A 57,013-nucleotide genomic window follows, 5' to 3' on the forward strand; every position below is an offset into this window, starting at 1 on the left:
GCAAGAATTTTCAAGGGAGGATATTTTATTCCAAACTTTATTACTGCGGCTATACTCTTCTTCAACTCAGAGAAGCTTTCAAAAGTTACCATGATTGGGAAATGTAAGGGGATGGGCCAAGGACAGATAAATATCCTGTTGTGCTCTGTAATCCGAGTTTAGACGAGTCTGTTTATCTTGGGCACATTCAGTGCTTTACTGTAAGGTTGATCTGTGTGCAGCAGAAGTGAGAGAGGGACCAATGAGCTGAAAGAGGACTCAATCAATCTGCTTCCTCTGTTTCTGGTTCGGTGCTTCATACAGGAAATCTATTGCTGTGTCAAGTTCCAAAGAAGAGTGTCTTCTGTTCCAACTTACTAATCAGCCTAACACACAGAGTGGAGGGAAGAGGCTGGAAGGAGAAGTGTCCCTGCTGCTGATGGGCTAAGAGGATCCGGCACAGAGCCGCTGACCAGAGGAGAGCCCCACCATGTCCACAGCTTCTTTCATACCTGTGTGGAGGCAGAGTACTCAGTAGAGGGCACAATACGAGAGATCAGAAATGCCCTGTGCAGGGAGGACTTTTGAGCTATGGCTTCTACTGGGTTTGACCATCTTCTGTGTGTTTGGTAAGTCTGAAATCTTTGTGGGAGAGTGACAGGAGAATGACCGGTGACAAACATGGCTTAGCTTCTGCTGAGCTTTCTTTGCCTTTCTTGGGGAGGGAGGCCAGCTAATGCTATCACAGAGATGGGGGAGGGGGCTCCTCTCAGGTTATGTCACTCTATTCTCCTCACTTGGCTCTTTGTCTTACTTATTTTACTTTTTATCCTACGGTACTATAGGCATCTCTATAGTTTGTTTCACTGCCCACTTCCTTATTTCTCCCGCTCTCCCCCCACCCCCCACTTTTCTGAGCCAAGCAGAATATATCAAATATTTTCTAGTGGTAATCCAAGCCATCTGGGTTCTCTCTACCCTCTTCTCTCTTTAAAAATAAAAAATAAAAAAAAATAAATAATAATTCCACCCCACTTAAGTCTATATTGTTAACCATATAAATTAGGAAAGTTTATTCCTTTTAATCACATTGTATGACCAGGTGCTTTTTAAAATAGGATGCACTCGAAGTTGAGTGGTGTATCTGTGAGGTATGTCTGTATTTATCTTTAAGATGTGTAGGCTGTAAAAGACACTTTCTGGATGAGAGGACACTGCAACATCTAGGTTCTTGTAGGAGTTGTAGGGCACTGGGGGCTATGGTGGGGGTGTCCTGGTTTCACTACAGAGGGCTGGTAGGAGTTGATGTGGGAGGGAGTTTTCAAGTTTCGCTTTTAGTAAATGGGAGCAACTGCAAGGGAACAGCGTAGTTGGCATTACATTTTATAATTTGATCATTGAAAAAAGAAAAAACTTTTAAAGTATTGCCTACTTTCCAGCAAAAAAGTCTTACTGGTAAGCACAAATAACACAACCATACTGTATTACCTTTCCATGCAGAATTTTCACATGCTTTATATCCTTTGATATGCTAAGCAAATCAGTGAAGTAGGCATGGAAGACAATTTTTCATTTTTAAAAAGTAGAAACTGAGGCCTAGAGAGGTGAATTGATTTGTTCAACACCACACATCTATGGCAGAGCCACACCCAGTTAGTTCTGTGACCATCACTGGACATTTGAATAGGGCTATGCTTTTCACTAAAAAGCACCACTATTTATAACACCACTGAAAAAAAAATTATGCTGCCTATGCTTGGCTGTAAGCGTAACGGATTACTTACTCACTTGAAAAAAAAAATCAAGTGATCTAAATCTTTCTGTAGTTGAGACCTAATTGTGGAAAGCAAGGACCCAACTTGGCAGGGAAGCCAGCTAGGCAAAGAGCTATTGATTCATGTCAAGTTGCACTATGACTTTTGGGTAAAGGAAAAAAAAAATAAAGATAAAAAAGTACTTGATAATTTTAAATTGTAATGGTCTAAAGGTTTGAATTTTAAAACTATACAGATAGAATATACTACCTAAATCAAATCTCTGAAAGCCGTGCTTGTATAATTATAAAGTTTTCGAAATGCTTAGCATCAAGATACAAAAAAGCAAATTATATTACATGCAGAGATTTGCATGATAAATTTATCGTGAAATAATTCAGAATAATGAGAAGCAAACTACTTGGGGCATGAATTTATGTGTTTATTACTAATACTGCTTTGTTTTTAATACTGCCAAACAGAAATAACACATTTTATTGTACAAGATGAATTCACAAAGGTGCGTAAAACACTAATGACTTTAATGAAAAGCACAGCATTTAAAAAATATATTTACTTTTCTGTTGACTTATTTGCCTATAAATTCAAGCAAAGTAGTAGTTGGTAGACAAGGTTTGTTAAGAAAATACCTGAGGGGAAAAATTAAAACAACCTAAGCGGTCCACTGTCCAGCAAGTTTCTCCACCTCTGTGTCTGGTCCTCTTTCCTCACACTCTCCTTACTTTAGCTTATTTTATTCTAGATCTTTTTCTTGTATTAATGGATAGCAAAATTACTATCTTAATCAATTTGGTTCTACCTTTTATAAAAGTCACTGACTAAGATTATCAGGATTAAAATTCTGATTTAAATTATCAGAAAATCAGATATTAATTAAAAGGGTTCCTCCACTTTTCTTTGGGCTGATTTTGATCATTTGTTGTTATTTTCCACTAGGGGGCAGGCAGTAACAAGAAGAGGAGATAAAAAAAAAAAATCAAAACTGTGGGTAGCTGAAAAGGATGGAGGAAAGAAAATTAAAAACAAATGCCAAAAGAAAGAAGTCTGTCTTAATTTCAGATTATATAACACTGGATTATTTATGGAGGGTGTGAGGGTGTGTGTGTGAAGAGTGCCTAAAATTATTAGCAATTAAAATAGGGAGATCAAGCTAAGATGAAGTAATTGAATTGGCCAGTCTTGAAATTACTTATGAATCTAGTAAAATCCAAAGACGAGATTGTTTATTATTACAGTAGATTCTTTTCTTTTTTGGAAGCAAGAATTCATAATAGAAATGTTAAGACTTTTTGAAGTCTTAATGGAGAAAATGGATCTTGGATGATAAATTTGGATAGATGGGGAAAGATAGATACACAAGTTGAAATTGGATGTATTATATTATTAATGCCCTTTTGCTTCCAGATTTCATCCATGCATTGAATATTTTGATGCTTTTAATTTTCTCAATAAAATCTCAGTCTCCTTTCCCTGAATTTCTAGATCCTTATATATCTCTGTGTTAGGTTTAAAGGTCTGTCATGAGATGAAAATTTAACCACTAGCTGTGTCATCTTTAAGAAATTGCTTACCCTCTTTAGACGATAATTTTCTTATTTGTGAAATGAAGGAAATGTATGAGACTTTCAAGAAATATAGAGTTTTCAGATAGGAGAGACTTTAGAAACCTTCAAATTAAATCCTTTCATTTTATACATGGGCAAATAAAGCCCAGCATTGTTCAAGGAATTACTAAGGCTATCACTCAACTTTTTAGTAAATGAACTGATCTCGAAACTCATCCATAATATCCAAAATATAGTGTAAAAAAGATGTGCCAAATTATGTCTGGGAAAATCTGTCAGTTAATAAGTTAGGGCATACCTGTCATGTGTTAGAGATTGTGCTTCATGCTGGGGATACTTGGACAAGACAGACATAAATCACACTCTCATGAAGCTTAGAATCTCAGAGGAGAAGCCAGCATTAAATAAATCATTGCACATAATTAAATAATGTGAAAGAAGAAATAGAGAGTGACAGAGAAATGTGTAATTGCTAAATCTAGTGTGTTCTGTGAGGGTCAGGGAAGAATTCTTTTGGAAGTGATGTTTGAGATGAAGAGCAGAAAAGAGCGAGGCCAGGGAGAGGTGAGGGACTAACATTGCAGGCAGGTCAAACAGTTTGTATGAAAGGCAGAGGGAGCTAAGCTATGGCTTCAGTTGTTAAAAAAAATAAAACAAAAACAACAACAAAAAAACAAGGAGAAATCAATTGTATGGAGAATGATGAGAAAAGATGCAGAGAGAAAGATGGGCACATGAGACTTGGAATGTCCTCATTAATGTGCCTAAGGAGAAAGACATCAGAGGCAAAGCACAGGGATAGTGGTAGAGGCTGACAAAAGGGTTTTACAAAGAAAGGAAAGTGATTAATAGCATCCACATTTTCCAAATAACCCAAGAGCGCTAGCACTGAAGAAAGGCCAAAAGTTTGGCTCTCAAGGAGCTGGTGACCTTCAAAACTGTGTGCTGAATGGAAGGGTGTAGGAGCCACAAGACTGCTGGTGTCGAGGAGACAGTGGGTATGGAGGAGATTTAGACTGTGGTCACAGACCACTCATTCTAGACAAATATGATTTAAGATAAGAAATCTCCTATTTTGTATTTTAGTTTCTTTCTTTTTTTGGAAGCAAGAATTCATAATAGAAAAGTTAAGCTATAATACATATGAAAGAGAGAGTTTTCATTTTAAAAACATGTTATATTTCATATGGCTAGAATGGCAAAAACTTTTTTTCCTTTCTGTTCTGCTTCCGTAAGAAGATACATTTGTCTCAGGAAAGAAGTTCTGAAATCATTATGTAACACTAACATAACAAAAGATGATATTCTTTTTTTTTTTTTTTTTTTGGCCCTGATTTGTTTTCTTTCTTTCTTCTTTCTTTCTTTCTTTCTTTCTTTCTTTCTTTCTTTCTTTCTTTCTTTTTTCTTTCTTTCTTTCTTTCTTTCTTTCTTTCTTTCTTTCTTTCTTTCTCTTTCTCTTTCTTTCTTTCTTTCTTTCTTTCTTTCTTTCTTTCTTTCTTTCTTTCTTTCTTAGCTTTATTTGTTTGAGAAGAGAGAGGGGGGTGGGAGAAGCAGAGGGAGAGGGAGAGAGAAACCTAAGCAGACTCCTTGCTGAGTGCAGAGCCTGATGATCCCACGACCCTGAGATCATGACCAAAGCTGAAACCAAGAGTCTGATACTTAATGAATTGCACCTTGCAGGCATCCCAGCCCTGGTCTTCAGATCCTAGTTTTCTATAATCTCTTCAGGTACATGTCATCTGCACATAATGGTACTTTTATTTAGAAAATTCTTCTCTCTCTGTCTTTGTCTCTCCTTCTTCTTATTGGCTTTTGTCTATTGGACCTTGTATTAATTACCTATTGTTACATGATAAATTACCACCAAAACAAATATTTATTTTCTCACAGTGATGAGGGAGGGAGGGAAGGAGGGAAAGAGAGAGAGAGAGAGAGAGAGAGAGAACATCGGGACAGAAACCACAGTCTTTTTATAACTGACTCTTAGCACTGACATCCATAATTTTGCTATATTTTGCTCAGTAAGTGAATAAATGAATCCTACCCACAGTCAAGAGGAGGGAATTTTACAGACATGAATATAAGAAAGAGACAATACTGGGAACCACCTTAGGAGCTGTCCACTACCTCAAGACGAAGATATGTTGTTCAGGGTACATTTTTCACACTTTTCATTTGCTGTTATTGTAATTTCACATAATTATTTGATTAATGTTCATTGTTCCCAGTAAATTGAAATTCCATGATGAATAGGCATTTATTGAGTGCCTAGCTACTGCAATTGAATCAATGAATATTTATATAGCCTCCAGTTGCCCTCTATCAGTCCAAAAGTTCTAATATAACTGATAGGGGATCACTCAGCTGCCATTTGAATGAAAACTACTAGATCATAATCTGATCATAATCTTAGAAGGCAGAAACCATTTCCTTTATTTCCAAAATTTATCATAAAATTAATACATTAGTCTTTGGGCAGCTTTGGTAGAGAAAAGATTCACATGAGTCTTTTATTTCAAGCATTTCTATTTGCTAACAGAATTTGGAGGTGAATTGTTGATACTTTCAATTATTCCTACAGGGCGATACTGCTTTTTAATTACATATCAGAAATAAAAGTATAATTTGGGCTCCCTCCTTCAAAAGTTACAAAGTTCATGAATTTTTTTGTTTGGCTACCTTGGACTTTCATAATTCTTAGATCACAATGTGAAAACTACTGCATTAGAGGAAGAAATATAGTTAGCCTGTTTGGGTGGCAATTCATTCTCAATATCAGTAGAAAAGGACACAATTTAATTCCACAACTTCTTGCTTGAATGCATTCGTAACTGTTAGGAAATAATACTTTCAGGTCTAACCTATACCCACAATATGCAGTTTTATAAAATGCAAAACAAACGCTCACTAATTAAAATGTTAAATTTGGTATTTTAAGCTTTCTAGAGCCAGAAGATTCAAAGTAAAGGTTTCTGTATTGTATTGGCTTTACTGTACTGTTGATTAGAAAAACTTACGCGCTTAGTGTAGTTAAATAAAGATTGTTCTAACAATGTAATTTGAGTTTCCAGGTCTTTGTGTGATTAAGATCTCAGTCTCAGAGTTGCATTTATTTTAAATAAAACCTTGATTCTTTAGGTAAGGTGTACTTCCTTATAACTGGATTTAATACCTCAGTCTGCAATGTATTTTGAATACCTTTCATGAGTTATTCCTTACTCATTAATTAAGAACGATAGTCTGCATTTTGCAGAGGGGAAACCTAGAGCATATGAATTCACTTGATTACCTAAAATGATTCAAAAAAGAAGCAGAGTAAGAAGTAAAACTCATATCTCTCATATTTTGCAGCCATTGCTTAATCTAAGATGGTCCAGCACCATATTTGTTAAAATAATTTGTAGAGTTTTGAAGTTTGAAAGACCGAAGTATAAAATGTAGAATGAAATAATCATATTTTTTGGTTTTCCTTATGTAAAATATCACAATATTTCCATAGATTTCAATGTATTGAAATGTATTTCAGTATATTCTATATTCTGTTTTTTTAAAGTAATAAAATCATTCAATGTTAAAAAACAAGAAAGATGACAAATGAAGATGGAAAGACCATAATAAGCAATAGGAATGACTTCTAGTTAGTTAGTACTAACTTAGAGGCCCCAAGTTCTATACAGAAATGTCAAAAGAAATGCAAAAATAGAACTATACTATATGATTCTCTTTCGCAGATATATGGGAATCTTATTAGAGCATAGCCAAGTACTTTAGGCTCCAGTTTTGCCTATAATTAAGCATTATTTTAGCTTAAAATTCATTTTATTAACCTCCTTACTGCTTTGCTTGCCTTCTCCTAAAAAGTCTGCAAATGAATGAAAGGGTGAGAAGTCTTTAACTTTTTCATTTCTCATCCCCATACACTGGAAATAATACATGAATCTTAGCGACTATAGTAACTATTGGAATATGGCATGATCCACATTCTAATTAGGTTACTATCAGTTATTCAGTCAAGGGTTTTTATTGGGAGTGGTGAAATATCAACAATGCCTATCTCTCACTTTTTTAGTCAGGACAGCAGACCACAGGATTTTAGAATAGATAAAAACTGTTTAACCTCACAAAAAAGCCATGTGCTCTTTCTGAGAGCACCTCCCTCCCCCCCTGCCTCCGAACTGGAGGAAGCCTTTGGAGTATAGCTTTGCACAGTCATGCCCATACAGTGTCTGTTGTGTGGGTGATAGACACTTGTTCAGGCTTATGACAATGACGACTGGTAAAGGAAACTTCTGGTGCTCAAAGTGAGTAAGAAGTTTCATTTGTACTAAAATCACAAAACAATCTTACTTCTACTGATGCTTTTAACTTAGATGGAAAAGGGTTTTTTTTTAAAACCTTATTTTCAGCATCAAGGGTTTTTCCATTTGTATTTTGTTTTGTGTTTGTGTGGATGCATGTTCTAATGTTATGTGTATTAAAATCTGATGTTTCTGATACTATATTTACTTCTATTGAGGGACAATTATGTATAATTAACTGTACCCATTTAAAAGGTACAGTTTGATGAGTTTTGACATATCCTGTGAATCCTCACAAACAAGATGCAGAACATTTTCATCATTTGCCAAACATTCCTCCATGTATGTTTGCAGCCCATCTTTGCCTTCGTCCCCATTTGTTTGGCATCACAGATTAGTTAGCATTTCACATTCGTAGGACTCCTTTGTGTAAGGTATAGTGTATACTCTTTGTGTCTGCTTGTTTCACTCAACGATGAGTTTGAGAATCATCAATGTTGCTGTGGTTCCTTTTGTTGCTGAGTCATATTCCTTTATAGGGAAAATCTATCCATTTATCTGTTGATTGGTATTTAGGTTGTGTCCAGCTTTTTGTTATTGTGAATGAAGCTGCTATGAACATTTATGCACAAGTGTTTGTGTGGACATATGTTTTCATTTCTCTTAAGTAAATACCTAGGGTTGGAATGGTCAGGTAATGGTGGGCACATGTTTGACTTTTAAAAGAATTGCCGGAAGTTTTCCAGTATAGTTTCCACTACCATTAGCAATTTGATTATTGAAAATAAAGATTTTTTTTTGCAATTATTTATGCCATTAAGTTATATTGCACTAGCAGCATATAGTCAAATTGCTGTGCTTTGAAAGTCAGTTGGAATAGCTGCTCTATATGTGGTTATGTAACCAATTCTACATGCAGTTAGTTAGGTTCATTTGTTTCACTTTGCTTAATAATTTTAGTTTTTACAAGTAATTTGATTATGCTTTATAATTGTCTAAAATGATTACATGGTTCCAAAGTCAAATCTATAGAATCAGAGACCGTTTCTATTTTTGTTCTTATTTTGTCCATTTAGTTTTGAAATTATAAGTAAGGAAAAAAAGAACACACACACACACACACACACACACACACACACACACACCCATATGTATCCCTCCCATCATAGCTTAGATGAACAGTAGTATACTATATACAATTTTATGTATCCTGCTTTTTCCACTTAACAATATACCATGGAGATTACTCCATAACAGTTTATAGAGCTATCCCTTATTCTTTTTAAGAGTTTCATTATATGTATAATATATCTCAAATATATAAATAAAATCTTTTATTTTGTGGATGTACCATAGTTTAGAAAACTAATCTCCTACGAGCGGCCTTTGGGTTATTTCTAAAAGTCTTGTTATCACAATGTAATGAAAAGCCTATGCATATATTCTTTCCATACTGTTGCCTGTGTATCTTTAGGATAGATTATGAGAATTGGTATTGCTGGGTGAAAAGAGAAATGCATATGTAGTTTTGCTATATATTGCCAAATTTCCCTCTGTTGAAGTTGTAACGTTCTACATTCCCACCAGCATTATATCACCATGCCTATCTGTCCACAGCTCCAAAGTACATTGTCAAATATTTGGCCATTGGCTGTTTAATGGGTGAGAAACGGTATTTCTGCATAGTTTAATTTGCATTTCTTTTACCATGAATGATGTATGAACATCTTCCTATATGACTAAGAGACTTTTGTGCTTCCTATGTAAACTAACTGTCCATGTCTTTAGAACAGTTTGCTGTAAGATTGTGTTTTTAACCTAGTTTGAGTCAGCTACATGCCAGGGAGCTGGGCAAACCACTCTTCTAAGCATTGGGGCTGTGGAAGGAAAAACATATGAAAATCCCTGATTTCATAGAGCTTACAATCTAGTGATAAATTTGGCCCACGAATTTTGGCAATCGTCTACAATCCTTCTCCTTAGCTTAACTGTTCCCATTCAGATTCAGAATTCATAATGCTTGTGTCCATATGCCATTATAATCCAATTCTAATGACTTGCCATTTGATATACTTTTTCAGACCTTTGTCTCTGTTTCCTCAAAAAATGTGGCTTGGACTTGCTTCTTCAACTCTCTTAATTTAGATTAATTTGGGTAGTGTAATTATCGTACTGCATTTCTTAGGATCCAAATCTTGGTTTCTTTTCACTGTAGTAAGACCTACTTGCACAAGAATAGTTGGGGAATTAGAGCAGCTTACAAGCTGGGTGGTTTTGGCCAAATTGCTTCATTACTATGAGTCTACATTTCTTAATCTGTAAAAAGACGATAAAAATTTACCTGTCAGGATGGGGAGACTGAAATAAATAACATATGCTAGTTACCCAAAATTTGCTCCTAGTGAAAGTGCTCAAAAATTATTTTAAGGGGTGCCTGGATGGCTCAGTTGGTTAAGTGTCTACCTTCAGCTCATGATCCTGGGCTCCTTGGATCCAGCCCTGTATGGGACTCCCTGCTCAGGGAGGAACTTGCTTCTCCCTTTCCCTCTGCCTTTTCCTTCTGTTTGTGTTCTCTCTCTCTCAAATATATAAATAAAATCTTTTAAAAATTATTTTAAAAATAATGTTTTATTAAAGAAAATGGAAGTTAAGAAGAGGAACAGATTCAAAATTTCTCCAGAAAAACACTGTGCATGAAATCTTATCCTAAAATGTTTCTCTTTGCCAGTCAGGTACAACCACTCTAGATGCACTAGAAGTGTATCATCTCCTTGTGAACACTTTCTAGGAGTTCGTGCCTTCTACGGTGAACCTGCCAATATCCAGATTCAACTCTAATTATACATCCAGTTTTTCTCACTTAATAGCAACAGTAAACTATTTGTAATTCTTTGAAAATCCCATGTAGCTTTCTATCTTCTTCTAAATGACTTTCTTTCTGTGTGCATAAAGATTTCCTTCTGTCTCCCTGAAAAAACTCATCTACTGAGATCCAGCTCAAGTATCATCTGTTGTAGAGAATTCTCCCTAATCTTTTACACTTGCTCTTTTATAATTAAACACTTCTGCTTTTTAACTTCTGGGCGTTGTGTTTGCTTCTATCACCACTCTGAAAACTTTACCTTATAATTGTATACATAGACCTTCTTTGCCTAGACCTTAAATTCTTGGAGAGAAGAGGGCATTGTTTATTATGATGTCTCTATGCTCAGTGAATACTTTGCCATGTGTAGTGCTAAAAAAAAAAATGTTTATTAGCAGTTCCCACTTAGAGCTTGCCTTACAAAATTTGAATGTAATAGACAGTTGTTTATATGGTATGATTTCAACACAGCTTAGGAAAATCCTTTTTTGCTCCAAACCAGCTCCCAATGAACACATCACTACTAAACTTTATCTATTGAATGGTCCTGAAAAGCCTGTAATGAATAGTAAAATGCTTTCTTTCACAGTTGGAGGTAGATTAAATGCACATAAGAAATGACTTGAATGGGGATGCCTGGGTGGCTCAGTGGTTGAGCGTCTGACTTCAACTCAGGGCATGATCCCTGGGTCCTGGGATGGAGTTCCATATTGGGCTCCGGGCAAGGGGCCCACCTCTCCCTCTCCCTATGTCTCTTCTTCTCTCTGTGTCTCTCATGAATAAATAAATAAAATATTAAAAAAAAAAGAAATGACTTGAATGTAAAAACAGGAGGGCGGTGATAGACACTTTGGATCTAAAGTAGAGGTATGCCAAACAGATAGGGTGTTCAAGTCAAAAGTTCATACTGGGAAAATTGGCCTGAGAATTCTTGCCTGTCATTTATGTTTTTATTGTCAACTGCAATCCAAAAATGGCCTGAAGAATGTGAAAAAAAGTCTGATTTAACTAGGAGTCAGAAATACTACTGTGTATTCTTTTGATCATCTCATATGTCTTTTCAGAGTGCATAGGTACAGGAGCAGAAAGTCCTGGTACACCAAACAGCTTAACACAGTACCAAACGGGTAAGGACAACTACAGCTTGGGTAATGGTCATCATGTATTGATTCGACTAGAAGCATGCTTGATGATGGTATACTTTTTGTGTTTAAGATCTTGAATAGTCTTACATGTATTTATAGACTATATTGTCTGAAGTAGTCTAAAAAAATATTATTTATTTTATTAAGAGTGTTCATAAATTTTTCATTCTAAAATTACTTCTGTGCTTATTTAGTGCCTTTTTCAAGAATGTGATTACTAAGCAAACCAATGGTGTGTCAAAAATTTTTCTCATTCAATTTTTGAAACATAAGTTACATTTTTCATTCAATTTTTGGAACATAAGTTTAAAAAAATAGGTCTTAGCAGATATTTGTAATTTATTGACTGTGTTTCCCACCCAGCCCTACTGTCTATGAAAGTTGCCATTGTAGTTAGATTTTTCTTTATATTTTAAGTTTTTATTTTTGTTATATACCTCACTTCATTGAAAAATAATTCCAGTGATTCTAAAATGCATTTCTGGACTTATAAGTATACTTTCTAACTGCACTCAATTATTCACTATATAGAAAAATTAGATTCCAGGTCAACTACTGGATAAAATAAGTAAAGTAGCTGTATAAACTATAAATAAAAGGGTTGGAAACAATGCATCATTGGTGCTCCCCCCAGAATGGTGGGTTGAATGGTGTCCCCTCCCTAAAGAAATGTTCAACTGAAGCTTGTGAATGTGGCTGCATTTATAAAAATGGGTCTTTGAAGATGTAATTAACTTAAAGCCCTTGAGATGAGATCATCCTTGATGAGAGTGGGTCCTAAATCCAATGACAAGAGTCCTGAGAAGGGAAGAGAAAAAGAGAGGACACAGGGAGAGGCAGTACGAAGATGGAGGTAGAGATTGAAATGATACATCTACAAGCCAAGGAACACCAAGGATTGCTGGCTGCCACTAAAAGGTGGAAGAAGCAAGGAAGGATTCTTCCCTAGAGCTGTTGGTAGGACCAAGCCCTGATAACACCTTGCTTTCAGACTCCTGGCTTCCAGAAATATAAGGGAATAAATTTCTGTTGTTTTATGTGACCACGTTGGTCATTACATGTTAAGGCAGCCCCAGGTGACTAATACAAAGAGAAATTAAGCTACTTTTATACTATAAATGTATTTTATTTTAAAGATTTTATTTATTTATTCATGAGATACACAGAGAGAGAGGGGCAGAGACACAGGCAGAGGGAGAAGCAGGCTCCATGCAGGAAGCCCCACATGGGACTCAATCCGGGCACTGCAGGATCACGCCCTGAGCAGAAGGCAGATGCTTAACCGCTGAGCCACCCAGGCACCCCTACAAATATATTTTAAAAAACAATTCACATTTGTCTCCGTCTGTCTGTCTGTCTCTCTCTATATATATACATACGTTGTGAAAGTGTTAAATTCGACTTCTGATGTTAACAATGTAAAACTTTCTGAACTTTAAAGAAAATTTAAAGCTTTCATTTATTTTTTTTTAAAAGATTTTATTTATTTATTCATGAGAGACAGAGACAGAGACAGAGACAGAGACAGAAACACCGGCAGAGAGAGAAGCAGCCTCCCTATAGGGAGCCCGATGTGGGACTTGATCGCAGGACTGAAGGCAGACGCTCAACCTCTGAGCCACCCAGGTGTCTCTAAATCTTTCATTTAAAGAAATTAAAGAAAGAAATCACAGGACCGTTGATCAAAGTTGATGCCTTTGTTTTACTACTTTGATGTACATGAAGCTTCAAGCAAGATTGAATAAGAACACTTTCTATTTTCAATGAAGATACTTGATATGAAATTGGCATTCAGGGATCCCTGGGTGGCGCAGCGGTTTGGCGCCTGCCTTTGACCCAGGGCGCGATCCTGGAGACCCGGGATCGAATCCCACATCGGGCTCCCGGTGCATGGAGCCTGCTTCTCCCTCTGCCTCTCTCTCTCTCTCTCTCTCTGCGTGACTATCATAAATAAATAAAAATTAAAAAAGAAAAGAAATTGGCATTCTATGGTAATTAGAAGCATTAAGAAGCATTTCCAATATCATAAAAATAATTACAGGAATATTTGTGAAAATAAAGCGGTTTTTTTCTCTTCTGAAAACAATAATTTTGTACACTTAAGAGTACATTCCAACTTGTGGGTTTTATCTCCAGCATGAGAAGTCCCAGGGATAATTTACTGATATTCCCTCTCAGGGCATTCTTTGGAAGGAGGCCTCTTTTGCTCGGTTATAGGAGAATTTGATATCTGGTTCTAGAGGCAGATTTTTCTATGCACCTCTACTCACTGGAATACCTTTAATAGGCAGAAGGTCTCTTTCACACTCCAGCCTTCGGGGAGATCATTGCGAAAGATGCTTGAAAACTTCATTCAAATCAGTTGTGAAGACATCAGTTAATGCCAGACCAGGTTCTTCTAACAGAATCCTGTACTATCCAGATACGGAATTAGTTATATCTGATAAGAATTAAATTGCCAATATTCCCAGACAAGATGGCTAAAAAAGAATCCACTGAGATGGTAACAGCTTAGAAGTTCAGAGCATGAACATCATTTGCTTTGTCACTAAAAGTAACAATATCTACAGGGCATATTGAGTAAAATCCAAAGGCTAGAAGAAACTCTTTAGAGCTATTGGTCAAGACTGAGTTTCTTGAACTTTCCATTGACAACAGTCTGTATCTTTAAAATAGAAGCAGTGTTCAGGGCTGCAGAGGCCAAAATGACCACAACAGAAAACCATCATGTACTAGACTAACCTTTGTCTATCATGGTGGCCCTCTCTTGGTCCCAGACATCTCTCTTAGCTAGGAAGGGGGCAGGACTTATTGCAGTTTTCTTATTCCTCTTTCTTACTTCTTATTCCTAGCCAGTCCTTTTAGGTGCCCTTAATACTTGCCACACTTCATGTAAAGTAAGGAAAAGAAGGAAAGAATGAGGGAAGAAAGGAAAGAAGGAGGGACAGGAAGGAAGGAAGGAAAGAATTACTATTTATGGTAAAAATAGAATAGGACATTTATTTCACTTGAGGGAGAACTTGGAGTGGTCAGTGGAGATTTAGTTTATTTTTATTTTTATTTTTTTTTTAAATATTTTTATTTATTTATGATAGTCAGAGAGAGAGAGAGAGGCAGAGACACAGGCGGAGGGAGAAGCAGGCTCCATGCACCGGGAGCCCGATGTGGGATTCGATCCCGGGTCTCCAGGATCGCGCCCTGGGCCAAAGGCAGGCGCCAAACCGCTGCGCCACCCAGGGATCCCGATTTAGTTTATTTTTAAAAGGCAAACTAAGCAAGTACCAAGTAAAATTCTGAATAGATGTTTATTATTTTTATTTCTCATTGTGGTAAATGCAAGAAATTTGAACAAACAGTACTATACGTTCAAATTAAGAGTCACTAAACTATGGCCTATGGGCAAAATCCAGCCAGCTCATTTTTATAATTAAAGTTTTATTGGAAAAAAGCTATGCCCATTTATTTTTGTATTATATATGGCTGCCATCTTGCTATAATGGCAGGATTGAATACTTTCAGTGGAAACCATATGGACTGCAAACCTTAAATGTTTATTCTTTGGTCGTTTATGGAAAAAGTTTGCAGATTTTGATTGTTCTTTTCCAGTAATCCCCAGCCCACCTTACTTATACCCTTTATTCCTTTTTTTTAGTTTATTTTTAATAATAAATTTATTTTTTATTGGTGTTCAATTTGCCAACATACAGAATAACACCCAGTGCTCATCCCGTCAAGTGCCCCCCTCAGTGCCCGTCACCCATTCATCCCCACCCCCCGCCCTCCTCCCCTTCCACCACCCCTAGTTCGTCTCCCAGAGTTAGGAGTCTTTATGTTCTGTCTCCCTTCCTGATATTTCCCAACATTTCTTCTCCCTTCCCTTATATTCCCTTTCACTATTATTTATATTCCCCAAATGAATGAGAACATACACTGTTTGTCCTTCTCCGATTGACTTACTGCACTCAGCATAATACCCTCCAGTTCCATCCACATTGAAGCAAATGGTGGGTATTTGTCGTTTCTAATGGCTGAGTAATATTCCATTGTATACGTAAACCACATCTTCTTTATCCATTCATCTTTTGATGGACACAGAGGCTCCTTCCACAGTCATACGCCTTATTCCTAATACAACTTAGAAACTTCCTTTTGACACTCCAAATGGAAACTACAATACCATCATCAAAACTACCCACATCCTAAATTTTCTCTCATTATAAACCCTCAGTCTTGTTTGCTGGTGAACAAAGGAAGAAACTGTCAGACCTTAGACTTCTGAGAAGCTGGGAGAGGTCTGGAAAGGCTATTATATTGTTTTTAATGGAGGTTTAAATTCTAGAATATCTAAGTTATAGCTTGATTTCAGTAAGCCCTCTGAGGTCAATTCTGACTTCTTATCTGTTTCTGGAGTAGATTCTTGAGTCCAATAGGAGCTAAATTTAATCGTTATCACATCATTCTTTGCCTTCCTTCCAGACCACGTCAGTAAAACTTAGTTGCCTCAAAAAGCCTAATTATTTTAGAGGCTTGAACACCGCTTATTTCTAAGACCTTTAGTGAATTTCTTTATTTTTTAATGTGGTAGAATTGGGTACATAATTAGAATGAGAGCAAGAGGTATATTTTTATAAGAAGAGGGCTCATAAAATGCTTATTAAATAGTGATCTTATAAACCCAGAGGAAGAACTTTGTTAGGTTCTTAAATCAGAGAAGCATTAGTTTTTCATTGTTGTTTTTAAAAAACAGTACTTAAATGGGAATTTCTCAGAAATCAAGTTTGAAGTTGATTAGAACTATTTTGATTGTCAGTAACTCTACAGAATGCAAGGGAAGGAATACATGTGGATCTCAGGCGCTATACAGATTTAGAAACTTGAGCTAGGTGAATAATGTCCTTTTTCTTCTTTGTTTCTGTGACATTCTTCAGAAGGTAATTAGATTAGCCAGGCTTCCTAAAAGAAACAGAACAACAAGAGATCTATTGGTCTACCTACCTACCTACCTACTTATCTGTGTAACTAGAGAAAGATTTATTTTAAAGAATTGGCTCACATAATGGTGGAGGCTTGGTGAATAGAAAATATGCACAGTGGGCCAGTAGCTTGGAGACCCAGGAAGAGTTGCAGTCTGAATCTGAAGGCAGTATTTTGGGAGAATTCCCTTTTCGAGAAGGTCAATCTTTTTCTATTGAGGTCTTCAAGTGATTGGATAAGGCCCACCCACATTCTAGAGGGTAATTTGTTTTACTCAAAGTCTACTGATTTAAATGTAAATCTCATCTAAAAAATACTTTCACAGATGCATCTAGAATAATGTTTAAATACTCAGGTGCCATGGCCTAGCCAACTTTAAGTTGACACATAGCATTAGCTATCACAGTAGGAAAAATGAGAGGGGCGATGTTGGGGGCGGGGGCTAATCTTCTCAATATGGTTCCAAAATACTTGAGAAAGTACTCTGATTTGGCAGCTGGGTGAGGTACCCACCACTGACTCAAGCAACTTTAATCTTGGGGTCAATTTGAAAAGCAAATACAAAGACATGTAAGTTTGTCTTCAGGTGGTGAGAGATTTCTGAACGGTGTCCGAGTGGAGGGGATCACCCCTGTGTTACAGAATCATGTACACAGCTGCAAGGTAAGGTATGAACTGAGAAGAAGAGAGGTTTGAGACAGAGAAGATGTTAGGAGCCTTCTGGAGTAATGCAGAAAGTACTATACTGGAAAAGTACTATACTCAGCTTAGCTCAAGTGAGCCACCAATGATGGACCAATCCACTGTGACTAGGGAAGTGACGGAGTCAGGTTACCTTGTAGGAAATTGCTGTCAAGTAAAAAACATGGTGTCCCATAAATGGCATCGCTGACTAAGAGTTTCTATGTAATTTTCAAGTGTTAACATGTATTTCCACTTACTGATGGAAAAACTTCTAATTTCTGCCTTGCAAAACTTTTTGTTAAATTTATTTATATTTAACTTATTTTCTATCATGGTGTCTATAAGTTTTGGGGATATATAGTACCTTGCACTCCATTTAGGCATCAAAGATTGATTTCTTTTACTTTCTTCTGAATATTTTCTAGCTTCAACAAATATTTTACCTGTGGAAAGAAAGCAGAAAAGCATCACACCTCCTGTGGAAGGTAATATGCTTTTTAATTTTTTTCTAGAGGCCAGTACTAAAGGGAGGAAGTGTTCAACATCCTTAGAAACATAGTTGACAGTCTGGTCAGGGGGACAATTTTGAGCCAGTTGAAGAGCATGGTGATCTGAACGCAACGGGGTGAGGGACCATGTATGACCCTGATCCTCCTCTCCTAAAGCAGTTCAATTCCTTGTGAAGATTATGGAGCTCTCTCTATCAGGCACTGTGCTAAGAAAGATGAGCAAGATGAACTAGACTGCCAGAGCATCCTAAGGGGGCTCAGTTTTGTGGGGGAACCTATGAAATAAAGGAGATAAGCCCTCCTCTTAAGAGCCCTCCTTACTTCCTATCAAGGAGATATGCCCTGGGAATGTAGAGGAGAGAGAATGAGGACCCAGGCTCTGGAAAGGCTTCACAGATGATGCAGCATGTGAATTGACTCTTAAAGGGAGAGGAGTGTTTTCACAGAGAGAGAGAGAGAGAGAGTGCTGTGTAGGCCATCCCAGACTGCAAGAACCATTGAGGAAAGACCTAGATATGAAGCTGTGCTTGGTGTTTTCTTTCTGAGGTGTGGGGCAACAGAGAGGTGATAAGATTGCAAAGGTGAGTCAATTAGAAAGGCCAGTACAAAGACATGTAAGTTTGTCCTCAGGCGGTGAGAGATCTCTGAAGGGTGTCCTAGTGGAGGGGATCACCCTTGTGTTACAGAATCATGTACGTGGCTACAAGATAGGCTATGAACTGAGGAGAAGAGAGTTTTGAGACACAGACAGATGTTAGGAGGCTTCTGGAGTAATGCAGGTATATGGCGATGGGGTCTTAAACCAGGGTGTGGCAGTGAGAACAGAAAGGAAAAGGGATTTGTCTGTGTGCAGAAGGCTGGAGGAGACTGGAAGAGAGTCATAGACACAGGCTGCAGAAACACTGGGACATGCCTGCTGGTTCTGGAGCAAGTATGAGAATCTACCTGCTACCCTTCTGTGAAGCTGGAGGTGAAATCACCATAGTGGATAACAGGGGAGTGGAGATTTATTGTTAGACAGGTACCAACCCATTGAGTGTGGGGGAGTGACTGGTAATTGGTGAATTGTCACAACAGGTATGAACAGAGAAAGAGGATTAGGAAAGGATGAATAATACCAATCCCATAAGAAGTTTCCTATCAGGTGAAGAGGGCACTGCTGGAAGGTCATAAGAATGGAACAAAGTGAAAGAACAGAGACTATCATGGTGCTAGGGATCCTCACCATTGCCGCACTTCTCTGGAGATTGCACCCCTATTAAAATGCACATATTTATTGGTTACCTAGTAGTTTCCTTTAAAAGAATAGAGTCACACCTTGAGGATAAATAGTAGTCAAAATCAAAGCCTTAGACTGTTCACAAGCTGAAGGGCAACTACCCAGAACACAAAGAGCCCTCACAACATGCTGCTCACCACCCTCTCTCTTTCTGGTTTCTGGTTGGAGCCCAGTTGAAGAGCATGCTGATCTGAACGCAGCGGGATGAGGGACCATGCATGACCCTGACCCTCCTCTCCTAAAGCAGTTCAATTCCCTGTGAAGATTATGGAGCTCTCTCTATCAGGCACTGTGCTAAGCTTCATGGGGAAGTCATAAACATGCTGCTCACCACCCTCTCTCTTTCTGGTTGCATCTTCAGCGTCCTGCCCTTGGGCACATGTATGCTCGCCCACACCCACCTCTAGCTCCTCTCCAAGCCATGGTGTTGCTGCTCACTTCTAAGCCTTGGCCAAGTTGCAGGTTCCCCGAGCATGGGGTGTGGAGCCACGTGCATGGTGGAAGGAGCATGAATTTAACTGGCCCTCAGATCTACTCTAAACAAACCACCCCCTGCTTCCTGTAGTTATGGGATCTTGATTTGGCTTTGAAATGCAAGGGCTTGAGTCCATAATACAAAAGGCAAATATAAGATACCAAAAGAGGAGAGGAGAGATCTCAAATGCAGAGTTTAGCACAAAAACTTCACCCACATAAGAACTTTGCCCCGCCACAGCAGGTTCCACTCATGTTAAAATGATGAGCTCCCTGCCACTCACCTGGGTACAGCAGGTATGTGATATGTGATGCTCCTAATGTATCCCCAAGCCCCCCCAGTCATGGATGCATTATGTGTGTTTATGGGAGAGCTGGAGTTTCTATACTGGAGAATACTTGCAGGCTGCAGGGCGGAAGTTTTAAAGATAGACAAAAGCAGTGAACTTCTTCATTTAATTCTCATAATTTGGTAGAACATACAGAAATGAAATCTGTGAGCAGAGTTCCCAGTGGGACTGTGTGGCAGTGTGCGTGTGACTCAGTAGGAAGGAAGGAAGGATGATCTGCTGATTTTGCCTTTGGGATTCTCCAAATAAACAATAACTTAAGAAAGTTCAGTTTGCTCAACCTGAATGCCATCTCACCCTTTTTTATTTATGTTTAACTGAAATGGCAATGTTAGGGATAGGCATTTTGTTCTGATATTACTGATCTGTTCTTTCAAATCAAAACTTAGGAGGAGAAAACCACATCAGCAATTTTCCATTTTCTATTTCGAGAAGACCAAAAGATTAGATTTGGATGACTTTGTCCTTTAATTTATATTGTTTCCTTTTTGTTTTATACCAAACTTCTGAATTAATTTTAAGCCCTTTAAATATTTATTGCACATATAGTAAATATACTTTATCTAATAACACAAATGTAGGAGAGAAATGGGTTCATCTCTGGATTAGCATAATGTATTCTATACATTATGTGCATTTTTATTTTTTACCTAAGTCTAACATTTTTGGAATAAGATCACCAGGAAAGTCATGTGTAATATGTTGTGGAAAATGTGCACACGAAGTTGTTCACCACGCTTCTGTTTTCTCCTTCTCTTTGTGTGTGTGTCCAGCCAACACTTCTCTGTCTGTATTTGTGGATACAAAGGCTGTGCTCCATTGCCCTAATGCTACCTTGGATGCTGTGGTAGTAACATGGGCAGTAACCTTCAGAGACCAGACTTCCTGCAGCAGAGACTACAGGACAGATAACAACAAGACCAGTGAAAAAACTTGTACAGACGAGAGAATATCCTGGGACTTCAGACCTGATCAGAACTTTGCCCTTCAGATTAATCCTGTGGCCATCACTCATGAAGGATATTACAAGTGTGAAGTGGTCACACCTGATGGGAATTTTGGTCATGGGCATCACCTCCGAGTGTTAGGTAAGGAGCCTCGCGTACTGTGGTATGCCAGAGAACCAGATCTGAGACTGAACCAAAGGTCTCTCTAGTCCATATCGCATGTGTTGAGCCTGAAACATTTTCCCCTGCATCTCTGCAGTGCCCCCTAAGGTGGCCCTGTCTCTAGGCGAGAATGGAACTACCGTGTGCTGGGCGGTTGCAGGGAGTCCAGCTGCACAGATCTCCTGGACCCCAACGGGAGATTGTCACACTGTGGAAGAACGACTGGGCAATGACACAGTGACCGTGCAGAGTACATGCCACTGGGAGGACCGCCAGGTGTCTGAGGTGTCCTGCTTTGTCTCCCATGTGACTGGCAACAAGAGTCTGTCCATTGAGATGAATCCAGGTTAGTGATTCGAGGTTTTGCGTGATATCTTCATTTTCTCAGAGAAGTTATAGAACGAAAATGGAGGATGTGGAGCATTTCACTCAAGGATGATGTCCCCATCCTCTTTTTTATGTCCTTCTCCTCCATCATTAAGAGTTATGTCCAGAAGAAGAACACAGAAAATTGTTTTTAAGAAGCCATATTTTAGAATGAAGTTTATTTAATTAATTAAAATAAAAAGAATTTAATATTAATGTCCACTGTATACAAGTAGTCAGTTGGCTTGAGTAGTTTACTTTTTAATTAATGCTTATGGTTTTAGGAGAGGATGAATTGTATTTTTAAATAAATGTTTGTTTATAAGAAGGATCGTGTCACTCATTAAGTTTCTTCACAATTTTTTAGTTTGGTGGGATTTTCTTCCCCAGGTTCTGCCTAGAATTTCTTAGGTATACTATAATAATCTCAATCATTGATTTAACCTTTACTTTTTATTTTCCTAAATATATATGTACTTAATGTTAATTATCACTAAGCTCACTGAGAAGATTAGAAAACCCATCTTAATACTACTGTCCACATGATCAAATTTTTTGGGTAATCCATCAGTTCTATCTTTTTTTTTTTCTTAAAGATATCCTGTATGAAGTTTTACATACTCTTGTTCTAACCTGGCCTAGTTAATCACTAACCTGTGGCACAACCAGCACAATCAGCACAACCAGAGTGTCCTGGACACTCTCTTTCCACAGTGCTCTGTATTCCAGACTTTTGCTAGTTTTAATCTCTGTGTTTTATGTATGAGGCTTTCCTTTCCTCTCTGGTAATCCTTGGCTATCCATTCATTTCAAAGTGAGACTTCAAAAATTACCTGATCTGGAGCTATGTTATCTGTGGGTGATGCTATCAACTAGTTAGCTTCAATAGGCCAAAAGGAGGTAAATGAAAAAAAAATTAAATATGGATTCTTTGGTTATCTGAAGGTCTTTTCTCTGGACTGTTTAGGTTCTGCAGAAAATTATTCTCCAGTCTATTGTCTTAGAGGGATAACCCTGACTATTGGTGTGATGGGAGCAGGGAATAAGAGTGGAGCATGTGTGTGTGTGTGTGTGTGTGTGTGTGTGTGTGTGTGTGTGAGAGAGAGAGAGAGAGAGAGAGAGAGAGAGAGACTGTAGAACTCAGACTTTTCTTTAATATCTCCTCTCTCCTGGTACTCCTTCTCCACCTTCTACTATGTCTGGATCCTTGACTCTGAATCTCTTCAGGTCATCTTTTCTGGGGCCAAACTTCTTGTTTCTGCTGTTTGAGGGAGGTATGGTGGCCTGGCTGCACAGGGTGGACTTGGCAGCCTGTCTCTTCTCAGTACAGACCTTCAAAGAAGCTTCCAACTTTTAGCTCACACCTCACCCCCCACACACTTGTCCCTTTTTATTAGACTTAGCCCTTCCTATTCCAGTGTCTTCTTGGTGTTCTATGGATATTAAGATTCTTACTTATTCCACCCTAAATTATTTGTCTTCTTCTGTACATTTTTCACCTAAAAACAAGTCGAAATTATTCATCTCCTCATCTTCATCCATGTTCATTTTCTATATTTAAAAATTCTACTTAAAAAATTTTCCTACTGATAATTAAGGTTTAAGAAGAAAGAAGAGAAAACCCACGTCTTGAAACATTTTCCAATATCCATTGTTAAATTGATTTTTAAAAACATTTTAGCAGTATTTACTGAGGAGAATAATTGTGCCCTGTGTATGCATGCAATCTTACCCCTGCTATTGTGATGTGATGTTATGTTTATGAACTCTCAGAATCGAAAGGACTGTCTCATCCACTGCCAGTTAGTCATTAGATCTCCTCCCTGTCACCTTGCAGGAGGGATCCTCAGCTTCTGTAGCTATACTTCCAATGAAAGGGTATGTATTCTTTTAAGGAGAGGGTTTCAAAACAATGCTATTACTTTTGGCTGTAAATTTTTTTTCTTTTTCAAATAAAAGACAGAGAAATGCAATGTTTAAAAACAGTTTTAGATAGATAGATATCTCCAATATTTTACTTTTTAGTTATATTACATATTTTAAATAGATTGTAGTTTTTAGAGCAGTTTTAGGTTCTCAGCAAAATTGAGTAGAAATTACAGAGTTTTCATAAACCCCTGCCCCAACACATGCACAGTCTCCCCTCTCTGTCCATCTCCAACACCCTGATACATTTGTGAGAACTGATGAGCCTACATTAACACAACATTATCACTCATAAAACATAGCTTAATTAGGGTTCACTCTAGGTGTTTAGCCTACGCGTTTTAGCAAGTGTAGAAGTGGCACATATCCACCATGGTAGTTTCATAGAGAGTAGTTTCACTGTCCTAAAGGTCCTCTCTGCTCCAGCTACTCATCCCTCCCTCCACCCTAGCCTCCATTAACCCCTGATCTTTTCATTGTCTCCATAGTTTTGCCTTTTCCAGAATGTCATATACGTGGGATCATACAGGATGTAGCATTGTTAAATTGGTTTCTTTCACTGAGTAATATGCATTTAAATTTCCTCCATGTCTTTTTATGGCTTGATAGCTCATTTCTTTTTAGTGCTAAATAATGTTCCATCATCTGGATGTGCCACAATTAAACCATATATTTTTGTGTCTATATTTACAGGTTACAAATTACCACTAAATTGGAATATTCTATATATCATGCTCTCTGTTTTGATTTTATTCATCATCATCATCATAGGTTGCGTTTTGCTGTTCAAAATCTGTGGCTGCAGGTATTCACTGATGCTTTTTCTTCTTCAGTTTTATTGGGCTAGAAGGGGTCAGATATATGGAATGATGGGGTAAAATTAATATGTTAACACCAATTCTCCCGTAATCAAGAAGGGTGTCCTAAAGGTGTTAGCTTTGGAATACTCTAAATGACAAGAGACATTTGCTTGGTTACTTGGACGTGTGAGCAGGGATATAGGCCATTTAGGACAAGATCTTGGGAGAGACAGTGTATGTTTTTCTGTATTTGAGAAAAGAATTACAATAATTCATTTTGTACCAAAAAGATGTGTCACATATATTCCAAAATCAGGCTTCTGTTGCATAATTCCACTCCTTTTACCAAATAAAGAATTATCTCATTTAGGTGTATTAACTACAGGCAGCATTCTTATTTCTGATAATTCCATTCTATTTTATTAATGGCTTCTATAAAAAATAAACCACACTTGTCAATAGTATACTGTTTTGTTTTCCCATTTTTAATTAAATAATGATATTTTCTGCATTCACTTCAGCTTATTTTTATTTTTGCAGAAAATGCAAATTAGGAAGAAAAGAAGCCACTACAGTTGTTGAGGAGGTAAGATAACATTAAAAAGTTTGCAAACTTTTAAGCCACAAAATCGAATATAGCTGTATAATCGTACATTGCATCAATATTAGTATTTTAGTTAAAAGCAAAAAATCGAATTTCAATATGCTAACAGTCAAGTATACTTAGTTTGTTAATTACCTACCATGTACTATTTATACACATTCTGAACAATATTTTCATTTCAAGAATTGTTTCCTAAAAAACACATAATGTTTGCCAAATTTGGAATGTAATGTTTAGAGAAACTGAATTGATCTTTACTCCCCCATGAAACCATCTCCAATTGTTTCCTTTCCGTTTCTCCATACCATCATTTCCCTTCTACCTGAGCTAAATCTTCTCCTGCTCGATAATCTCATAACTAGTAGCTTATGAAGTCTTTGATCCTCTCCTTTGAAATACCTCTTCTACTACTTTATTCTCCATTCCTACTATCAAGCAAACTTTGTAATCTCACACTGAGACTTAGATAAGCAATACATTTTTTGACAAAATAATAGAAAAAAGTCTTTCTTTTTTCTTTTTTTTTATTTATTTTTATTTTTTATTTATGATAGTCACAGAGAGAGAGAGAGAGAGGCAGAGACACAGGCGGAGGGAGAAACAGGCTCCATGCACCGGGAGCCTGATGTGGGATTCGATCCTGGGTCTCCAGGATCGCGCCCTGGGCCAAAGGCAGGCGCCAAACCGCTGCGCCACCCAGGGATCCCTCTTTTTTCTATTATATCCATGTAAGCACAGAGACACAAATATAAGCACTCTTGGTAGATACTAAATCTGTGGGCATCTGTTAGATCAACATAGGTAGTTGATGATTCATGGCTGTTTAAAATTGATTTTGACTTTGAATTCTTTCTTAGGATGAAATGCAGCCCTATGCCAGCTACACAGAAAAGAACAATCCACTCTACGATACTGTGAGCAAGGGATGAGGTCTCAGGTGTTACAAAGTGAAGTTGAGGGCTGTGTGTCTCCATATTTCATAAATTACTGGAATCTAGCAGCAGGACAAATGAATTAAGATATAGCACAGCTACTATTATGTTTTTCTTAGAGTTCTGGCAAGGAAAACCCATTTTGAGATTAGCTTTTCAAAGATCCTGAGAAGACATTTAAAGGTTTGAATTCATATCCTTATACAATTGAAATTTTTAGAATGTTAGCTGATATTAGCTATTTCTCTGAAGAACTGATATTGATACAAAGAAAGTAAATGCTCATGATAAAGCTCAAATGTTCAGTATGGTAGATAATGAAAATTGAGTTTCCTCAAGAAGGAAATCTGCAGAAGGAACAATCAACATCTTTTATGTATTCCTCCAGAAAATTTTATGTACATATATATCTGTACACCCAAGGTATGTGTGTACATTTATGTCTATTTACATATCATACCTATCTCCTTGTTAAGACAAAGATGGGAATATATCATGATGCTCCTCTGTAGTTATAGAAAGCTAATAATATAATAGGTCTTGGAGACCTTTTATATCAATACAAGCAGAGCTACCTCATTCTTTTTAATGGTTGTAAAATTCCATTATATGGCTATATCATAATTTAATTAACCATAGCCCTAGTGATAAAAATTTAGGTTGTTTTAAGTTTTTTGTTTGTTTGTTTTGGTATTATAAACAATACCATATAGAATGTTACTTGTGGATATGTCTCTTTGTATTTGTTTAAGTATATTTATAGAATAACTTCCCTGAGTGGAACTTCAGGTCAAAAGGGTTTGTGCATTTTTTTATTGATGGATATGTCAGATTGAACCAATTTTCATTCTGCCAACTGTGTTTGAATGTGCCTTTCCATATACTATTATTTTAATATCTGCAAGATTCCCACTTCTTGTTTTTAACCAACAAGTTAACAAATATGGTTTAAGGCTATAATAAAAATTACACTATTTGACAAAACTCGATTTATGTTTTTCTTTCATGTTTATGAGAAAGAACAGGAATAAGAGAGAAGGAACACATGTGTGGGATTACTTTCTGAACTCATCATTAGCTAACGCCTAAAAGTTTTTTCAGATTTGATAAGTTGAAATTGTGTATTTTTATGATGTACATTTTATTGTGAGGTATTTAACAAATACGTTCATTGACTATATAAGAACTTATATACTATGAAGAATATATTATGAAGGACTTCAGTATCCAAAAAGTATGATCTGTGTGCTAAGAGAATGCCCAAGGGATGACATGACCCTTTGCTTTAATTTTTTCTGTGGAATACACTATTAAGAATGTGTATACAAATTATTTTTAATATTATGAAAAAATGTATTTTATTTATGAAAACTTGTGAAAAAAACCAGTCTGCTTCTCCATCCATGAAAAACATTAAATTTTTTATCATGGTGGAAATTAAATCAAAATCCATTCATTTTTCAACTATGCCATGTGAAACATTTAAGACAGCTCTTACATCACTGTCATCTTCCTTCCAGGTGATTTGGCTACACTAGGCTTTATTGTTAAAAAGATTCTTGGTTTCTTTTGGGGGTAAAACTAATTGAATGACATGTAGCACATGATTTTGACCAAAGCATTTTGACAACATTTGACTATGCCCCCAAAACAGTCCATTTGGTTTCCCCATATAAATGTTACTAAGCAGTGCATATAATAGATATCAGACACTGTCCTTGACATTTTCTAAATTCTTCATCCACCTCTGAGTGAGTTAATTTGGTTCAAAAAATCTAAATATTACTGAAAGACAAAAAAAGCAAAATTGTGTTTACATCTTAACTTGATAATATATGTCAAAATAACCTGGTAAATGACACTTTAAATACTTCAAGATAGTTTATAAATGCTAAATTATGATGTACAGGAAACAAGTATACTAAAATCTTCCACTACAGGGGTGCTAAATATGGTTGAACAGGTGAATCATGTGGGGAAATAAAAAACTATATAGATTGCCCTCATGTCGCCTTGAAAGCTATGCTAATAAAATAGCTAATAAGCTTCAGAGACAAGGCTTCCTTCATTAGAGCCACAGGACATATAACAATGAGGCCAATTCCTTTAGGTCCAAAGTTAGCTTGTATATTTGAATATTTTCCAATGTTTTGAGGGAGGCTTGTATTGCGATGTATTTCCCTCATAGGACCACTTGCTGTATCCCCAAAAGTTTGAACGGTTATATTTTCATTTTCATTAGTTTCCATGAATCTTTTTAATTCTTCTCTAATTTCCTGGTTGATCCATTCATCTTTTAGTAGGATGCTCTTTAACCTCCATGTGTTTGAGTTTCTTCCAAATTTCTTCTTGTGATTGAGTTCTAGTTTCAAAGCATTGTGGTCTGAAAATATGCAGGGGACAATCCCAATCTTTTGGTATCAGTTGGGACCTGATTTGTGACTCAGTATGTGGTGTATTCTGGAGAAAGTTCCATGTGCACTCGAGAAGTATGTTGCATTTGGATGGAATGTTCTGTAACATTCCAGAAATTTATTTGGTCCAGTGCCCTTGTTTCTTTGGTGATGTTCTGCTTAGAACATCTGTCATTTGCAGAAAGTGCCACATTGAAGTCTCCCAGTATTAGTGTATTATTATCTAAGTATCTCTTTACTTTGGTTATTAATTGATTGATATACTTGGCAGCTCCCACATTAGGGGCATTACTATTCATAATTAATAGGTTTTCTTGTTGGATAGATTCATTAAGCATGATATAGTATCCCTCTTCATCTCTTATTACAGTCTTTGGTATAATCTCTAATTTATCTGATTTGAGGATTGCCACCCCAGCTTTCTTTTGAGGATCATTTGAGTGGTAAATGGTTCTCCACCCCTTCATTTTCAGGCTGGAAGTGTCCTTAGGTCTAAAATGAGTCTCTTGTAGACAGCATATAGATGGGTCTTGCTAATTTATCCAGTCTGATATCCTAGGTCTTTGATGGGGTCATTTAGCCCATTCACATTCAGAGTAGCTATTGAAAGATGTGAATTTAGTGTCATCATATTACCTATACAGTCCCATTTTTGTGGATCATTTCTTTGGGCTTCCTCTTTCTTTTACAGGGTCCCCCTTAATATTTCTTGCAGAGCTGGTATTGTGGTCACATATTCTTTCAGTTTCTGTCTATCCTGGAAGCTCTTTATCTCTCCTTCTATTCTGAATGACAGCATTTCTGGATAAAGTATTCCTGGCTGCGTGTTTTTCTCATTTAGTACCCTGAATATGTCCTGCCAGCCCTTTCTGACCTTCCAGGTCTCTGTGGAGAGGTCTGCTGTTAATCTGATATTTCTCCCCATATAAGTTAAGACTCTCTTGTCTCAAGCTGCTTTAAGAATTTTCTCTTTGGGCAGCCCAGGTGGCTCAGTGGTTTAGCGCTGCCTTCAGCCGGGAGTGTGATCATGGAGACCCGGGATCAAGTCCCATGTCTGGTTCCCTGCTTGGAGCCTGCTTCTCCCTCTGCCTGTGTCTCAGCCTCTCTTTCTCTCTCTCATGAATAAATAGATAAAATCTTAAAAAAAAAGAAATTTCTCTTTATCTTTGAAATTTGCAAGTTTCACTATTAAATGTTGAGGTGCTGAATGGTTTTTATTGATTTTCAGGGGGTCCTCTCTATCTCTTGGATCTGAATACCTGTTTCCCTCCCAGATTAGGGAAGTTTTCAGCTATGATTTGTTCAAATATACTTTGTGGTCCTCTCTCTCTCTTAGCCTCTTCTGGAATCTCAATTAGACATATATTCTTTCTTCTCAAGCTATCATTTATTTCCCTAAGCCTTTCCTTGTGGGCTCTTAATTGTTTTTCTCTTTTTTCCTCAGCTTCCTTCCTTTCCATCAACTTGTCTTCTATATCTTCTACTCTTTCTTCGACCTCATTAACCCTAGCAGTTAGAGCATCCAGTTTGGATTGCATCTCAGTTAAAATATTTTTAATTTCAGCCTGATTAGATCTCAATTATGAGTAAGAGTCTCTAGAGTCCTTTATCCTTTTTTTCCAGAGCCACCAGTAACTTTATAATTGTACTTCTGAATTGAATTATAATTGTACTTTATAATTGTACTTCTGAATTGAATTGTACTTCTGATATTGTATTTAAATCCACGTTTAGTAACTCTGTGGCAAAGAATATTGCTTCTGGTTCTTTCTTTTGTGGTGAGTTCTTCCTTCTAGTTATTTTGTCCAGTGCAGGGTGTCTGTATGAGTGGACTGAGTTAAAAATATCAACCACAACCTAAGTAAAATACACCTTAGATGATTCCAAAGAAGTCAGAGACCAGAAAATAAAAGAAAAAGAAGAACAGAACAAAATAAAACAAGAAGACCATTAAAGTGAAAAACAAATTTTAAAACAAAATAGTAAAAATAAAAAAACCAAAAACAAAGAAGAAGGAAAAGAAAAAAGAAAGAAAAAGGGGGGGGGGAAGGATGGTGGTGGTGAGGAAGTAGTGGTGGAGAGATAATAAAATCTCCATGAGGGGACCTAAAGGGTGAGTCTCTTAGCTCTTTTTTTTAAAGATTTTATTTATTTATTCATGACACCCACACACACACCCACACACACACGGGGGGGGGGGACATAGGCATAGGGAGAAGCAGGCTCCATGCAGGGAGTCTGATGTGGGACTCAATCCTGGGATTCCAAGATCATGCCCTGAGCCAAAGGCAGTTTCTAAACCGCTGAGCCACCCAGGGATCCCGAGCCTCTTAGTTCTGAGTGTATTTTGTTCTGTATGTTAGAAGATGCTCAATTCCAAATTTATATAAATCAGGAAAACTTATATAAAGACCCAACGTTGACCAAAAAAACATAAACATGATAAAAGTGGGGGCAGAATGGGAAGGAAGAGAGAATAGTCTCACAGAATGAACCAACACAATGTTCCACTTGGTTCTGGTTGTATGCTGGTCGTATTTTAGAAGGTACTAACTTCCACCATTGTAAAACAAAATGAGACAGAAAAAAGAAAAATCAAAAACCCATATCTTGTATATATACCAAAATTAAATTGAATACATTGAAGGGAAACCAAAAGTGAAAAATATATCCAAGACATGTAATTGTAGAAATATGAAAGTCAAAAGGAAGAAGCTTAAAAATAAAGATTTGGTAAAATATTGTAGTTAAGGTGGGAAAAGAGAAAAAATATTGGAAAATTTTAACCTGATATAAAAACAAGTCATAATGAAATAAAAAGGAAAAAAAAAAAAAAAAAAGACCCTTTAGTTCTATATACTATTTTCCCTCAGTCCTGGAGCTTTCCAGTGCTGCTTGTTCAGTAAACTTGCTTTTCCCTTGTTCTTCTGGCAATTGTTGTGGGGGAGGGGTCTGTTGCACCTGATTCTCAGGTGTCTGTGCCTGGGTGGAGATGCCCCATCCCTTGCCAGGTTTTGTTCCCTAGTGGTCCTGCCTCTCCCAGGTGCAAAGTAAAAAGAAGAGAAAAAAATACCCATGGCCAGATTTCTAGCTCTGGAGTCAGCTCGCTGCGAATCACTGACTGCAGTCTCCCAGTCCACACTGGCCCAGATGCTCCTGGGCACAGGCTTGGGTGCACTGATCTGTTGAGTTTGGGGGTGCTCAGCGGCAGGAGAGTCCTCACTGTCCTGTGCCCTCCCTGCTTCTGCTTGTCCCCAGGGGGAAATGGAGGATCCCCGGCTTTGTCTTCTTTCGTGCCCTCGGGTCCAGGGGCCTGTGCCACCGGACCGACGCTCCGGGGCTCTCCTTTTCCAAAGGGAACACATGAGAGCCGCATCCATCCATTGTGGGACTCTAGGGTAAAGGGAACTCTGGAGCTGGCCCCGGAACTGGCTGGCTTCTCCCAAATGCCCCGGAGGGCTGCACGCGTCACCCCTTTACTGAGGTTGGACCCTGGTTTGCGGTGAGCTTTCTGCTGGGTGCCCCTCTTTTTATGGTGATTCCAGGAACCTTGATGTTTCATTGCCCTTCCTCTGATTCTGCCCTATTTCCCTACTAAACACTTTTCCGTCAGGGAAAACTCAGGTGTGGATTTTTAAAGATTCCCTTTGCCCAAGGCTGGGCTTTCCTGCCCTGGAGGCTTTCGCCCGGGCTTGTCAAGGTTCCTCTCCCCCACTTGATTTTATTTTTTTTTTAATTTTTTTTTTGCCTTCCTACCTTGTTAGAAGTGAAAACTTTTCTCTCTGTAGCATTCCAGCTGTTCTTTCTTTACACCTCAGGTCAAATTCGTAGGTGTTCAGAAAGTTTTGAAAGTTATCTAGGTAAGTTGGTGGGACCAAAATAGTTGAGGACCCTACTCCTCCACCATCTTGCCTCCACTCCTCTGATTTCTAATTTCACTCCTTTGTGATAAGAGAACATATTTTGTATGAGTTGAGATCTTTTAAATTTATTGACACATGATTTGTGACTCTGATGGAGGACCAACTTGGTAAATGTTCCATGTGTACTTGAAAATTAATATTCTGTTGTTCTTTAGTATTCTATAAATGTCAACGAGGTGGAGTTGGTTGAGAGTGTTGTTCAGATCTTTTATGTAAAATCTCTGATTATGATTGTCAATTTGTCCCTTTTTCCTTGTAGTTCTATCAGTTTTTGCTTCACAAATTTTGAAGCTTATATAAAGGGCACAACCTTTAGGAATGTTATATACTCTTTATGAATTCACTTCTTTATCATTATGAAATAAAGTTCTTTATCTCTGACAATAATTTTTCTCTAAAATTTACCATGTCTGATATTCATATAGTCTTTCCAGATTTCTTTCTGTTTTAAACATATTTTATTTAAATTAAATCTGTCAACATACAGTATAATACCTAGTGCTCATCCCATCAAGTGCTCTCCTTAGTGCCTGTCACCCAGTTACCTTATCCCCCCACCCACCTCCCTCCAGATTTCTTTCAATTAGTGTTCATATCATGTATTTTTCCCATTGTGTTCCTGTTAAACTATTAGGTTATTTATTTATTTATTTATTTATTTATTTATTTATGATAGACATAGAGAGAGAGAGAGGCAGAGACACAGGAGGAGGAAGAAGCAGGCTCCATGCCGGGAGCCAGATGTGCGACTCCAGGATTGCACCCTGGGCCAAAGGCAGGTGCCAAACCACTGAGCCACCCAGGGATCCCTTGGTTTTATATATAAAGTATGTTTCTTATATGCAATATATGCTTTTAAAAAATCCAATCTGACCATGTTTGGGTGTTTTGAAGATTTATTTTTTGTCTTTGGAGAGAGAGCACACATGAGCAGGGGGAGGGGCAGTGAGAGAGGTAGAAAGAGAATCCTCAAGGAGACTACCCACTCAGTGTGGAATCTGATGTGTGGCTCACAGTGGAGGCTCCATCCTAGGACCCTGTGATCATGACCTGAGCTGAAATAAAGAGTCAGCCACTTAACCAACTGAAGCACCCAGGTGTCCCATGACCATCTTTGTTTTTAACTGGCAGATTTAGACCATTTGCATTTGATATGCTTAGGCTGAAATCTATGAATTTTCTATTTGTTTTCTACCTTTCTTCATTTTTTATTTCTTGTAATTTTTCCCTTTTTTCTCTCTTACTTTTAGAAATTCAGTAATTTTTATGATACTATGTTACACCCTTAGTAGCTATAACTATTTTGTTGATGTTATTTTTACGATTGTTATAAGATGTATAGTATATACCTTCAACTGATTATATTCTATATTCAAATAGTATTATAGCGTCTCACATATAGTATAAATATCTTGCAGTAGTATACTTCCTTTCTTCTCTCCTGGCATTTGTGTTACTGTATCATGCTGTAACTTTACCCATGGTATTAATGCTATGTTACACAGTAAACAAACCTAACCTAATGTAACTAACCTCAGTTTGTGATTTAAGCAGTTTAAAAATACTTTTTTTATCCTAATTCTATATTTAAATATTTTATTTTTAAATATTTAATGTTAAAGAGATATAAGTATTTTATTAAATGGTTATCTTTTAAAGATGTTTAAATACTGAAGAAAATCTTATATATTTGCTCTCTGGTTACCACATCCTGTATCTTCATTCCTTTGTATAGATCCATATTTCTATCTGGTATGATTTTCCTTCTACCTGGGGATTCTCTTGAACATTTCTTGTATATGTGGATTATAAAATGATAAATTTATTCAGTTTTTCTATCCCTCCCCTAGCCTATTTTGCCTCCCTTTTTAAAAGTTTTATTTTCTGCATATGGCATTATAGATGATGGATTTTTTTACTTTTAGTATACTAAAAATGTTGCTCCATTTTCTCCTCACTTGCATTGATTCCTACGAGAAATCTATGATCATTCTTAATATTCTTCCGGTGTGTCTTTTTTCTCTGGTTACTTTTAAGATTTTTATTACCACTGTCTTGAACAATTTGATTACATTGTGCTTTGGTATAGTTTTCTTCATATTTTTTTGTGGCTGGGATTCTTTAAACTTCTTGCATCTGTAGGTTTGTATTTTTTATCAAACTACAAAGATTTATTTTGTTATTATTTCCTCAAAAATTTTTTTCTGTCTCTTTTTCTCTCTCTGTCCTTTGGTTACTCCAAATTTATATATGTGATCACGTCTCTTGAAATTGACCCATAGCTCATGGATGCTCTCATTTATTTATTTATTTTGTTTTCTTTTTTATTGGAGTTCGATTTGCCAACATAAACTCTCTTAATGTTAATATTCTCTTTTCTCTGTGCTTCTTTTTTGCATATTTTCTATTATCAAAGTCAATAATTCTTTTCTTGCAACATGCAATCTGCAGTTAATTCTATTCAGTATATTTTTCACCTTGTACTTAATAATGTACATCTTTAGAAATTTGATTTGGGTCTTAGGTAATGCCTTCCGTGTCTCGATTAACTTTTGTACACATCAACAACAGTAATATTGTAATAACTTTTAGTGCTCTGTCGGCTGTATCTTTCCTCTGTCAGTTTGTATTGGTTTTAACTGAATGTCCTTTTTCCTCATTGTAAATTGTATTTTCCTGCTTCTTTGCCTCATAATAAAAAAATTATTAATATATATAACATAAAATGGACAATTTTAACCATTTTTAAGTGTGTAATTCAGTGGTATTAAGTACATTCTCACTGTTGTTATGTATAAGATTTAGGTAGGTCTTTTATTATATATCAATAACTGGGTTCAAAATTATGATTATTTTAACATTTATTGTTATGCTTATATTTGATATAATATTTAAATATTAGTATGTTATACTTTATATTTTTCCTGATTTTTCTGTGCTTGTCTTCCCCCCCTTTGTCTTAGACATTACAACGCTTTAAAAGTTCTATTTTTATTGTACTAGAAATTGCACACCCCATTTCTATTCTTTCAAGATTTTATATATATATATTTTTTTCTTTTTTTTAATTAACTTTTATTGGTGTTTAATTTACCAACATACAGAAAAACACCCAGTGCTCATCCCGTCAAGTGTCCACCTCAGTGCCCGTCACCCATTCCCCTCCAACACCCGCCCTCCTCCCCTTCCACCACCCCTAGTTCGTTTCCCCGAGTTAGGAGTCTTTATGTTCTGTCTCCCTTCCTGATATTTCCCAACATTTCTTTTCCCTTCCTTTATATTCCCTTTCACTATTATTCATATTCCCCAAATGAATGAGAACATACACTGTTTGTCCTTCTCCGATTGACTTATTTCACTCAGCATAATACCCTCCAGTTCCATCCACGTTGAAGCAAATGGTGGGTATTTGTCGTTTCTAATTGCTGAGTAATATTCCATTGTATACATAAACCACATCTTCTTTATCCATTCATCTTTCCATGGACACCGAGGCTCCTTCCACAGTTTGGCTATTGTGGCCATTGCTGATAGAAACATCCGGGTGCAGGTGTCCCGACGTTTCATTGCATCTGAATCTTTGGGGTAAATCCCCAACAGTGCAATTGCTGGGTCGTAGGGCAGGTCTATTTTTAACTCTTTGAGGAACCTCCACACAGTTTTCCAGAGTGGCTGCACCAGTTCACATTCCCACCAACAGTGTAAGAGGGTTCCCTTTTCTCCGCATCCTCTCCAACATTTGTTGTTTCCTGCCTTGTTAATTTTCCCCATTCTCACTGGTGTGAGGTGGTATCTCATTGTGGTTTTGATTTGTATTTCCCTGATGGCAAGTGATGCAGAGCATTTTCTCATGTGCATGTTGGCCATGTCCATGTCTTCCTCTGTGAGATTTCTCTTCATGTCTTTTGCCCATTTCATGATTGGATTGTTTGTTTCTTTGGTGTTGAGTTTAATAAGTTCTTTATAGATTTTGGAAACTAGCCCTTTATCTGATATGTCATTTGCAAATATCTTCTCCCATTCTGTAGGTTGTCTTTTAGTTTTGTTGACTGTATCCTTTGCTGTGCAAAAGCTTCTTATCTTGATGAAGTCCCAATAGTTCATTTTTGCTTTTGTTTCTTTTGCCTTCGTGGATGTATCTTGCAAGAAGTTACTGTGGCCAAGTTCAAAAAGGGTGTTGCCTGTGTTCTCCTCTAGGATTTTGATGGAATCTTGTCTCACATTTAGATCTCTCATCCATTTTGAGTTTATCTTTGTGTATGGTGAAAGAGAGTGGTCCAGTTTCATTCTTCTGCATGTGGATGTCCAATTTTCCCAGCACCATTTATTGAAGAGACTGTCTTTCTTCCAATGGATAGTCTTTCCTCCTTTATCGAATATTAGATGGCCGTACATTTCAGGGTCCACTTCTGGGTTCTCTATTCTGTTCCATTGATCTATGTGTCTGTTTTTGTGCCAGTACCACACTGTCTTGATGACCACAGCTTTGTAATACAACCTGAAATCTGGCATTGTGATGCCCCCAGCTAAGGTTTTCTTTTTTAAAATTCCCCTGGCTATTCGGGGTCTTTTCTGATTCCACACAAATCTTAAAATAATTTGTTCTAACTCTCTGAAGAAAGTCCATGGTATTTTGATAGGGATTGCATTAAACGTATAAATTGCCCTGGGTAACATTGACATTTTTACAATATTAATTCTGCCAATCCATGAGCATGGAATATTTTTCCATCTCTTTGTGTCTTCCTCAATTTCTTTCAGAAGTGTTCTATAGTTTTTAGGGTATAGATCTTTTACCTCTTTGGTTAGGTTTATTCCTAGGTATCTTATGCTTTTGGGTGCAATTGTAAATGGGATTGACTCCTTAATTTCTCTTTCTTCAGTCTCATTGTTAGTGTATAGAAATGCCATTGATTTCTGGGCATTGATTTTGTATCCTGCCACGCTACCAAATTGCTGTATGAGTTCTAGCAATCTGGGGGTGGAGGCTTTTGGGTTTTCTATGTAGAGTATCATGTCATCGGCGAAGAGGGAGAGTTTGACTTCTTCTTTGCCAATTTGAATGCCTTTAATGTCTTTTTGTTGTCTGATTGCTGAGGCGAGGACTTCCAGAACTATGTTGAACAGCAGTGGTGAGAGTGGACATCCCTGTCTTGTTCCTGATCTTAGGGGAAAGGCTCCCAGTGCTTCCCCATTGAGAATGATATTTGCTGTGGGCTTTTCGTAGATGGCTTTTAAGATGTCGAGGAAAGTTCCCTCTATCCCAACACTCTGAAGGGTTTTGATCAGGAATGGATGCTGTATTTTGTCAAATGCTTTCTCTGCATCTAATGAGAGTATCATATGGTTCTTGGTTTTTCTCTTGCTGATATGATGAATCACATTGATGGTTTTACGAGTGTTGAACCAGCCTTGTGTCCCGGGGATAAATCCTACTTGGTCATGGTGAATAATTTTCTTAATGTGTTGTTGGATCCTATTGGCTAGTATCTTGTTGAAAATTTTTGCATCCATGTTCATCAGGGATATTGGTCTGTAATTCTCCTTTTTGGTGGGGTCTTTGTCTGGTTTCGGAATTAAGGTGATGCTGGCCTCATAGAACGAATTTGGAAGTACTCCATCTCTTTCTATCTTTCCAAACAGCTTTAGTAGAATAGGTATGATTTCTTCTTTAAACGTTTGATAGAATTCCCCTGGGAAGCCATCTGGCCCTGGACTCTTGTGTCTTGGGAGGTTTTTGATGACTGCTTCAATTTCCTCCCTGGTTATTGGCCTGTTCAGGTTTTCTATTTCTTCCTGCTCCAGTTTTGGTAGTTTGTGGCTTTCCAGGAATGCATCCATTTCTTCTAGATTTCCTAATTTATTGGCGTACAGCTGTTCATAATATGTTTTTAAAATCGTTTGTATTTCCTTGGTGTTGGTAGTGATGTCCCCTTTCTCATTCATGATTTTATTAATTTGAGTCTTCTCTCTCTTCTTTTTAATAAGGTTGGCTAATGGTTTATCTATCTTATTAATTCTTTCAAAGAACCAACTCCTGGTTCTGTTGATCTGTTCCACAGTTCTTTTGGTCTCGATATCATTGAGTTCTGCTCGAATTTTAATTAACTCTCTTCTTCTGCTGGGGGTGGGGTCTATTTGTTGCTTTTTCTCTAGTTCCTTTATGTGTAAGGTGAGCTTTTGAATTTGAGATCTTTCCAGTTTTTGAATGTATGCTTGTATTGCGATGTATTTCCCCCTCAGGACTGCTTTTGCTGCATCCCAAAGATTTTGAACGGTTGTATCTTCATTTTCATTAGTTTCCATGAATCTTTTTAATTCTTCCTTAATTTCCTGGTTGACCTTTTCATCTTTTAGCAGGATGGTCCTTAACCTCCACATGTTTGTGGTCCTTCCATATTTCTTGTTGTGATTAAGTTCTAATTTCAAGGCATTATGGTCTGAGAATATGCAGGGGACTATCCCGATCTTTTGGTATCGGTTCAGACCCGATTTGTGACCCAGTATGTGGTCTATTCTGGAGAAAGTTCCATGTGCACTTGAGAAGAATGTGTATTCAGTTGAGTTTGGATGTAAAGTTCTGTAGATATCTGTGAAATCCATCTGGTCCAGTGTATCATTTAAAGCTCTCGTTTCTTTGGAGATATTGTGCTTAGAAGACCTATCCAGGGTAGAAAGAGCTAGTTTGAAGTCACCAAGTATAAGTGTATTATTATCAAGGTATTTCTTGAGTTTGGTTATTAATTGGTTTAAATATTTGGCAGCTCCCACATTCGGGGCATATATATTGAGGAGTGTTAAGTCCTCTTGTTGGATAGATCCTTTGAGTATGAGATAGTGTCCCTCTTCATCTCTCACTATAGTCTTCGGGGTAAATTTTAATTTATCTGATATAAGGATGGCAACCCCTGCTTTCTTTTGAGGACCATTTGAATGGTAAATGGTTCTCCAACCTTTTATTTTCAGGTTGTAGGTGTCCTTCTGTCTAAAATGAGTCTCTTGTAGACAGCAAATAGATGGGTCCTGCTTTTTTTATCCAGTCTGAAACCCTGCGCCTTTTGATGGGGTCATTAAGCCCGTTCACATTCAGAGTTACTATTGATAGATATGAGTTTAGTGTCATCATATCTATTCAGTCCTTGTTTTTGTGGATTGTTCCACTGAACTTCTTCTTAAAGGGGAATTTTAAGAGTCCCCCTTAAAATTTCTTGCAGAACTGGTTTGGAGGTTACATATTCTTTCAGTTCCTGCCTGTCTTGGAAGCTCTTTATCTCTCCTTCCATTTTGAATGAAAGCCTTGCGGGGTAAAGTATTCTTGGTTGCATGTTCTTTTCATTTAGGACCCTGAATATATCCTGCCAGCCCTTTCTGGCCTGCCAGGTCTCTGTGGAGAGGTCTGCTGTTACCCTAATATTCCTCCCCATAAAAGTCAGGGACTTTTTTTCTCTTGCTGCTTTAAGGATCTTCTCCTTATCTTTGGAATTTGCAAGCTTCACTATTAAATGTCGAGGTGTTGAACGGTTTTTGTTGATTTTAGGGGGGGATCTCTCTATTTCCTGGATCTGAATGCCTGTTTCCCTTCCCAGATTCGGAAAGTTTTCAGCTAGGATTTGTTCAAATACATATTCTGGCCCTCTGTCCCTTTCCGCGCCCTCGGGAACCCCAATTAAACGTAGGTTTTTCTTCCTCAGGCTATCATTTATTTCCCTTAATCTATCCTCATGGTCTTTTATTTTTTTTATTTTATTTTATTTTTTTTTCCTCATGGTCTTTTAATTGCCTGTCTCTTTTTTCCTCAGTTTCCCTCTTTGCCATCAACTTGTCTTCTATGTCACTCACTCGTTCTTCCACCTCGTCAAGCCTCGTCGTTAGGACTTCTAGCTTGGATTGCATCTCATTTAATTGATTTTTAATTTCTGCCTGATTAGATCTAAATTCTGCAGTCATGAAGTCTCTTGAGTCCTTTATGGTTTTTTCTAGAGCCACCAGTAGCTGTAAAATAGTGCTTCTGAATTGGCTTTCTGACATTGAATTGTAATCCATATTTTGTAACTCTGTGGGAGAGTGGGCTGTTTCTGATTCTTTTTTTTGAGGGGTTTTCCTTCTAGTCATTTTGCTCAGTGCAGAGTGGCCAAAAACAAGTTGTATTGGGAAAAGGAGAAAAAGAGAGAGAAGGAAAGAAAAGAGAAAAAGAAAAAAGAGAGAGAAGAAAAAAATAGGGGAAAAAGAGAAGAAAAAGAAAGAAAAAGAAAGAAAGGAGAAAAAAGAAAAAAGGGGGGGTGGGGGAAGCAATCAGAAATCAAGAAGAAAGAGAGAAAAAAAAAAGCACAAAACAAAACAAACAAACAAACAAAAAAACAAAAACAAAAACAAAAAAATAAAAAACAAAAAAAACCACGGGGGAGTATCTTCCGATTCTGTGTAGTTTAAGTCCCTTGATTTCCCTTGGAACTGGTCCGTCTCGCTGGTCTTCTGGGGGAGGGGCCTGCTGTGCTGATTCTCAGGTGTTAGCACTTGGGGGAGCTGCTCTGCCCCTGCCTGGTGCAGGGCTCGGTGGGGGTTGTTGACCCCGTGAGGCCCCGGGAGGAAGCCCCAGTGGCGGGGGCAGCTCTGGGACCCTGGAGTCAGCCCCCGCAGTAGCTCCGGGGCTCTCCTTCTGCAGGGCCTGGGGGCTCCGGGGCGGGGCCGCTGATCTGCTCAGTTCCAGGCAGGAGCGTCCTTGCTGTCCTGGGCCCTCCCGGCCTCTGCCTGTCCCGGGGGAGGCCGGATCCTGGGCTGTGTCCCGGCGCCCTGTGCCTGGGGCCTGCGCTGTTGGATTCGCGCTCCCGGCGGTGCAGCCCCCTCCGCGGAGCCGCCGCCCGAGCCTCTCCGAGCTGTTCCCGGAGCCGCGCAGCCCCCTCCGCGGAGCCGCCGCCCGAGCCCCTCCGAGCTGTTCCCGGAGCCGCGCCGCCCCCTCCGCGGAGCTTCTTCCTCCGCCCGAGCCGCCGCCTCTGAGCTGTTCCCGGAGCCCCGCAGCCCCCTCCGCGGAGCCGCCGCCCGAGCCCCTCCGAGCTGCTCCGGGTCCCGCCGAGCGCTGCAGCCCTTAGGGAGCTCGGCGCATCTCCCGGGGCGCAGTTCCTCTGTTACTGTCCCAGGGAGCACGAGGGCGTCCCCGCCTTTCTGGGGATCCTGCTCCAATTCCCGGGGAGCCCCTTTCCGCGGGGAAGGTCGGTGCAGCTCCTGCTCCTCCGGGCCGGGGCTCTCCTGTCCTGGGGACACTCGCCCCGGCCTCAGCCCGGCTCCTCGCGGGGCCCCTCCCCCTTGGAGGCCTTTTGTGTCTTTATTTCTTTTTCCCCGTCTTCCTACCTTGATAGAAGCGCGAACTCTTCTCACTGGAGCGTTCCAGCTGGTCTCTCTTTAAATCTCAGGCCGAATTCGTAGGTTTTCAGGATGATTAGATGGTTTTCTAGGTAATTTGCTGAGGACAGGTGACCTGGAGACCCTGCTCCTCCGCCATCTTGCCCCTCCCCCCTATATATATATATATATATATATATATATATATATATATATATATATGCTTCAGATCTAGATTTAATCAATATTATTTACCTAAGGAATTAAAGCAGCCTAGGACAGTTTTACTCCAATTGCTTAATCTTCCAGCTGAGAGTTACACTATCTAATTTTGAAATTTTACAATTTTTAAACAACCATTCTCCAAAACTAAGTATTACTATAATGCTTCATAAGACTTTATCCCTATTTTTACCAATTTTTTTTGGTTCAGTATTTCTTCTGGAAACAGACTTTCCTTTTAGAGATTACTTTCTTCTTCCATTCCTTATTTTCAAGTTTTATTTAAGAGCTTATATAGTGAGGGTCTGTATTTATTAGCAATAAGCTCTGTTTGTGTTTGTCTAGGGAAAAGGTCTTTATTTTCTCCTCATTTGCGAAAAATACATTTTTCTAGATAAGTAATTCTAAACAGTTATTTTCCTTCAGCACTTTGAAAATATTCCATTTATTTTGGCCTTCATCATTGTTGTTAAGAATTCTACTGCCAGTACAAGTGTTATTCCCTGGCAAGTAAGTAATCTGCCTTTTCTTCCTGATTGCTTTTAAGTTCATCTGTCATCAGTTTTGTAGTTTCACTGTTGTGCATCTAAAAATGGATTTCCTTTTATTACTCTGGTTCAGAATTTGCAATGTATCCTGAATTTGAGGATTCTGGGTTTTTCTTTTCTTAAAAGATTTTATTTATTTGAGAAAAAGAGAGAGCAAGAGAGAGCACAGAGAGAGCAAGAGGGAGGAAAGGAAGAAACAGACTCCCTGCCGAGCAAGGAGACTGATGCTGGGCTCCATCCCAGGAACCTGGGATCATGACCTGAGCAGAAGGCAGCTGCTTAAGTGACTGAGTCACCCATGGTGCCCCCTGGTTGTTTTTATTTTTTTTTAATTCAATACTAGAAAGGTATTAGTTATTACCTCTTTTAACGTTTTCATCATTTTTATCTATTTTCTTCTCCTGGAAATCTAATGAAGTCTTTTCTAACTTCTATGACTCAATATATGTTTCATATTTTCTACATCTTTGTCTCTCTGTGTAGTATTTTCTGTGATTTTTTTCAGATTTCACTTAGAGATTGCAAATTTTACTCACTTGTGTTTAGTCTATTTGATCTGTTTATGGTATTTTAACTTTTAGCAATATTACATTTCATTCTGTAGGTTCTATTCAGTTTCTTTAAATCTCTTCTTTGGCTTAGATATCACTTTTAATTTTTATAAACATGTTAAAATAACTATTCTATATACATTAACTGTGTATTCTTTAATTTATTTGAATGTTATAATACATCTTTTTGTAGGTCTGTTTACTTTTTTTTTTAATTTGTCATTTTCTTCTATGAATATTTGACTCTGTGCTCTTTTTGTTATTGTAACTTTGGATTGTGAACTTATATTTAAGTAATTGATATCTGTGGACATCATGTGGAATCTGGACTCTTGGGGCAGAGGTTTCTTCCAAAGTGGATTTGCTGTTCCTGAGATTGTTACTAAGATGGGGACACTGTATTTTAATTTCTGAGATAAGAGTTTCTTAGATAACACAAGCAATATAAATGTAGCAACTAGACCGTGAGGGCAGTGTGGTAACACATTCATGGTAGAATTTTTTTCATTGTTCTTATAAAAATAAGAGGTAAGAGTATGAGAAGTAATTTCCTCTTCTTTCTTTTTAAATAATAACTATTTAAAATTTATCTTGACTTTATTTGGGGAAAGGGAATCTCCATTTCTGCTTTCTGCTTTGTCTGGGTCCAATGTTTTTCTATTCCCTACATGGCCTTTAAAAATCTAGCATGTTGGGCAGTCTGAAGGCAGCATGTTAGTTCTGCCTTCAGCCCAGGGTGTGATCCTGGAGGCCTGGGATCGAGTCTCGTGTCGGACTCCCTGCGTGGAGCCTGATTCTCCTTCTGCCTGTGTCTCTGCCTCTCTCTGTGTGTCTGCCATGAGCAAATAAATAAAATCTTTAAAAAAAAATCTAGCATGTAGATTCCTAATACCACTCTTGATAGTTTTTGGGTTAAATAAATCTTTCCAGTTCATATTTGCTGCCTTTCACTTTTGATTCCAGAATTTGTCTTTTATTACCTTAAGCTCTGTTAAGCATTAAAAATTTATTCATACTTCAGCACTCATTTATGGTATTTTTACTGTAGATTTTTTTTCAGAGTACACATTATCAATATTTCCAGAAATAGGAGTCCTAAATAGAACTAAAATCAGATCCTACATTAGATCTATTTTCTAAATTAGGTCTAATTTTTTAGCAATCAGTTATTGGTAATATGAAGATATGTAAAAGTATAAAACACATTGGCAATGATTAGTATATAGTCAAATTCAGACTATTCTAACACTGGAATGCTGGTATGTAAATCACTTAATTGTAATATAGAGATGAACAGAAAAAAAGTATTAAAAATAACTGTATGTTACATAACAATAGGTAAGTGGATATGCAATATAAAAATATGTAAGTTGTGACATCAAAAACATAAAATGTTTGGGAAGCAGTAAAAGGGTAGAGTTTTTATGTAAGTGAAGTTATGTTGTTATCAGCTTAAAATAGACTACTATAAGATGTTTTATATAATCCTCATGATAACTACAAAGGGAAAACCTCTAGCAGATCCATGAAACATAAAGAGACAGGAATCAAAGCATACCAATACAGAAAGTCATTAAATCACAAAGCAAAACTGCAAGAAAAGAAGAATGGTACAAAGGATCTACAAAACAGCCAGCAATGAAAGTACAGTATTAAGTCCTGACTTTTCCATAATTACTTTAAATGTAAATGGATCAAGTTCTCCAATCTAAAGACAAAGAGTGGCTGAATGAATAAAAAACAAAATCCAACTCAGTGTTGCCTATGAGACTTATTTCAGCTTTCAGGATACACATAGGTTGGATGTGATGGGATGGGAAAAGGCATTTCACACAAATGGAAAACAAAGGACAGCGGGGTAACCATGCTTATATCAAACAAAATAGATTTTAAGTTAAAACTTTAACAAGAGATAAAGATGGTCATTATATCATGATAATGGGGTCAGTTCCTCAAGAGAATATAACATTTATAAATATATATGTCCCCAGTATTGGAAAATCTAAATATATTAAGCCAATAGTAACAGATCTGAAATACAGCAATATGATCATTATAAGAGACTTCAATACCCCACTTAGGAAATTAAAAGGAAACATTAAACCTGAAGTATAATGTAGACTAAATGGACCTTACAGACATACAGAACATTTCATCTAGTGGAAGCAGAGTACATATTCTTTCTGAGTGCACAGAATGTGTCCAGGATGGATCACAAAGTTAAGGCAAAAACAAGTCTTATCAAATTTAGAAGTTTTATTATAACAAAAAGCTTTTCCAAATACCATGGTATGAAATAAGAAATTGATAACAAGAGGAAATTTGGAAAACTCACAAATATCTGGCAATTAAACAACAAACTCCAGAACCACTAATGGTTAAAAGAAGAAATCAAGAGGGAAATAAAAAAAAATATCTTGAAGTAAGTGAAAAAGGAAATACAATATACCAATACTCATAAGGTGTAGCAAAATAAGTTCTAAGAGAGAGGAAATAAAAAATCAATAACCATCATATTCACTACTGAAAACCTGTAAGCTTTCCCCTTAAGATTATGAATAAGACAAAAATACACACTTTTGCTACTTCTATTCAACATTGTACCAGAAGTTCTAGCCAGGGAAAATACATAAGAAAAAGAAATGAAAGGTATCCAAATTGCAGAAGAAGACCCAGAACTATGTATTCACATATGACATCATCTTCTTTATAGAAAACTCTAAGCATACTACCAACCCCACAAACCCAACATAATTAGGACTAATAAATTCAGCAAGGTTACAGGATACAAAATTAAAGTCAGCATGCAGCAATGTGTTGTATTTCTATACATTAGCAATGAACAACCTGACAAGGAAATTAAGAAAACTGTTCCATGTAGCCAAATAGTTACAAGACATACATTAAAAAATATAAAACATTGCTGAAAGACTATAAAAAAAATATCAGTAAATGGAAAGATATATTCATGGATTAAAGATAGTATTGATAAAATGACAATACTTTTCATAGAGATGTACATATTCAATGCAATTCCTGTCAAAATCCCAATGGCCTTTTTAGGGGCAAAAATGGGAAATCCTCAAATTCATGTGGAATTTTAAGACTCAAATAATCAAAACAATATTGAAAAATAAGTATAAGGTTTGAGAACTAATATTTCCAATTTTAAAACTTCCTACAAAGCAATAATAACCAAACAGGTTGGTACTGACCAAGGCAAAGACATGAAGACCAATGAATGGAAAGGGACTTCGAGTCCAAAAATAAAACCACACTTTTATGGCCCATTAATTTTCAGTGGAAGTGTCAAGATCATTCAGTGGGAGTAAGAATAGTCTCTCCAAGAAGTGAACAAAATAGATCATCAGCTGACATCATATTCAAAAACTAACCCCAAATAGATCTAAGTCCTAAGTGTGATTGGTAAAATAATCAAACTCTTAGAAGGTAAACATCTTCACTACTTTTAGATTTGGCAATGATTTCTAGATTGGCATCAAGAGCACAACCATCCAAAGATAACATATAGAGAAATTAGAGTTTGTCAAGATTAACAACTTTTGGGTACAAAGTTTTATGTATCAAGAATGGAAAACAACTTATAGAATGTGAAAAAATAATTGCAAATGATATATCTGTTAAGATTTGAGTATCCAAAATACAAAAAAAAATTTATTACTCAAAACGAGTACTGATACATACCACAACACGGATAAACCTTGAAAACATTATGTTACATGAAAGAAGCCAGACACAAATTGCCAAATACATTATCATTCCATTTATCTAAAATATCTAGAATAGGCAAATGCATGGAGACAGAAAGATTAGTGATTTCCAGTGGCTGTGGGATGAGTGCTTTTGACTACAGAGTTTCCTTTGGGGATGATGAATATCTTCTGGAACTTGGCAGTGGTGATGGTTTCTTTACATTGTGAATGTACCAAATGCCACTGAATTGTACACTTTAAAAAGGGTAAAATGGTGAAATTTGTTGTGCATATTTGACACAATAAAAAGAGTGCACTTCAGTTATGTTTAGGCACATCTACAAATAAGGAAATGAAATTTTCTTTTAATTTTTATCTTTAGGTACACCTGGGTGGCTCAGTAGTTAAGCATCTGTCTTTGGCTCAGGTTGTGATCCTGGGGTCCTCAGGTGGAGTCCTGCATTGGGATCCCCACAGGGAGCCTGCTTCTCCCTCTGCCTATGTCTCTGCCTCTCTCTCTCTGTTGCTCATGAATAAATAAATAAAATATTTTTAAAAATTTAATTTTTAAATTAAATTTTTTATTTTGAGATGGTTGCAGATTCACAAGAATTTGTTAAGAAACACCCTAGAGATCCTATGTGCCTTTAATCAGTTTTATCTAATAGTAACATTTTGCAAAACTACAGTAAAATAACAACAAGGATATTGACATTGATCAAGATACAAAATAGTTCTCTCATGCCATCTTCAGTTTTCTTTTTTTTTTTCCTCATCTGTATTCCTTATATTTAGTTTTCTTACCTTATTGCACTGGCTAGAACTTTCAACACTATATTGAGTAAGAGTTGTGAGAGTAGGTATCCTTGCCTCACTTACTCTTTTAGGGGGAAAACATTCAGTCTTCCACAATTATTTATAATGTGAGCTGTAGGTTTTTATAGATGCTCTTTACCAAATGGAGAAATTTCCTTTATTGCTTTTTTTTTTGAGAGATTTTTTTTTCACAAATTTGTGTTATGCCAATAGATATGTTGAAGACCTATCCCCAATGTGACTGTATTAAGAAGTAGGGCCTTTATTGGGGTCATAAGGATGGGACCCTAATCTAATTAACTGTTATTCCTACAGGAAGAAGAAAAGATACCAGAGGTATCACTTGCTCAAGCACATGCACAGAAGAAAGCCATCTGAAACCATAATGAGAAGACAGCTCTCTGTTAGCCAGGAAGAGAGAAGCCTCACGAAATCCCTCCTGGTACTAATTTTGTGGTATTTTCCTACAATAGCCCTAATGGACTAAGAGAATTGGTTGTAAAAGTGATTGATCAATGCTTTTTAGTTACCTGTAACATGGAAGAGCAAAAAAAAAAAAAAAAAAAAAAAAAAGAGAGAGAGAGAGAGAGAGAAACTTTAAGGAAACAAAGAGAATGGAGTTTTCTTTTTTCCTTTCTTATTTTTCTCCTCCTCCTCCTCCTTCTTCTTTCTATATTGTTTCCAAAGTCATGTATCAACTCATTTAAGTTCTACAAAGTTGGAGTAAATAATTCTAGAGGAATTAAAAATTTATGTAAATTTTGATTTTGGTGACTGTATTATAAACTGCATCTCTACCATTTAAAATTCTATGTTGAAGAATAGTTAAGAATAACTTTTTAGCAATATATTCACATTCTGAGAAAGGACTAAGTATATTTGTTCCTTTAAGAAATAATTTATAAGAAAATTTTAGAGCATCGTAATGACCATAAAGAACAAATAATGCCCTAGAATGATGGTGTCCAATATGTTAGTTGTTAAACACAAGGTCTGTGGAACACTTGAATTGTGGTTGAACTCAGTTGAGATACAAGATGTGGCATATTGTCTTGGTAGAAGTGGTGATGTTTTGTGTAACTAGCTCTCTGCAATGGTAGGGAAAAAATGGCACTACTGGTTTGGAAATGTATTAGTTTTCTAAGGCTGCCTTAACAAAGTAACACAAACAAAGTGGCTGAATTAACAGAAATAAGTGTCAGTTCTGAAGTCTAGAAGTCCAAAATCATGGTGTCAGCACGGTTGTTTCTTTTTGAGATTTATTTGACCAAGTTTTTTCTTTTTTCTTTTTTTTTTTAAGATTATTTATTCATGAAAGACACATAGAGAGAGGCAGAGACATAGGCAGAGGGAGAATCAGGGTCCCTGTGGGGAGCCTATGTGTGACTAGATCCCAGGATGCCAGGATCATGACCCGAGCTGAAGGCAGATGCTCAACCACTGAGCCACCCAGGTGCTCCAACAGAGTTTTTAATGCCATTTTTATTTACTTTTGTGGCCAGTCAGTTCCCTTTCTTAAGCACTTGATTAGGCCCATCTCTCAATCACTTCCTTATTAGGACTCCCACCCTGGTCCACCATGCACCTGCAGAAATGGCCCCAGGACCAACCCCAGACACCTAGGGACTGGGGTACTCATGGACACCTCAGGAGCCCTGCCACCACATACATGCTTTGCAGGCAGGATTATAAGTGTTTCCACTTACCCCAAAAATGCAAGGATGGCATTACATTAATAATATTCCCATCCAAGGAGTTTTGTTTAACATACTCATTAGGACATACAAGTCCAACATCTTTTAATCCCTTTTGGATTCTGGAGGCAACATATTTCTCACTTAATTTTACTAATCTCTCTGATGCTGCTATCTACAGATGAACTCCTATTCCCAAAAAGCTCTAAAACCTACCCAATTAAAATCAATAGGCCGTCCCACTAGCGCTAACAGAGACTCGTTCACTGTACAAGCTTCAGCACCTCTTCTCATACCTCCTGGGATCTCTGGACTACCTATAATGGCCATAAATAGCCCATGAGTTTCTGATACAAAACCCTGCCCCTCACTGTTTGCTAAGTCCAAAATCTTAATTACTCTTTAGTCTCTGCCAAAACATACATCGCTACACTCCCATGTCTAAAGAGAAACCTGGTAGAGGGTATTACCATCTGTGCTATTCTAAAAATTAATGGATATTGTTACTTTCTCCAGGAGACAACTACTTTATACAGGTCCACCCCCAGCCCCCTGGGGAGAGGACCTCCCAATCCCCACTGCCTTCTCCTGCTTCTCACTTCCAGTTTGTCACCATAAACTCCCACCGTGCATTTCTGACCATGATCACCACAACTTGCTCTTCCCCTTGGTTACAAATATTGCTGATCATTACATATTCCTTAATGAATATAGTTCATACCCTCTGGCACTGTAACTGTTGGACGTGTCACCTGTACCAAAGAACACACCAAGATCTTATTGTCATAAAAAAATACAACTCATACTTGTAACATACTTTACAACTCAACCAGGGTATTGTTAGAGATCCTGAAAATTCCAGATACGTGATCTAGGTTAATGCCATATAACGGTTATGGACTGACCTACAATACTCTACTTATTTTCCTCTCATAATAAAATGATTTTTATGCTGTCTAGGGCAATATTTGTATTCAAATACCTCAAATAATGAAGTTCAAAGTTGATGTGAAGATCAGTAGGTCAATTTTAATATAGTTTTTAGTTATTACAAAATACTGGCTTGACCCATTTGTGAGGTCCTGACTAGAGGATGGTCAGTTTCTTTTCTTGAGACCTAATTATTTCCACATCCTACCTACTTTCCTTATCTGGGCTTTCACACTCTAGGCCCCTGGGCCAAGTACTAGACAACAAAGAACAAACTCAGAAATTATGCATAAAAGCCTGGGAAATTATTTAAATTAGCCTACCCCGGAGCCCTTCAAACCTTTTTTTTTTCTTTAAGATTTTATTTATTTATTCATGAGGGACACACAGAGAGAGGCAGAGACATAGACAGAGGGAGAAGTAGGCTCCCTGCTGGGAGCTTGACGTGGGACTCGATCCCAGGACCCTGGGATCACGACTGAGCCAAAGGCAGATGGTCAAACGCTGAGCCACCCAGGTGTCCTCTTTCAAACCTACCTTCACCCCACTTGTCATGCCTATACTGCATTCTACAGTTCCAGCTTTGTGTTACCCAGTCCAGAGAACAAGCTCTGTGTGGCCCAATATGACAGCCTTCTCTTCTTTGGAGCTATAAATAACAAAGTTCTGCTTCTCTATTCAAACGTCCTGTGTTGTGTCCCACCATCAAAAGAACCTTGAAATCTTCTAAAGCAGGAAGGAAGAATCTATTCTTTGCTTCCTCCTGTCTTCTGGTGGTTTGCTGGAAATCTTTGGAGTCCATCAGGTTGTGGAGGGTCTGCCTTGATCTCTGCCTTCATCCTTATATGGCATTCTCCCGGTACACATATCTGTGTCTAATTTTCCTCTTTTTATAATGGTATCTGTAATTGGATTAGGACCCACCCTCCCCTAGTGTGGCCTTACCATAACTAATTACATATGCAATGACCCTGTTCCAAATAAGGTTACATTCTGAATACTGAGGGCTACAGTTTCACATGAGAATTTTGAGAGGACACAATTTAACTCATAACAGAAGGTATTGGGCAGCCCGGGTGGCTCAGTGGTCGAGCTCCTGCATTTGGCCCAGGGCGTGATCCTGGAGTCCCAGGATCGAATCCCACATCAGGTTCCCTGTATGGAGCCTGCTTCTCCCTCTGCCTATGTCTCTGCCTCTCTTTCTCTCTCTCTCTCTCTCTCTCTCTCTCTGTGTCTTTCATGAATAAATAAATAAAATCTTTAAAAAAAAATAACAGGAAGTATTTATCAAAGTTATATGTTATGTCTATCATATGACCCATTGATTTTATTGTGTGGTATATACGCAAGAAAACAAATGCATATGTAGCCAAAATATGTATAAAACAGAAATGTACATAGAAGATTTATTTGTATTAATCCTGACCCAGAAAATCCAAATACACAGCAAAATGATGAGTAAATTATGGCATGGTCAGATTAGAAAACCACCAGAGTATTACAAACACGAGCTATGTAAACGGTTTCATTTATATGGAGTTAAAAACTGGCAAAATGGTGATAGAAGTCAGAGTAGTGTTTCTCTCTAGAAAAGGGATATTGACAGAGAAGGTGCATGAAGGAAACTTCTTTATAGTGGAAATGTTCTTACCATTGATTTTGTAGGAGATTATCTGAGTTTATACATGCATAAAAATTCATCATGCTGTACACTAAAGATTTATATATTTTTCTATATGTAATTTATGTTTCTCAAAATTCTACTTTCTAAAGAAATTGCTATATTATTTATTTTGTCACTTCAGTACTGTGGGAGAACCAATGGATTGTAAGCATTGGCTTTTTTGCTTTATTGCTCAACAAAACTTGGTGACATTTCCTGTCCATGGGTAGTTGGTGGCTAACCACTCCAAATGCATACTCTGAAGACTTCAACTTTGAGGGAACTGATCTCCATCAATATGTGCCAAGTAAGTCTGGTGCTATGGCATTTTTAGCAAAAAATAAAGCTCTTTTTCAGAAGTCAGGAGTTACTTTATCCACTCATAGAATGTTTTTTATAATTTGTCCTAGTTGCAGTGGTACATTTGTATATTATTCAGCAAACCTTCATATTTATCTTATGTCAGTGGTGCACTGACTAGTTGTTTAGCTTAGTGCAGCATAATACTGGGGGCCCTGGAATGGAGTGAAACTGAAATTGTGTGACTAGACAAAATGTAGTGTTTCCTCTAGTTTTTTGGTTTGTAATTTTATTGTCTCCATGATTTCTTATTTGCTATTTGATATTTCTAATATTTCTCTTTTGATATTTCACCTTTGATATTTCTAATATTTCTAACACATGGATTAAGAAGGAAACCTTAAATTTCTACTTAGTGTTTTAAAATTTTAAAATAGAGGCAAAAAAATGAATGGGTAAAATTTGTATCATAAAATATGAACCAGAGAACATAAGAGTATATAAATAAATAATTATTCAAACTCAATGATTTTAAGGTCACACCAGAACATTTTATACTATTTTGGTTTGTTTTATGTTTTGGGGTTTTTGTTGGTGTTGTTTGGCATTTTGAGTATTTGGTGGTCTCCAAGCTTCCAAGAACTTTGATTTGGAATCTGATAGTAACTTGGGGTGAAATTCTCAGTCATTATTTCAGATAATTCTTCTGTTCCTTTTTCTCTTTCTTCCTCTTCTGATTTTTCCATTACATGTGTTTTACATATTTTTATAGTAGTCCCACAGTCCTTGGATATCATGTTCTTTTTATTTTTAAGTATTCTCTTTGCTTTTCAATCTTCCACTGGTGTATTCTCTAGTTTAGGGCTTCTTTGCTCAGTCATATCCCATCTAATATTAAGCTCACCAGTGACATTCCTCATTTCTGTTACAGTGTTTTTTATTTAAACTTGTCAATTTTGCCTCATGTATTTTGAAACTCTTATTAGATATACGGGCATATCTTGTTTTATTGTGTTTCACTTTATTGCACTTTGCAGATATTGTGGTTTTTACAAATCGAAGGTTTGTGGCAAACCCTGTATGGAGTAAGACTATCAGCACCATTTTTCCAACAGCATTTGTACACTTTGTCTCTCTGTGCCTCATTTTGGTAATTATTGCAAATTTGAAACTTTGTTATTACTTTTTATTTGTTGTGTTGATCTGTGGTCAATGATCTTTGATATGACTATTGTAATTGTTTTGTGGTGTCACTAATCATGCCTAAGTGACATGTATGTGTGTGTGTTCTAGTTCTCCCACCAACTGGCCATTCCCCCAAGTCTCTCTCCTTGTCCTCAGGCCTCTTTCTTCCCTAGACACAACAATATTGAAATAGGATAATTAATAATCTCACAGTGACCTCTAAATGTTCAGGTGAAAGGAAGAGTAACGTATTTCTCACTTTAAAATAGAAGTGAGAAAGGATTAAGCTTATGGAGGAAGGCATATTGAAAGCTGAGATTGATCAACAGCTAGGCCTCTTGTGCCAAGCAGTGGCCAAGCTGTAAATGTGAAGGAAAAAGATTGAAGGAAATTAAAGGTGTTATTCTAATGAACACAATAATGATAAGAAAGTGAAACAGCCTTATTTCCTTTATGGAGAAAGCTTGAGTGGCCTGGACAGAAGATCAAACCGGCTACAACATTTCTTTAAACCAAAGACTAATCCAGAGCAAGGCCTTATTTTTCCAATTCCACGGAGATTGAGAGAGATAAGGAAACTGCAGAAGAAAAGTTGGAAGCTAGAAGAGGTTGATTAATGAGGTTTAAGGAAAGAAGCCAACTCTATAACATAAGAGTATAAGGTGAGGCAGGAAGTGCTGATGTAGAAACTGCAGCAACTTATCCAGATGATGTAGCTCAGATAATTCATGAAGGCGACTACAATAAACAACAGATTTTTAAAGAAGATAAAACTACCTTATATTGAAAGAAGATGTTATAAAGGACTTTCTGCAATTCTATTGCCTTCCTCCTTTCATGTACACTTGCGTTATTATCTTTTTAAAAAATATTTTATTTATTTATTCATGAGAGACATAGGGAGAGAAAGGCAGAGGCATAGGCAGAGAGAGAAGCAGGTTCCATGCAGGGAGACTGATGTGGGACTCGATCCTGGGGCTCGATTCTGGAACCCCAGGATCACACCCTGGACATGAAGGTGCAGGCGCTCAACTGCTGAGCCATCCAGGCTCCCACATTTGTGTTATTATCTATCATTTTCCAGGTTAGGTAAGTAGAGAATCAATGAGTAATGTGACCTGTTGTGTACTTCTAATGTACATAGCTTTTTTTGGAAGGGGGAAGAAGCAGGTGTTGAAACCATATATTTCTTCTTCTTTTTTAAAATTATGCTTTTATTTCTTTAACATTTTCCACACGTCTTATACCCTACATTAAAAAATTCCAAACTCTGAAGTTCTGAATCTTATTCTTCTCTTTAGGAATAAGAGTGGGCAACCAATAAAAAGTGCATAATCTCATTCTGTGGTTGCATTTTCTTCTCCTGTATTTTGTAATTCTGTAATGTGAAGTCATAATTATGTGCTTTGAGTTTGAGAACTACTTTGAGTGAAGGATTATCATTTTCCGGTACAGCAACTAACCTAAGTTTTTACTCACTGTTATAGACTGAATGTGCCCTCCAGTGTTAGAACTTTATCTCCACTGTGATGGTATTTGGAGATGGAAGGGAATTTTGAAATGAGGGTGGAGCTCTTGGATTAGTACCCTTGTATGAAGAAACCCAAGAGAGATTTCTCCCTCGCTCCCTCTCATTCTCTCTCTCTCTCCATCTGGCCCTCCCAAATCAGAATACAGTGAGAAGGCAGCTGTCTACAAGCCAGGAAGTGGGCTTTCACCGGACACAATATCTGCTTGTGCTTTGATCTTAGACTTCCCAGACTGTACAGCTGTGAGAGAAAATGTTTGATATTTAAGTCTCTCTATGGTATTTTTGTTACAGCAGGCAAAACTGACTAAGAAACTCACCCTTAATTTGGTTAGATAGGGAAGCCATATCATCAAGAGGATATAACAATTGTAAATATTTATGCATCCAACTTTGGAGCACCTAAATGTATAGATCCGATATTACCAGAACTGAAGAAGAAGTAGACAATACAGCAGTTGTAGGGAACTGTAGTACCCCACATAAAAATGGAAAACTCTTTGCTACATAGAGTCATTAAGGTAACAGTAGGCTTGAACAACACTGTAGACCAAAAGGCCTAACACACATGTACAGAACCTTCCTTCCAACAACAGCAGAACACATTGTTCTCAAGCACACACAGAATAAACCACAAGATAAATGATTATCTCCTTAATTTTTCTAAAAATTTATTTATTTTACAGAGACAGAGAGAGAGCAAGCAGGGGGAAAGGTAGAGGGAGATGTAAAGTGAGAGAATCTTCAGCAGACCCATACTGAGTGTCGGTCCGATCCAGGGCTTGATCTCAAAACCCTGAGGTCATAACTTAAGCTGAAACCACGAGTTGAACACTTAAGCAATTGAGCACCACCCAGGTGCCCCTAAATTATAATTTTCAAAAAAATTGTTGTTTTCCAAAAATTAGTTCAATATAGAAGTTTACAGAACCTGAATTTGAAGTAGATTAGGATTGTTTTGATTGTCGGAAACTGTATAGAATCCAAGGGAAGGATGCATGTTGGTCTCAGGGACTAAGGAGTTAGAGATGTGAGCCAGGTGAGGAGAATCATTCTATCTTTCCTTGCTTCTGCTTCAATCTCCCAAGATGGGTGTATTAGGGTTCCTTGTAGAAAAAGTAAGAGAGAGAGAGAGAGAGAGAGAGGCTGTAGAACTCAGACTTTTCTTTAATACCTCTCTTCAGCCTGGTACTCCCTCTCCACCTTCCACTATGTCTGGATCCTTGACTCTGAATCTCTTCAGGTCATCTTTTCTGGGGTCAAACTTCCTGTTTTCTGCTGTTTGAGGGAGGTATGGTGGCCTGGCTGCAAAGGTGGGAGTGGACTTGGCCTGTCTCAGTACAGACCTTCAAAGAAGCTTCCAACTTTTAGCTCACACCTCAGCCCCCACACACTTGCCCCCTTTAATTAGATTTAGCCTTTCCTATTCTAGAGTCTTCTTGGTATTCTATGGACACTAAGATTCTTAATTATTCCACCCTAAATTATTTATCTTCTTCTGTACATTTTTCACCTGAAAACAAGGTGACGTTATTCATCTCCTCACCTTCATCCATGTTCATTTAAACAGTCTATATTTATAAATTTTTCCTCCTGATAATTTAGTAAGTTTAAGAAGAGGGAAGAGAAAAGTGCATTATCTTAAAACCACCATGTTCCAATATCCATTGTTAAAGTGACTTTAAAAGAGATTTTAGGAGTATTTACTGAGGAGAATAATTGTGCCCTGTGTATGCAGGCAATCGACCCCCTGCTATTGCGATACGATGTCATGTTTATGAATTCTCAGAATTGAAAGGACTGTCTCATCCACTGCCAGCCAGTCATCAGGTTTCTTTCCTGTCACCTTGCAGATGGATCCTCAGCTTCTGTGGCTACAGTACCAATGAAAGAGGATGCGTTCTTTTGCAAGAGAGGGTTTCGAAACAATGCTGTTGATTTTAACTGTAAAAATTTTTTTTTTCTTTTTCAAACAAAAGGCAGTGAAATGCAATGTTTGAAAACAAACCATTGAAAGAAGGAGGAGGGGCAGGACATCAACCTGCTTAGCCTCCACTCACCTCACTCTGCTGCCCTCAGCCCCATTCAGGGTACAGCAGGAGCGAGGTCATAAAGGGATTGCCTCTGGGACTGGGTAATCCCTTTGTTGACTTCTCTTGTCACACTGAGCTTCATATTGCTGCCAGAGTTAATAAAAATCGTTGGAAGTTGCTGCCATGCATTTATGTCAGTTCTGAGGTCCAGAAGAAAGGTGACTTCAGGATTAGATTGTTTTGGGGCACCTGGATGGCCAGTGGTTGAGTGTCTGCCTTTGGCTCAGGTTGTGATCCCGGGGTCCTGGGATCAAGTCCCGCATCGGGCTCCCCTCAGGGAGCGTGCTTCTCCCTCTGCCTGTGTCTCTGCCTCTCTGTGTGTGTCTATCTTGAATAAATAAATAAAAACTAAAAAGATAAAGGATTAGGCAGTTTTTCCAATTACCTTCTTTTCCTCTTTTTCCAATTACTCCCCATTTATTTCTGAATGCTGGAGATGGGAAACACTTTGCTATTATTGCAACT

At 37.5% G+C, this 57,013-nt stretch overlaps 1 protein-coding gene across 3 annotated transcripts; it reads left to right on the forward strand.

Moving 5' to 3' along the window:
* The first annotated feature begins 218 nt into the window (after nucleotides 1–218).
* On the forward strand, nucleotides 219–26,609 carry CD200R1 (CD200 receptor 1). Of its 3 annotated transcripts, none has more exons than XM_041753956.1 (8): nucleotides 219–608; nucleotides 11,554–11,607; nucleotides 17,709–17,768; nucleotides 20,669–20,983; nucleotides 21,102–21,350; nucleotides 23,990–24,101; nucleotides 24,637–24,682; nucleotides 25,558–26,609. In XM_041753956.1, exons 1-8 carry the CDS (start codon nucleotides 542–544, stop codon nucleotides 25,627–25,629), a joined length of 975 nt encoding a protein of 324 aa, XP_041609890.1. In that variant the 5' UTR covers nucleotides 219–541; the 3' UTR covers nucleotides 25,630–26,609. The 3 variants fall into 3 exon arrangements, with proteins under 3 accessions (XP_041609890.1, XP_041609897.1, XP_041609801.1); XM_041753867.1 differs by having other exon boundaries at nucleotides 222–608; nucleotides 11,545–11,607; XM_041753963.1 differs by lacking the exon at nucleotides 11,554–11,607 and having other exon boundaries at nucleotides 220–608.
* The last annotated feature ends 30,404 nt before the right edge of the window (nucleotides 26,610–57,013 follow it).

The sequence above is a fragment of the Vulpes lagopus genome, chromosome 1, assembly GCF_018345385.1.
Source record: "Vulpes lagopus strain Blue_001 chromosome 1, ASM1834538v1, whole genome shotgun sequence".
Taxonomy (NCBI): Eukaryota; Metazoa; Chordata; class Mammalia; order Carnivora; family Canidae; genus Vulpes; species Vulpes lagopus.

What these genes read in the sequence shown, in the direction of transcription:
- CD200R1 (XM_041753867.1), top strand. Translation starts at nt 542, where the DNA reads ATGCCCTGTGCAGGGAGGACTTTTGAGCTATGGCTTCTACTGGGTTTG. An exon ending in GACCATCTTCTGTGTGTTTG is followed by an intron (nt 609 to 11,544) that starts GTAAGTCTGAAA and finishes ATGTCTTTTCAG; the next exon opens with AGTGCATAGGTACAGGAGCA. An exon ending in GTCCATTGAGATGAATCCAG is followed by an intron (nt 21,351 to 23,989) that starts GTTAGTGATTCG and finishes CTATATTTACAG; the next exon opens with GTTACAAATTACCACTAAAT.